At 43.3% G+C, this 65,522-nt stretch overlaps 4 protein-coding genes and 1 non-coding gene across 5 annotated transcripts; 1 reads left to right on the plus strand and 4 right to left on the minus strand.

The window, feature by feature from the left end:
• Positions 1-9,860: 9,860 nt before the first annotated feature.
• LOC119431371 (UPF0711 protein C18orf21-like) lies at positions 9,861-15,368 on the minus strand. The gene is made up of 5 exons (XM_037698860.2): positions 15,160-15,368; positions 14,544-14,575; positions 14,243-14,448; positions 12,677-12,795; positions 9,861-11,334 (listed from the first exon to the last, which is right to left on the minus strand). The coding sequence occupies exons 1-5, from the start codon at positions 15,261-15,263 to the stop codon at positions 11,139-11,141; spliced, it is 657 nt and encodes a 218-aa protein (XP_037554788.1). The 5' UTR covers positions 15,264-15,368; the 3' UTR covers positions 9,861-11,138.
• Positions 15,369-15,568: 200 nt separating this feature from the next.
• LOC119431390 (proteasome subunit alpha type-4) lies at positions 15,569-16,561 on the plus strand. The gene has a single exon (XM_037698880.2). The coding sequence runs from the start codon at positions 15,691-15,693 to the stop codon at positions 16,486-16,488; it is 798 nt and encodes a 265-aa protein (XP_037554808.1). The 5' UTR covers positions 15,569-15,690; the 3' UTR covers positions 16,489-16,561.
• A 2,854-nt stretch (positions 16,562-19,415) lies between these two features.
• LOC119431398 (malonate--CoA ligase ACSF3, mitochondrial-like) lies at positions 19,416-57,192 on the minus strand. Its single transcript, XM_037698892.2, is given in 8 exon segments — positions 19,416-19,631; positions 19,633-19,793; positions 39,827-39,952; positions 46,919-47,155; positions 47,236-47,381; positions 49,392-49,564; positions 55,819-56,088; positions 56,141-57,192. Coding segments are annotated over 8 exon segments (1,713 nt in total). The 5' UTR covers positions 56,657-57,192; the 3' UTR covers positions 19,416-19,547.
• A 137-nt stretch (positions 57,193-57,329) lies between these two features.
• LOC119431406 (divergent protein kinase domain 1C-like) lies at positions 57,330-60,081 on the minus strand. Its single transcript, XM_037698902.2, has 3 exons — positions 59,786-60,081; positions 58,921-59,724; positions 57,330-58,562 (listed from the first exon to the last, which is right to left on the minus strand). The coding sequence occupies exons 1-3, from the start codon at positions 59,939-59,941 to the stop codon at positions 58,359-58,361; spliced, it is 1,164 nt and encodes a 387-aa protein (XP_037554830.1). The 5' UTR covers positions 59,942-60,081; the 3' UTR covers positions 57,330-58,358.
• Positions 60,082-63,760: 3,679 nt separating this feature from the next.
• Positions 63,761-63,832, minus strand: Trnat-cgu (transfer RNA threonine (anticodon CGU)). Its single transcript has one exon. It is a non-coding gene; the product is annotated as a tRNA-Thr (tRNA).
• Positions 63,833-65,522: the final 1,690 nt, after the last annotated feature.

Genomic DNA, 65,522 nt, shown 5'->3' on the forward strand with positions numbered 1-65,522 from the left:
TTTTGATATGAGCAACATGGTTACAGTGACTTACTATTGTGCTCCTCTAGGTGACAAAAGCAACATATGCAAAAGGCATTTTCACAGTGCCCAAACGGTTGACATCAGCAGTGTTATATAGGCCTCGTGCACATGATATGAAGGCGCTACCACTTTTTGATGACGCATGCCGCCTACCAGGTGAGCTGCACAGATTTGCATGTTCTGTCGTACTGTGAGGATGTCAGAGCAGAAAATACGCAGCTGCTGGTTCTTCGTGGTTTCAGGATCGTGAACAGAAAACATCATAGGGCACTTCAGCTTAGCGTAACCTGCCAAAATCCCAACTTTGTGTGCGCTAGCTGATATGCAAAGCACTGTGCCAATTATATAGCTATAGTGCAGTAAGAACTGCCAGGTGACCATGTCGGCAACAGTAATACGATTTCGTAATATGTAAACATCCTAGTAAATGCCTCATACAAAGCAGCACTTTTATGCATGGTAGTGACTTGTACGCTGATGATTTTATGCACAACTCAACTGATAAGATAGGGTGTATCCTTCCAACATGTTTCAAAAATGCACAGCACACATTAGTAGTAGGGCTGGGCAATTTATAAATAAGCTTTCGGAGTAGTCGACTAAGTCTGTATTTGGCATTAATATATTTCAAAATGTTTGTCAGTTGAAGTCACATCAGTCAATCGAGGCTCCCAAATGTGTCTTCATAAAATTATTCTGTCTGCATTTGCTGTGAGCAGTCTCCATGTTTCAAAAACCAGTGTTCTATCAGCACACCACATACAGCTATTTTTGCTAGTAGCAGCATCATATAATATGAAATTTAACCACAAGTGCAAAGCCTTATTGAAAAACACATGCACAATTCTGTAGTTTTTTTTTTTTTTTTTGTAACCACATGGTATACAGTGCTGAATAGTTTAAATTAGGAGCAACTGTTCATATATTGTGCTCACCAATCAACACATTTACTAGGTGATTAAAATATGGCAATCTGATTAAAAAGTTTGGTCGAACCTCAGTATTCAACACAACATGCACCTTGAAGTAAGGGTCTACTATTCTTTTCATCAAAGGCATGCACGTGACGTTGAGTACTATTTTTTTGCAGCTAGTATGAATGTAGCAAAGGGTGCAAGTATGGTGCACCATTAGTTATTTACCCAGTCTCTGCAACCACCTTAAGTAATGCAAAATTTTCCATGTTTAGTAGGCAGGTGGACATAGCAAGTGACACTAAACAAGAAATAACCCACAAAGAATTGATTTTCGAGTGAAAGAGCCATTATACCGACACCATTATTATACCATTGAAATAAGAGAATTGCAATAAATTCATTCAAATGTCTTTGCTTGTTTTTCTTGTATATCCCGCTGTAGAAACACCTCAGGCTAGTCCGGATATGATTTGGTTGATACATTGGCGGCCTCAAATTGCATTTGAACTATTCTGTGAGCTTCTATATACAATATGTCAAACAAAAGCAACTGAAGCAGTCACTTCCCCGTCACCACTTGTCACATGAGTGAAATATATAGAATCCGCCGTGGTGGTCTAGTGGCTTTCGCATTGTGCCGCGAAGGCCCAGGGCACAGGATCGAATCCCGGCTGCGGCAGCCGCATTTCAATGGGGGTGAAAAGCAAGAATGCCCGTGTACCGTGCATTGGGTGTACATTGATTGATTGATTCAAGAACCCCAGGTGGTCAAAATTAATCCGGAGTCCCCCACTGTGGCGTGCCCCATAATCATATCATGGTTTTGAGAACATTTTGGTAAACCCTAGAATAACCATTTTGGTAAACCCTTGAATAACTATTTTGGTAAAACCCCAGAGTGTAATTTACAAATTTTTGAGATGTATAGATCCTCTGAAAAGAAGGGAATTTTTTGTGCAACACATGGTGCTGGCTTATTGTACATGTGCGATGCACCGCTACTGCCAATAGGTAACGTTTTCAATGAGGTAAAGCAGTAGTAAATCAGCAATGAAGACAAAACTCATGATGCCATATTGCTTTCTTAACGTTGTTCAATATGTACTGCTCAGTACAAGGTGTACATGTTTCAGCTAATCTGCAAACAACAGTGAAGCCATAGATGCCTTCGACATTGCACAAGCACATTAACTCGATGAAACATCACCCCCCAAAAAAGCCAAGCATTATCAAGATGGTGCAGCATGCAGACTGAAAGAAAAATGCTGCATAGAATGTGTCCATAGTCTTAGGAAGAATATCAATAGATCAGTTTAGGCTGGTAAAGTATTCTGTCAAAGCTACTAGCATTTAGTTAGCAGAATAAGGTTGATTACTAGCAAAGAAAATAAAGCCTGAACTTCGTTCTTAAATTTTGTGGCCAAATCACAGAACTGATATGACAGTGGGATCTCATGTATTTCAAAACATTTCTGCATATTTGGGCCCATTCTTGTGCACAAAAAGTCCTCCAAACTTGCTGGACTGAGTATTTGGTTCCATCAAAATGCAACTTAATCCTTATTTGTTGATGAAACAATCGGAAAACTTTAGCGTGTCCGGCATTTTGGTATACACAAGAGCATGTAATGCTGAATTACCGAATGCTGGTAGCGACATCTTGCGACGTTTCATCTAACCACAATGCCTTATAGAGATGTTTTTATGTTCCACGAGTGTCCTAGTTGAAAAAATATTTAGAAAGGCAACGTGTTCACGATTACCCTGCTGCCGAAAATTTAGACCAGCAGCGAAGTAGAATACACTTGGTTACTGCAATATTAGCTCTACATTATCTGGTTGAGCATGCACCGCCAATCGGGCTGCTGATGCTTCCGCTTCCATTAACCCTGTAATCTACTTGCATATACTGGAATATCGGACACGCTAAAGCTCTTAATTAACTAGTTCTGAGCAGACACTTAAAGACACTTAAATTTCAACCAATTCACCGACCCTCCTGTACCTGCATGTTTTTTTTTTTTCTTTTTGCTCACCAAGCTTTCACTCATGGTATGTCTTACTATTTTGGTATTCAGGAACTGTTAATTTACCAATACAGCTTAACTTACTATTAGTCTTTGGCATCCCTTTAATCTGCTGCGTAATGTCTTGTTCTCAACACAAACAATGGTAATTTGCTAGCCACCTCAACCAAAGTTCACAACAAAAAAGAAAGAAAACCACCAATTATAAAACAGACATTCCACACAACTAATTTATTTTTTTCTAAAGTTTAGCATGGGCAAGTTGCTAGTGATGTGAATGTGAAAATCGTCTGTGTACTGTTGCAAATATTCAGTGCCAACGATATTGTGCAAAACACTGCAACTCTCCCCATGCATACTATTGTGCTATAGCTGTTGGGGCAAAACTGCAACAATGTTTTATGTAAATATTTTGCACAAGGCAGCTGGCAGCAGTTGTCTTGACTCAGCTATGTGGCATTTTTAAGATCCTCTGAAGAGCGTGCATTCACTCCTGTCCATCTTTGCTGCACATCCACATAGCATGTCAGGTGCTCCAGACTCTCACCAGTTCCTTGCAAGAACTACCTGAAAGCGTGGGAAGCGATACTTATGAACCCGAACCTGGAGGTTCAACTTTGGGCCATCAAAAGAGCCGAGGAGGTGGCCGTAAGGCATCACCTGGTAGCCACCCCTCACTAAGGGTCATTCCACGCGAAACGTCCCAGCCCAAAAAGCACCCATTGTTGATTTTCCTGAAAAAAATTGGGCTAGACGGCTATTGTGTGAATTAGGTTTCACCAAAGTATTTTCGTCGAAAAAAAATTTTTGATCACGTGAGCGCTCTGTGAAGTTTCCACAGAGAAGCAATAGTTGGTTGGAGGCAAATTTTTTTTATTCAAGTCTGAAACTAGGTGTAATAACAAATATTATTTTAGAGCATTCTAGGGGCATCCTTCTTTCATGTAATGTGATAACTGAATGCATTTTAGAATTTATCGTGTTTGTTTGGCTCAGTAAAAAAGCAAGAAATGTTGCGTTTTCAGAAATTTTTTCGCATAAACTGCACAAGTTTTTCAGCTGCAATATTTTTTCTTCCTTTTTGCATGTTGCTATAGTGTATGCTAAAGATAATTCGAAATTCTTAAGGCATACATTTTTTGAGAAATACACCTCCGAAGTTGGCAATAAATTCATTTTTTGCAAGATTCAGGCCACATTTAAGCCTTTTGCCAAGACCACATTTAGGCCAAGATTCAGGCCACATTTAAGCCATTTGCCGCGCTGCCTCACCCCAGCGTTTTGACAGCGAGTTTCCGCGGTCATCGAGTGAGATATGTTCATGTTTGCTTGTGCATGCGTGCCATCATTCTTGTTAATTTACTTGTTATGCCTATGTTTACAAGTTTATACAACTGATAAAACTACTATCCTTACGTCTTATAGCTGTCCACTAATTTTCTATGGCAATAAATGCTTCGACTTTCGGGCAAAACTGCATTTTTTTTAACTATATGCTCATCTATGCATTGAAGCACAAAAGCAACCGGAACGCCCACCTACTTCGTCCTACACTTAAGGAAATATCTCAAAATTGGTGCATCCTGGAAATTAAATTCAAGTGGATGTGCCTTTCAAACTCGGTGGCTACAATTCGTAAATTGCAATATGCGCCGCAAAGTAATAATTAGGACGTTAATTAGCACGTGTTTGTTAATTAGTTCAAAATGCGTTTCGATTTCACGTGCAAGTATTGTCCGGACAGCCTCTGAACAATCCAGCTCAAGGACTAGAATTATCATATCTGCTACAGGCGATTTTTAAAACTTCCATAAATGTTAAAAATGATCACCCCATATACTAGCCACCGTCTGCTGGGCGGCAGACGGTGGCGCGCAGCCGACAACGAGCAGACGACGAGGGGAGCAGCGGAATGTACGCAGTGCCTACTCGTGATATTGGTTGTCGACTACAAAAAATTTTTTTTCGCTTCAAACAAAATTTACTTGAATAAAAATTTCTAATTCACAAGCTAAAAGGTCAGTCCGCGTATTGAGCTCTCCGACATATTTTTATCTAGAGGGCCTTAAGGTTTAAAGGTGGCCTGAATCTCGCAAAAAATGAATTTATTGCCAACTTTGGAGGTGTATTTCTCAAAAAATGTATGCCTTAAGAATTTCGAATAATCTTTAGCATACACTATAGCAACATGCAAAAAGGAAGAAAAAATATTGTAGCTGAAAAACTTGTGCAGTTTATGCGAAAAAATTTCTGAAAACGCAACATTTCTTGCTTTTTTACTGAGCCAAACAAACACGATAAATTCTAAAATGCATTCAGTTATCACATTACATGAAAGAAGGATGCCCCTAGAATGCTCTAAAATAATATTTGTTATTACACCTAGTTTCAGACTTGAATAAAAAATTTGCCTCCAACCAACTATTGCTTCTCTGTGGAAACTTCACAGAGCGCTCACGTGATCAAAAAATTTTTTTCGACGAAAATACTTTGGTGAAACCTAATTCACACAATAGCCATCCAGCCCAATTTTTTTCAAAAAAATCAACGATGGTCGCTTTTTGAGCTGGGACGTTTCGCATGGAATGACCCTATGCTGAAGTAACAAAATAAAGTTGTTTCCTCCTCCTTCTGCGCATTGTTGAAAACAGACCCCACTGGTAACGGTAAAGTTGAATGTTTTGGTTGAGTGAACTTTGCAAGTGTACGATGCTCACACATTTAGAGGAATACATGAAGTATGTTTTAACAAGAAACAAAAGTGGAAATAACTTTTTCCCTTGCCAGAGGTCTCATTTCTTTTTTTACTGATAGCTCAATTCATAATTTATCGGATCCTTTGATCAGCTTCTATATGGATGCAATGAGCACTTGCTAGCCTAACATGTATGTACCAACCTGGTGGAAAGTGATACCAGTTCCGAGTCTGCTGGAAAACAAGCGCATATGACTGAGCAGGCGTGCAGCGGCATCACATTCTACTGGAACTACAGTATTTTAGCATAGCACAATTCACACTGGCAATCTGCATTCGCATATGAGGCTCCTATGAACTGCAAACCACAGTATACTAAAACATTCCACTAGGGCACTTTTAGCACAGCATGAGCGACTACTACCAAAGCAGCTATCGCAGTCCGCAGCAGCAAAGTGCCTTTTGAATTTAAATTCAGGGGTTTTACATGCCAAAACCACGATTTGATTACGAGACACGCCGTAGTGGGGGACTCCGGATTAATTTTGACCACCAGGAGATCTTTAACGTGCCCCCAATGGACAGTCATTTTTTCATTTCGCCCCCATCAAAATGTGGCCACCGTGGCCGGGATTTGATCCCGCAACCTCATGCTTAGCAGCGCAACAACATAGCTGCTGAGCCACCACGGCTAGTAAGCCGTGGTGGCTCAGCGGCTATGCTGTTGCGCTGAGGTGCCACAAAAGGCTCTAAGTGCCTTTTGTGGCACCTTATGTCGAGATTAATTTTTTGCAAAAAAAAAAAAAAGCAATAATGATCCGCACTCTAAAAAAAAAAAGTTTAGACCCTTTGGGACATATCTTGTCTGCAAACAACAATCGCCATCTGTCTTGCTCGCGTTTCATTTCTTGAAAACTTGGCACTCGCTACTATCCTGTCAAGAATGCTGTGTCACTGATTATGCGCATGCCGTTAATGACCTGGAAGTACTGAGCATGCGCTGTTGAAGAAAGGAAAGGCATGCAAGATATATGACGATTATAAATGACATATATATATATATACATATATATATGTATGATTTATGTATATAATATGACTATATATGACAAGATAATCTGCAAAGGGCATGAACTCTTCTTAGAGTACATTTCCAAATATTAATAATCAAAGCCAACTGCAACAAAATATAAATTCGACTAAATTGGTTATAAATGAGTAGCATATACTATTAAAGCAATCGTGGCAAAGCAGCAGGGCTGGTAGTTGCCTAATTTTCTTATTAACAGCCTTTAAATCGCACCTTAGCAAACTTATGCACCCGCATCGTTGACAAGGGTAATGTCAATGAGTTCTTTTCTAAATATCAAATAGAACTGGAGAAGCAGCATTTTCTTTTGTCTTATAATGAAATACAATTATCTTTTTATTACAAGTGGTTGAGTACTAGTGACAGAATTATAATGAGGAGTGCCTTCGTTATTGGGCTAGTACTTGAATGTCCTGAGGGAGTCTCTAATCATGTCCTGCACTTACCTCAATTTCTCGATTAATAAAGCCCTGTTCACGATAATATTGGCGCCTTAGATGTTCTCGAGCACTAATCTATCACTTTAGCTTGACTTAATATTTGCCTTTGGTGTCCCTTTAAAGAGACTGACAAATGGCCAGAATGTGTTGCGAGACGTTGATGGAAATGAAAGGACCATGATTTATAACGATAGAATACAGCACGCTGATCGCAATTTAAGACGGAATTATAAGTTTAATTCGCAAAGAAAGTCTCAAAAACTAGTAAGTGGCACGGCATGGCGGTGAAATCTTCGTACTCTGGATGTAGTATATGAGATTACTGTACAAAAGTCGGCTGTTATTTTAAGTACAGCATACTTATTGCTTAAAATTGCAGTTCGTACATTATTAGACACTCGTGCTTTATTCTATGTGTATTACGATGCACAGAAAGTCCACGTGAATGAGCAGCACACATGCCCAATAATGCACGGTGGCACACATACTGTTGTATGCACGCGAGTTGGCGAGTAAGTACCCAGAGTTGTGTGGTCTCCCTGTGATACAAAATGCCATCGACTAGTTGTGCCATAAATGCGTGCCAGCACAATATTAGCACATGTGTGGCTATAGCAACACGAACTACATATCAGGTGTAAAAGTGTTGTTTCACTTTCAAGAACTTAACTTTGGCTTGGCTAAAAAACACACTTGACTGTTAATGACCAAAGCAGTTGGACAGGAAATCACGAAAACATATAGCTATTATTGCAGAAATAATTTAACACTTCGGCAAACATGAATCGCAGGAACATCGGCTTGATAAACAACATACTACTTTCTCACAGCTACGGCTGCACTTGTCTGCCTCCCATCAATGCCGGTGTATAATCGCTATCACGCTCACCTATCAGTGTTTTCAGCATGCTTCCAGTGAACTTATACATCCTCACTGTAGATTGAAATATTCTGATAAAAAATACTCCACAGTGTTTTCTACGTTACCACTTCATGATTAGACACTCTGACCGGTAAGCTTTCCACTACACTAAAAAAATTTTTTTTTAAATGGGTACCATAAAAATTGGTTGTCAGTCTCTTTAAAAGCATCTTTGTGTCAATGCACAATGCTTGAAATAATGCAAGAATTATGCGGATCCCACACGCTTTGGGAATCGGCTTAAGCGAGGCTATCTTTGGTGTCTGTGAGGCATGCTGTTCTTGCTTAGTGCTCATTTGCAAGTATAGACACCAGGATGAAGTTGGACATGTCTTCACTGGAAAATGCCTCACTCAATGTAACCTTGAAATGTTCACAGACATCACAGACGTCCGAAGAAATCGCGAGTCAATCACGCACACTTCACAATGAACTGAACTCGTCCTGCATGAAGAGTTTCTTGAAGTACTTGTCTTCATCTGTAGACGAAACGATCCCATTACGCTGCTGTCTCATCATTGTATCAATGCTGCCTGACTTTGCATTTACAAGCAAGTGTACAGTCGCATTCCATTTTTCACTGCACATCGACGTTGCCCCACTTTGTGCTTCTAGGTGAAATGTTCACCATATTCCTCGACACTGATGGCCGCAACGCAATGCTGCTCCACTTCTCATTTGTGATCCTAAATGTGCCCACATTCTAAATCACACTTTACTGCGTATTGAAGATGTTTATAATCCGCTCAACACTTCTTCAGAGTCTTCTCCTCTGCACTCGATACATGCTTCACCCCTATTTTCTTTGTGTTGGAGCTCGTATCTCGGCTCGGAGGTACAAACTCTTTTCTTTTTAGCACTTTTTTGAGAACCTAATTGGAGAACCATGGTGTACACTCCGAATTAAACTTTTTTTGGAAACAATTAGACGAGTGTGAAATCGTGTTACAGGTCTTTTAAAACGTAGCCCACTAGAGTCAAACGTCTATGGCTTTGAAGACAAACCCCCCCCAATAAACCTTAACCTGCATATTTACTTCACATTGTGAGAGCAGCTTACATTCAAAATGTAATAAAATACCAAACCCTTTCTTAACAAAAAGAGAACAAGAGCTTCAAATCATTGTACATTGCAAAAAGTTTAGTAAGAATTGGAAGATGATGGCTATTTCAAACAATTTTGCACATAGATTTTGTTCATAAAAAAGTTTACGAAAAAGTATATGCAACCACATGTCCTCATTAAAATGCCTTGCATTTAGGCGCCCTACCCAAAATGTCTAGATCCTGTCCTCATGAGGAAGCTGCACTCTCTTAAGGATCATGTTATACTGCTTCCTAATAAGGTGCCCCAGTGCTATATGCAGGACAAAGACAATCTAAATGGTCTGACTGCATGCCTTATTCACCAGGACACAGCATCAGTAGTTCGCGCTTCCAAGCTTTGCACATCTACAGAAATTTCTATTACTTTTCGAGATATAACCATACAGTGCTGTCTGCCAGGCACTCACATGAGGCTATCAATAGATCTGAGCTCTAAAACATTTTTTTACTTCATAGTTATGGTGCATTACTTTAGAAGTTAACCTCAATAAGGGTAGCCTTTCCCTTCCTCCCATCTCTTTCTCTTTCAATAAGGTAGCACTATATGCATTTTAAACTAGAAATGTGCAATAAAACTGTGCAAACGTTTGTCATCCAACTGCTTTGGTAATATATTATCAAAGCAAAGCAGTTAAGCGACCATTTTATTAAGACAGGTACAGAAGTTCTTTGTCATGCAGGACAGTCCCAATAGAATAGCTATGCTGTTTTTTGCTTAATAAAACTTACTTGAAAGTTAGCACTTGTTCTTGTATACCCTGCTGTCCCTATCTTATTCTTCTGCTTCTTGCCACCTCCCATGCCTTCGAAATTCCTGTATCTGTTCCAACATACATTTACTTATTCTTTCTACTTTGCTTATTAAACCAGCCTTAAAGGGACACTAAAGGAAAATACTAAGTCGACGTGGACTGTTTAAATACCTTTCCAGAAACCTCAAAACGCTTGTCTCATGCAAAGAAAAGACTTAGTTTACGAAAAAATTGGATCTGAAGGGTCCAAATAATTTTATTGCAATTCAAATCACCCGCCACGCCAATTGAGGAGTTGTGACGTTGCATACGCCATTTTCTGCCGTTGGTGAGTGTAACGGCGCCCGACAGATGGTGGTACGGTGCGCCGCTGCAGCTGATTTTGGTAAAGTGGCGTAGACCGTTCGGGCATTCCGCGACGTCGCGTGGAAGTGGAATTCTCTGCTACTTGCAGTTAGTGCGAGGTTCGCGAGCCAGAAAAACAAGTGCAACACTACACGTTAACAGAAAAACTGAAACGCGAAAGTGCGGGCGGCGCAGAGTCGAGCGAACACGAAACATTTTGACCGCCCGCGTTGTTGTCAACGGTGTAATGTCAGTTAGTTCTTTTTTGTAAAAATGTAATACAACTGGTGAAGTAGTATTTTCTTTCTTCTTATAATACAGTACAATGATGTTTTCATAACGAGTGGTTCAGTACTAGTGACAGAATTTAAATGAGGAGTGCCTTCGTCATCGGGCGAGTACTTGAATGTCCCGGGGGAGTCGCTAATCATGTCCTGCATTTACCTTAATTTCTCTATTACTAAGGCTCTGCTCGCGATAATATTGACGCTTTAGAGATACTCGTGCACTAATGCATCACTTTAGCTTGACTTAGTATTTGCCTTTAGTGTCCCTTTAAGTCAGCTCTTCATTGTGTCTGCTTATGGCCGACCCATCTACTCCACTGTTTCCCTTTATTCCAACTAATGTATGAAGTGGCCAAAGTATGTTCCTTGCTAGTGACACATGGCATGCTATGGGGCTTCAGAAAATTCAAAATGCTGTCACAATGAATGTTACTGTGGTTAGCCTCCAAGGAAATATTAAACATGCAGCTGCATCCTTCACCTTTCCTTAACAGTAGCTGATACAGTAACTGAGAGAAACACACATTTGACACTACAGAGAAGACAGGAAACTATGAAGCCCTCCACTGCTGGTTCTTCGTGTGTCCTCTTCAATAAGAACACGCTTCAGCAAACTCCTGTTGCGTTTTACAGAGGCACATTCCTTTAGAGTATCAGATACTGTGCATTTTTCTTCTTTCTTCTTCTTTACAAGCACGTGAATAGGGCTTGAAGTGGGTCTCTTTGTGCTGAAAGAGGGGCAGGGACAGTTAATGACAGTTCCTTGATTAACTTGACTGTACAAGCAGCAGACTCTGGCGGTGCTAAGCCCAATTTTAATTCCTTCGGCAGCAGTGATTTGTGATCAAGTATTAATAAAGGCATGGCATAGCATCACCATCCTACATAATGTTATAATTGAAATGGAACAACAAGCCCATTGGTGCCAAATCATGCCTTCCTGCACGCTGCCAATACGCTGCTTGTGTAGCCATGAGCAGGTGTCATGCATAAAAACAAAGGCTGCACTAATTCATCAGTGGTCATTTCACAAGTTGAAATAAAGAAGTGTGTGATTCCAATCATATGTCAGTTCTGAAACAAGGCCAGTTCCTGTAAGACCTATTTCCTTTAGTACAGGAGAATAATGAATGCTTATGTGAAACTTTTTACTATTAGGTTATTCTTACAGAAATGAGTATGGTGGGTTAAACAACATAGAGTATCACATTCATAAAGTCACATCAACATGTTCCTAAACATACAGCAGACATCCATTAATCCAACTCCGGTAATTCGATTTTTCGCTTAATTTGATCCTGGCCGAAGGTTGCGGCCGGTGCCCATGCATTTCTATGGGCCCAAATTTTCTTTATTTCGATCCTAAAGTTGGTCTTCACCGCATAATTTAACTTGACCAGTCAGCACGCACGCACCTGACCCGTATGGTGACCCCAACAGCGACCCCTTTCATAGCAGCATCTGTCTCGGCGAGGCGTAGGGGACAGTGAATGCGGTGAACATGTCAAAATCTCCTCTCCAAAATGCCTATTTTCGGCCTGTCTTAGGATGATTTTCAAGTAATAACCATGGTTCACAATGTCTGATTAGAGTATTTCCCCGATTATAACAGGAACCCTTTTTTTTTCCAAGAAAATTGGGCCGGGTGCAATCGGACACAATGCCAAAACCACCTTGGCAGCTTTTGTATGCTTTACAGCACAACATGGATGTACTGCGGCGAAGCTGACTCTAGGAAACCGGCAGCCATAGTGCAACACGTATTAGACCCTTGCCCATTTTTCTTGCTAAAAAATCGGCTGTGTGTTAGATTTCTACTTTTTAGGAGCTTTATGGCCATTTGTTAGTTTTCTACTTTGGACACATAGAAAGTGGATGCTCATTTGATTCGGGGGCGTGTTAGAAATGGGAATATACAAATCGGCAGCGTGTTCTGGCAGTTTTCTGCACCTTGTTTAATTTGACCCGTTGGATAATTCGGTCAATTTCGTCAGTCCCGTCAGGGTCGAATTAACAGAAGTCGACTGTAGTAGGAAAAACAATGCTTGCAAGACAAGTATTTACAATTACCTCTTTGTAGCAATTGCTTTGTTGCAGAACAGGCTTGAATTAGCCTTTGATGGGTGGTTCTTCAAAAGTTTTGGACATGACTGCTCCTGCTTTTTGCCACACACTTTGCACAGGTACACCTTCGAGGTAAACAGACATGAATGCAATTAGATGCTGGGCACGCGGAACGCACAAGCTTCTGCCACTTTACACTGGTAGCAGTGCCCACTAAACATGATATGAGGAGCCAACACTGTATGGTGGCATGTCCTCACCGGCTTGGCAACAGGCCAACTTGCTTTTCCTACATGTTTCCAGCAAGACATAGATGACCACTTGGCAGCAAATTTCAAGCATGCCTGCCAGCAACTATTTGTAGGCCGCACCAACAGTGCACAGTTGACGGTCACTGAGAGCCTTAAAATGTGTCCCTACACAACAAGGAGCACTCGAACATAGTGATTTTCTTTTCTTCTGCTTTTGTTTTCATCTTGCTTGGGCTAGCCTACGTATATAAGGGTGCTTTCCAAGCAACAAACAATATGTCTGCTAATCAGCATACTGTCCTGTCCTTTTATTTCTCATCACACCATCTTAGTGTTGCTGCTTCTAGGTGACATATATACCCGTGCCATACGGGCACAGAAAATGGCATTCAGTAGTTAAGGCCTGAAGTTCCCGAGTGAAAATTTTTTCGGCGGAGCTGCCACCACATCCAAATTTAATGACATTTCACCCGATGATGTCAATAACAGTGTCTTCTAAAGAGCCTGAATGTGGTCAACATTTTACAAGATTTAGTCTTTAGCAAAATAGTGTCACATGCATACAGTAGTGATCTTGTTACTGCCTCACAAAGTGGCAATGTTACACATATGAGGTGCAACCAGGGTTCCCTCTAAAGTGCACTGATCTGCGTACACTGCCTTCCTTCCAGATTGCTGTGCCAGCTATTCCCCTGTGCAATAGGACGACTGCCCATGTGCCTCCCCCATCCACTTGAATGAGAAGCACTTGCACATGTTGATGCTATTAATTTTATGTGCCAAGTCATATGCTGGGGTTGTTGATTTAGAAAAAAAAGATTCACAATTACAGGAGTTCGGATAACGACAGAAGAGAAAAACTGCAAGGATGACAGCAGGTCCGGTTAAAGAAATTTGGAGCGGTCTCCAGAGTGTGGCCCTTTTTCTCCCTTTTGATAGTCCCCTGGTGCTCTGCTGAAATCTTCACTGTTGTAAATAAGTTTCTTTAATAATTAGCTACCACTACTGTTTGGTAAGTGGAAAGAATGAATGCATGCTTACATATTCAAAGGCACATGACATTGGAAATGGCATGGGAGTGTGATACACATGCACGTAAATGCAACCCAGCACCCAAACGCTACCTTGACACAGTAGCTAAGGCAATGTGTTATACTGCACACTGATCAGGAAAGCTGTAGGGAACACTGAGTGCAACATTGAGCAAAGAAAAGAAGCAGTAACAAATCTGTTGACCATGCTTTCATTTGACAACAGCAAAACTCAGATAAAGGTACAAGAGAGGAAATTCATACAGAAGACAACTAATCTCAGCACTGACCAGCATTGTTGTAGCACACTTGAAACGCTTCAGTAGTTTCTTCTGCCTCGAGCTGAGTAGCCATGGCCGGTGCTGTTCCTTGGCAAGTAGCTTCCTAATGCTCCGTCGCAACACCGGTCTGGGCTTTGTCCGAATTTTAACACTGGATGGGTCCCAAGCAATCCCACAACTCTCACACTTCGTCAAAAGGCTTTTCTCACTCACACCTAGGTGAAAAGCAGGGTGTCGTGTTGTACTTCAATTAAAGAGAGAGATGGTTACAAATGCGCAACTTTCAGGAGATAAAAAAAAAAGTACTTACCTCGGCGTTCACTGCATTCCAGAAGACGATAGCTGAACGTGACAGAAAATGCAAGTATTAGGCAGTGCGCATAAACCATATGTCAAGAAGGCGAATCACACGGTGCGAACAGTAAACAGACTGAAATTTTGCAGACTTGGTCTAACACACTGCTACTCGCAGCAGTGTCCAGCGTACAGTCATCAGACAGCACCGCGGGCATTTATATGCTCCTCTTTCTCGGTGCTACCAATTAAAATGAATATCGCAGAACACCAGGTTCATATGCGTAGAGCACTCTGCATAGCCTTCCGCACAGCCGACTGCTTTGCAGGTGATAACCGTAAAGCGCTCGGACCATTCTGCTAGTTTGTGTTTTTTCTGTGTCTCCGTGTTTTCGTCGTTTAGGCGCCAACAGCATTGCTACCGTGAAATAGTGTGCCAATATTGAACTGAGAACGTCGCCTGAATGCAGTTGTATCCATGACCTGGTGATCCATTAAAGGGATCCATTAATGGTCTTTGATAGTGCGGAATGTGGTGGTGCAGGTTTTACACACCAAAGTGTAAAAATAAACCAAACGAAAGACTCGTACTTGAAAAACAACGAGGGAGACGTAAGCGACTACTTACTTACCTTATGCACCTTGTAAGCGGCAACGATATTGCACTGCATGCTTTTGCTAATTTATGAAGGTAGCTCAAAGTGGCAATTGACACTTCGTAGTTACTGTTGCTCATTTCTTTACTCTAATTAAATTATACCTGCGATTCAAGTTTCAATGACATAATGCCAGTACACCGTAATGCCAGTCAAATCAAGAGCGCAAAAGCCAGTTCATATCCGCTGATTTGTGATACTAATAGCTAGTTTCGTAACTACGAAAAGATACTAGCATCACAATATTTTAATTAAATTACTAAATAAAGCATAAAATTTGAACTGAATGCAGTAAGTTTTTCTAATTTTGCATTTTTTCAAGGCTAAATACACAAGGCCGCAATTTTAAATACGGTACTTCCGCCTTGGTATACGCCAACTTCTTTCAGTGGCGCTGTTCGCGAAGCTTGCGGTGGTGAGGAAGCGAGGATCTGCAAGTCACGAGCGCGGCGATTTTTATTGTTGATCATACGTGCTTCTCAGTGAGTCCCCAACTTCGTGTTCGCCATGGCACGCCGCTACGATTCCAGGACAACTATATTCAGTCCTGAAGGTAGGCTCTACCAAGTGGAATATGCGATGGAAGCTATCGGTCATGCCGGTACGTGCCTGGGCATTTTGGCGTCCGACGGCATCTTGCTGGCCGCCGAGCGAAGGAACACGAACAAGCTACTTGATGAAGTCTTCACTGCCGAAAAGATCTACAAGCTGCACGACGACATGGCCTGCAGCGTGGCTGGTATCACTTCAGACGCGAACGTGCTCACTAATGAACTGCGTCAGATCGCTCAGCGCTACCTCCTCCAGTACGGCGAGTCCATCCCTTGCGAGCGCCTTGTCAGCTGGCTTTGCGACCTGAAGCAAGCTTACACGCAGTATGGGGGTAAGCGCCCGTTCGGTGTCTCAATCCTGTACATGGGCTGGGACAAGCATTACGGTTACCAGCTGTACCAGTCTGACCCGAGTGGTAACTACAGCGGCTGGAAGGCGACCTGCATCGGCAATAACAGTGCTGCCGCTGTGTCCATCCTCAAGCAGGAATACAAGGACAACGAGACGACACTAAAGGATGCCCTGGCTCTGGCCATCAAAGTCCTGAGCAAGACACTCGATATGACGAAGCTCACAGCGGACAAGCTCGAGATGGCTACTCTCACTAGAGACACACAACGCAACAAGACGCGCGTCAACATCCTGCCTCTGTCTGAAGTTGAGAAGCTCATAAAGAAGCACGAAGAAGAGGAGGCCAAGCTGGAAGCTTCAAAGAAAGAAAAGGAGCGCGAGAAGCAGCAAGCCAGAAGCTAGGCGACTATCCTGCTTTATTTCGGTGCATGTTTGACACACTGCTATTAAATGGCCCAATTCTGGCGCTAACATGTAGCCTTGTGTCCGTCAAGGTCCGAGTATTTTTGTGGCTATTTCCTGTCTAGAATTGTTGCTGTACCTTTTCAGTGACGCAGCGCTTTCTGCTTAAGGCAGCAAGCGCTGTTCCATTGATACTTTTATTGATCTTGCTGGAATCGTCAGTGAAGTAGCCGAACACAATGTAGAAAGAGTGTCAGTTTCTAGTGCAACATTAAAGCATAAAGTTTTTATTATTTTTATTACTATTTTTAAAATTATTTTTAAGCCAGTAAGGCAACTTATGAGGTACCATGTTATCAAAAGAGAGCATAATATAGTGAACTGATATTACTGCGACATTAATTCAACCATGTTCTGAGGCTCAAGAAGGTGCTTTGAAGTAGCGTTTTACGTGTACCACTAAGTCAGTTTGAGATGTAACTTGACCATCGTCATTAGCAAGCCAAACTTTTAGACGAGTTAGCATGTTTGGGCAGATGAGTGCAGGGAGTTGATGGAATTCGCAGCGGTTTGCCATTGTGATGGCCAGCATCAGTGGCATCATAAGGTAGTTGGAGGGGGCATCTACAGTCCTGGATTTTGGCATGGCTGCCATTACATGTAGTTAGGCAGGCAGCCTTGAAGGTGGGACGTGGTTAGGAAGTGGCACATGCCACTTCCTAACCACATCATCAATCCTCAAAGTTGCGGAGCACTTCAGTAGCCCCTGGCTGCAATGAACAGTTTGCAACATGTTTCAATGCCTTGTTGACATGTAAGAATTTGTCTTGCACCAATACATTCTCAGATGTTCACCACTGTGAGAGTAACAGTTGTGGCATAGTTATTGTCGATTAATTTGACCTGACTTGGGACATGAAAAATTTGTTTTAATATTTTAATTAAGCAGCAACTTCTAAATTAATGGTTTCCGGGGCACCATGTCGCAGCAGGATATTCTAGACGAAGGATTTAGCAACTTCGGCTGCACTACTTTTAGGCAGAGCTTTCGTTTCGGCGTAGCGGGTGAGGTAGTTGGTAGCCATGACGATCCACTTTTATTTGGAAATACCTTATAAAAGTATCAGCACTTGCATTTGAAAGTGGGCACTGCACCTCTTGAAGCACCACTCTCTGCAGTTTAGCAAGGCTGTTGATTTCATAGCAATAAATCACGCTGCCAGTTCAAAGTCAAGCTTTCACTTCAGCTCACTCTGCCACGATCGGACAAGTTCTGTCAATGGCTTAAAATTTGTTTCAATCCTGAAAATGGAAGCGCACTTTTGCATGGGTTCCAGTCATCATTCCAGTTTTCCAGGGTATTGGCACGTTCACGTTTTTTCACCTACCCCTTGGCACTGTATGCTGAAATTTTCCCATTCTGGCTGTGTTCTGTCCGAGTGGCAGGTAGTGTGCTTGGTATGTTGGTGGCACAGTTGCCATAAAAATGAATTACCACCTTTCACCCCAATTCCATCAAATTAGAACTGTACAATATTCAACATGTTAAGTTTTAAATCGTGCTATTTTTTCCACTACAGAAAGGTGTGGAGACCTATCGGGAGTTTTGAAACAGTCAAATTTACAGATGTTGGTTGTGTATATTGTAGCGACATTGAGAACTCCGTGCTTAAGCTTATTGCGTGCAAATCTTTATTGTGCTGCAGAAATTGCACAAACATTTGGGGATTAACCACTGTGGAACACCTGTTAACTTTTTCCAGGGCCAGTCCTAAAAGCACAATAACCAATTGATTTGCATGCTGACACAATTTGTATTTTTATAGTAAGCTTCTTTATAGTAATCCACATGGCAGAGGAGGTATATGCAGTGCACTGTGCTGTGAAATCTCTAACAGTCCAGCCTTGAATGCTCAGTATTGGCACCCGCCGTGGTTGCTCAGTGGCTATGGTGTTGGGCTGATGAGCACGAGGTCGCCGGATCGAATCCCGGCCACGGCGGCCGCATTTCGATGGGGGCGAAATGCAAAAACACCCATGTGCTTAGATTTAGGTGCACGAGAAGGAACCCCAGGTGGTCCAAATTTCCGGAGTCCCCCACTACGGTGTGCCTCATAATCAGATCGTGGTTTTGGCACGTACAACCCCATAATTAAATTAATGAACAATGCTCAGTATTCGCATAATTTTTATAAAGATACCGCACCTACTTTGCAAGCAGTTGTCCTGAGGGTGAAAGTGCTAAAGTTTGTGCCATCTCTCGGAACTTGCTGGATCAAAATGGCTTGCATCCAAAATGTATACAGGTTAGCTTGGTTTGTGCAGCGAGGACAGCTGCGGTGGGGAACAGGGCACATGATAATGCATCCCTTTGTGTAAGGAGGTGCAACATAATGCAGCACACAGAAAGAAGTAAGAGTGGTGTTAGCTGGCCCTTCTGGCAAGGCGTGCTTGAAGGAAGCCATTTTGAACCAGCTGCTTCTGGAAAGTGGCACCACCTCCATTTTGGATAAGTGTGTAAGTTTTGTCATTACCAAGAGCTGGCAGCAGACATGTTTGTTTCCTGTAAAGACCACGCACACAATAAAAAAATCCTTTATTCCAACTTGAAGAAAAAGCATAGCAAAAGAGACGAGGACGAAAAGAAGACAGGTACAACAGACGGGCGCTCGTCTGTTGTACCTGTCTTCTTTTCGTCCTCGTCTCTTCTGCGCTGTTTTTCCTTCAAGTATGTTGCACCAACTTGCCCACATCAAGCTCCTGCTGCTTTATTCCAAAACTACACCTTTTCTGGCATCACCTGACATTGCCACAACACAGCAGCAGCTTGATATGTGCAGATGTTGAACTTGACAAGATTACCAAACCCGGAGAGCTACCCACTGCATTACATGGCTACAAGTTTTAAGAAATTCATCCCAAACATGCACAATGTGCCCTGCGATTTTATTTTTTTATTTTTTGTTCTTGGGGGACCACATATTCTATGCTGTCAAATATGCCATCAGACTCAACAACGTACAAAACAATAACATATAAACATAGAAATTAACGATGTACTAAGAACCTGCAAAAAGTTGAGATACAATATCCTTCTTGTTCACTTTGCCCATAGCATTGCGTGGTATTTCTTGAACAACCTTGCAGTAACACTGGAATCATGGCTGCTTCCATTCGAGCTTTGCTCCATTCACGCAACTCCTGTAGAGTTAGTTCAGCTGCCGAGTCTCGCAGAGCGACTGCGCATGCCACCTTCTCACCCCAAGTAATGTCTGGCAAGCCAACCACAACACAGTCTTGGATATCTGCAAGAATACAGTAGAAAACTTGTCAGCTGCATTCACCAAAGCAAGAAAGTCTCTGGGTGCTGGTGCCCCAGGGCGGCACCAGCTGTTGACTAGGGAAAAAGAGCACCATTGGTGAACATGTTATTGTTCAACACAAAGTGTTCTTGAGATGTACAGGGTGGCCACCCATTTGAAAATTTCTATGCAGGTATGCATGTCACTACAGGTATGGAAAATATAAAATTACAATTTCTTCAAATGTAGACATATGACATATAGTACCATGCACATAAAATTTATAGAAAGAAAAATCAGCTCTCTGATGCAGAATGATAAATACGAGCCAAATATTGTATCATTTTGGAGCATTTTTCCAAAACAGGTCAAATTTTCATTAAGGTTCATACAATAACTCCACTAAAGCCAAAGTGACAACTAATACAACTCTTTCCCAAAGTGAAGCAACTAACGGGTCCTACTAAAGTAGGACCCGGATCTCATTCATGCGATGACTATCCACCTGACATCTGCATAAGTTTTCCGCTCTCTCCATGGTCACCCATGAACCATGGGTGACCATGGAGAGAGCGTTGACCATATAGGTCAACGTTTTTTTCCCGGAAATGTTAGCCAAAATGAGCTATCGACCTATATTCATGACCAAAGAATCTCGACCCATATTCTTGGACAAAGCTTGCAAAAGTACCAAGCTAATTGAGATCCTCCATCGCACATCACCATAAACCCAGTTGGGAGATTATCCAGACTGGGTTTAAGAAATACTGCATATCCAAAGCACTCAATGGCATTGAGGACAACGTCGTTCAGGGTTCCGAGGATGCCCTACGAAGCATCTGATGAAAACGACTTCTCTGGGAGTTCCAACGAGGATGCGGCTTGTGGCATCGACTAGCGAAATTTAGGAGCGGAGCTTGCGGTAAATAAAGGTGGGTCATGTTAAAAGTTTTATGTTTTTCCAAAAAGATAAGGGTCGACCTATATTCGAATTATAATTATTTCTCGGCAAGTTCAATATATAGGGGCTGACCTATATTTGTGTTCAACCTATATTTTCAAGTTAATAGAGTCCTTGTGACTTTCCGATCTTATACAATTCACCCTGATGCTTCCACAATTTTTTTTTTGAGCTTTTTTGAAATCTCTTTCATTTGTCGACAGTTGTGAGTGGCCAGAGCGGCATTCTGCCCCAGGCGGAGTGCCGCTCTGGCCACTCACAAATGCGAAAAGCATGAAAAGGCATTAGCATCGCAATTAGGCATCGCTACAATATTGTAGCCCTGCAGTGTTGCACACAAAATGATGCAACACTGTGGGCATGTACCACCATGCCCAACACGCAATCAGTGTTCACATGATCGGTTGCTGCAATTCAGTCAGTACTGCACAATCCTCTCTCATCCGTTATATGTCCTTCCTCTCCACTGTGCATGAAAAGCATCTCCAGGTGCATCTCCAGGTGTTCTGCCACCACAGCTGTGCAAGAGGTGGCACTGAGCTGTGACCACCCGGCTGCTGCCCTTCTATCAGTTAAGACTGATCGGATATTCTTTCAAAACTATTATTTTCGTTAATTTCACATAGAAGGTTGATTACAAGAGAAAATGAATTATGACGATGTATAGGGTTTTTTGGCGGAAGGGCCAGGGGATGGCCAAAGAGCGCCAAGAAATGGTATGGAAAAGTCGATGACATGGTGAATAAAAAGTGCAAAATGTAACGAGGCTGTATAGAGGCCTAATATATTCAGTGTAAGGTGCAAAAATATACTGTGAGACGTCGGCCGATGCGATGCCTTTATTTCCGAGCAGCCGCTCGAGTCAGAGACGAAGCACCGCACAAGACAAAAGATGATGATGAGTCGTATGTACAGATGACGACGACGATATGCACAAAATGCGCTCACACTAACTTCCCCCCCTTCAGGAAAGCGGTCAGCAAGACCGCAAGCTAGAAAGGGTAGGTACGGCGAATGTAGGGTTTCAGGCGAGATACGTGAACGATTTCCGTAGTGCGGCGGCGGCGGTCAGTAGCTGAGCTGACAGGAGTGATGCGGTAGTTAACGGCCGAAGTTCTTTGCAAAACGGTGTAGGGGCCGAGATATCTGTGGAGAAATTTTTCACAGAGCCCCGGTGCGCGAACAGGTGTCCACAAAAGAACTTCGTCGCCTGGGCGGAACGAAGCAACGCGTCGCATCGCATCATAGCGAATTTTCCTTTTGTCCTGAATGGTAGCGGTGTTGGCGCGGGCGATTTCACGGCAGCAGGCGATGCGAGCAGCAAATTCTTCAGGAAGAGATGCAGATGGAGCAAGGTGCTGAAAGGAGCGTAGTGTCCAAGACGAAAGACGACGCACGACCGTACACAGGGAAGAAGGGACTGTAATTGGTTGTACGTTGGACGGCAGTATTATACGCAAACGTCACGAAAGGTAGAATGGTGTCCCAGTTGGTGTGAGCGGGTCAAACATACATTGACATCATGTCGGACAAAGTTAGATGAAAACCCTCTGTAAGACCATTTGTTTGCGGATGGTATGCTGATGTGGTCTTATGGGTGGTGTCAGAGGCCTGGAGGACTTCACGAAGCACATGCGAAAGGAACATCTTGCCACGGTTACTCAGGAGGACACGAGGTGTGCCGTGGCGCAAAACGATAGCGTGCACGAAAAACTCGGCGACTTCGGAGGCAGTACCAGAGCGAAGAGCAGCTGTCTCAGCGTACCGCGTGAGATGAGCCACTGCGGTAACGATCCAGCGGTGACTAGCGGGCGTGAGTGGGAGGGGTCCGTACAAGTCTATGCCCACAATTTCGAAGGGGGTGCACGGGCATGGTAGAGCCTGCAGAGGATCGGCTGGAAGGGATGTCGAGCGTTTTCTGTGTTGGCATGACGCGCAGGAGCTAACGTATTTGGCGACAGAGATAGAAAGACCCGGCCAGAAACAACGCGTTTTGATGCGGTCGTAGGTCTTAAGAAAGCCCAAGTGGCCAGCCGTCGCGTCGCCGTGAAATGCTTCTAATATTTGGAGTCGAAGTGAGCGAGGTATGACTGGTACCCACCGGTTACTGGAAGGATGGTAGATTAATCGAAATAACGCTCCACCCTGAAGCTTAAAACGTGAAAGTTGTCGTCTTAAGCGGCTGTTGGGGGGTCGTGCCAAGCCAGTAAGTCGGTCGATCAGCGTTCGGCAGTATGGGTCAGTACGCTGGAGTGAGACGAGGTCAGTAGACGGAAGAAAGTCAACTGAGGCAACCACCTGTCCTGGGCATACTGGACGTGTGCTGAGACGTGTGGCTAGATGGTGACGTGCAGACCGAAGGTGAAGCATGGGCGTTTGGAGACAGTGGGCAGCGTGACAAAGCGTCGGCATCCTGATGTTGTTTGCCGGACCTATACGTGACAGTGAAGTCATATTCCTGCAAGCGCAATACCCAACGGCCGAGGCGTCCAGACAAGTTTTTCAGGGACGACAACCAACAGAGAGCATGATGGTCGGTCACAATTGTGAAATGGCGGCCGTAGAGATAGGGTCGAAATTTTTGTATTGACCACACGATGGCGAGGCATTCCTGTTCTGTAATTGTGTAGTTGCGCTCAGCAGGAGAAAGAGTACGACTTGCATAAGCCACGACTTGCTCTTCAGACTTCTCATTCCGCTGCAGCAGGACAGCGCCAATTCCATGCCCACTGGCATCAGTGTGTAGAATAACCGGGGCGGTTGCATTGAAATGACGGAGCACGGGCCCTGACGTGAGAAGTCGTTTGAGGGTCGGGAAGGCGGCTTCACAGTCGTCCGACCACACAAAGGACGCGCTCGAAGTCAGAAGTTTGTAGAGGAGCGGCGATGGTGGCGAAGTCACGGACAAAGCGGCGGAAGTAGGATGCGAGTCCTAGAAAGCTGCGGAGTTCTTTAAGTGTGGTTGGTGGCGGAAATTGCAGCACTGCAGCGATTTTATCGGGATCAGGCTGGATGCCATGCTTACTGACGACGTGGCCCAATACTTTAATGCTTCGGCTTGCAAAGTGGCACTTTTTAGTATTGAGTTGGAGACCAGCCTTTGCTAGACACGTCAGAACTTGGTCTAGACGTTGTAGGTGCTGGGAGAAACTCGACGAAAAGATGACAATGTCGTCCAAGTAACAAAGGCATGTCTTCCATTTTAAGCTACGGAGTACTGTATCTATCATACGTTCAAACGTAGCTGGCGCATTGCACAGTCCAAAAGGCATCACGTTAAACTCGAAAAGGCCATCAGGTGTAGCAAACGCAGTATTTTCTTTATCTTGCTCATGCATTGGAATCTGCCAATATCCGGAGCGCAAGTCAAGGCTCGAGAAATACTCAGCACCTTGTAAGGTATCCAAAGCATCGTCAATACGAGGCATTGGATAAACATCCTTGCGGGTAATTTTGTTTAGCGCCCTATAATCGATGCAAAAGCGCACAGAACCATCCTTTCTTTAACAAGCATAACAGGAGAAGACCAAGGGCTTGCTGAAGGCCTTATAATGTTGCGTGTCAGCATGTCGTTCACTTGTTCTTCTATAACTTTTCGCTCCGAAGGTGACACACGGTACGGGCGACGGCGAATGATGCGAGAGCCGTCTGTTTCAATTCGATGAGTAGTTACAGAGGTCCGACCCAGGCCTCGCGAAGAAATGTCAAAACAAGCTTCATGCTTCATTAAAATGGTGAGGAGTGCATCCGTCTGGGCCGGATTGAGATCTGCACTCAAGGTGACCTTAACAGCACTAGTGTGGCCTTCTGCGGGCGTACAATGCGCGGAAGATGTGGCAGGCGAAACACTGACGACACATACCGGCGCAGCGTCGGCGAGCTTGGCGACAGTAGACCCTTTCGGCAGTAGTAGTGGCTCAGAAGTCGTATTAAAGGCTGTGAGGTTGGCATAGCCACTCGAGAACCGGACCAAGCAAGAAGCGATGGCCAGTCCTTGAGAAATGCAGCGCTGAAAAGGTACAACCAATGCGTCTCCGTCGACAATGTCTGTTGACTCAAGGATAAGAACACGTTCTTCGTCTGGTTGGATAATAAAATCCGCTGCTGCAATGAGGTTGGGACACGGGGAATCGGAAACGGGATAAGTCTCGGTGTCACTGATGTGGATGCTTGGGTCGCCGCACGAAATTAGTGCAGAAGCAGCGGACAGGAAGTCCCATCCTAATATCATCCGATGAGCGCACGTCGAAAGCACCGCAAGTTGCACATGATGACGAATACCGTCTATCAGAACGCGAGCTGTGCACTGTCCGGTAGGAAAAATGGGAACGTCATTGGCGCCACATAGGACTGGACCAACATGCGGCGTTTGCACTTTTCGCAGACGGAAGCACAGTTCACGATGTATAACAGAAAGAGCGGCTCCAGTATCTACAAGGGCGTTGACGGAAACACCTTCCACACGACGGGTTGGTTTCTGCCATCACCGTGGTAGGCGAGAGCAAACGACGATTGGATCGGAGCTCCAGGGGAATCGGGAAAGTAAGAGGACGTGGGAATCGAAGCACTCTCCACCACTTGTGAGACGTCGGCCGATGCAACGCCTTTACTTCCGAGCAGCCGCCCGAGTCAGAGACGAAGCACCGCACGAGACAAAAGATGATGATGAGTCGTATGTACAAATGACGATGACGATATGCACAAATAGCGCTCACACAAGATGATGAGTTGTATGTACAGATGACGACGACAATATGCACAAAATGCGCTCACAATACATGTACAGTGTAGACCGTTTATAACGTAAGTCGCCGGAGTCGCAAATATCCGCACTATACGCAGTATAACCAAAACAACTATTTTATTGCGATAATGGACACTCCAGGCACATTTCTGCTATCGCTGTCACCGTGCTCTAGGTTCCGTATTCGCTTGCTAAATAAATTCACAAGCACGGTGTCACGCACGCACAAGCAAACATGAACCCATCTCGCTCGTTGACTGCGGAAACAAACTGTCAAAACGCTCGAGTGACGAAGCGCGGCGAGCGAATTGACCTTCGTGCTATCATGCCTCTCGCTTCAACGCGACCAATAAGCGGCGAAAACACGGCCCGAGGCGGACTTTCCCCATCGCAGATTGCTTTCAAGATAGGGCCAAGGCGATCATATCGCGGAAACGGATCGTCGTAGATTACGTCCTGCTTCGGTCCACTGAAACCGTTCCGCATTGCTTTGCTGGCGAAAATCCGCTCCTGTTTGCGCCAGTCCCGAACGCAAGCTTCGGATTCTCGGAACGCCCGTGATGCGGCCCGATTTCCGTCCGTCTCCGCACACATGATCACTTTCCTTTTAAATGCAGCATCATGATGAACTCAGTACTTGATGCAGAGAACGTGAAGACAGACATTAGACTATTGCCTAAGTACGAGTACTGCAGCACATGGAAGGAAGGTACGGTAGCTAGGCTCGACGCGCGTGCGAGGCGGTCATTTTGAAATGCCGACGGCTATATGGTAACGCAGATTTAGGGTAGTACTCAATTCTAACGCGCACGCAATTTTTTTACCTGTTTTATCGGAAAAAAGTGTGCGTTAGATTCGAGTAAATACGGTATACGTTAGATTTGTGGCTTGAGGGGAGCGTTTGCCGTCTAGGTTGACTGCAGAACTTCCAGGCAGCCACACTGTAACTGGTATTTCGCGTCCCGCAACTGCACTATAAGCGATATGCGTATACATAGAGTGCTATAGGAAAATTAACGGGAGTCTGAAAAGACCGTATTATATCCGGTCCTGCACTATAAGCGGTTACATTATAAGTGGTCTATACTGTATTAAAAAAAATGCTAATAACGAGTGATGAGAGCGATGACCATAAAATAAAAGCTAGAATGAAATACCATGAAAAGATGCGTCGCTTCCATTAGCACTACCGCCTCACTGAGACCCTTGGGCACAAGGGCCTGGAGGGACGTGCACTATAAAACAGTACGCCCACAGTAAATACCCTCTAGATAGAGGGAAGGCTACGAATTTCTCGGGCTAATAACAAGCAGCACAACATCATTTAGAAAGTTAAGCACTGTTTTGATTTCAAACAGAGGTTCTGGGCCAAGAAACAGTGTCGGATGTAAAAGGATATGTTGTTTGTATGCTAAAGGAAAGTGCCTTCTTCGCTCTGTTTCTGCTTCCCGGCACTCCAGTAAGACGTGGAGTACGGTCAGCCTTTCCCCACATCTGCCACATGGGGGGGGGGGGGGGTTCCGCGCCAGTTAGAAGGTATGAATGTGTACCATATGTATGTCCTATTCTAAGGCGGCAAAAGAGAACTTCAGATCGTTGTGACTTCGATAATGATGCCCAGTTGCCTAAATTGGCTTAATTACATTGAGCTTATTCAGTGTTTGTTCATCCCATAAGTGTTGGAAATAGTAGTTTCTGAGTTTTTCGCGTAAAAATGGCCTCAAGTCTGTGGCAGGAACACGTATGGACAAATTGCTAGGTTTTGTTGCTATGGTAGTTGCAATTTTATCTGCAAGCTCGTTACCCTCTATACACCTGTGCTCAGGTACCCAACATATTACAACCTGTTGATTAGAAGCATATATATTGCAGAGCAGTGAATAGAGGTCGTTTATAACAGGATTTTTCCGTTTCCGTAGCGATTTCAAAGTTTTGACGACACTTAGGGAATCTGTGAACATAATGGCCTTTGGGAGCTTTGCTTGATGTGTTTAGTAGCCGACAGTAATGAATAGGCCTCTGCCGTGAAGATACTGGTTTCAGGATGTAGAACGTCGGATTCCGAAAGCGATGGGCCAAAAGCTGCGTAAGAGACGCCGGCTTGTGATTTCGAAGCATCTGTGTAAAACTCTGGGCAGGTGTACTTCAACTGAAGCTCTCGAAAGTGCATATGTATGTGCGCATCTGGGGCATGTTTTGTTACATCTACAAATGATGTGTCGCATTCAACGATTTGCCACTGCCATGGTGATAACAGCTATACTGGAGCCATTAGGCAATGTTCGAGGATTGGGACATTTATTTCATCACACAAAGTTTTCTGACCTGCATTGAGAAAGGCTCTCTCACTGAGGGTCGATTATGGAATAGTGGAGCACATGCCACATCGTTAACATGTTTGTGGCAAGGATGTCGAGGGTTAGACTGTGCTTTGTGGAAATATGTGAAACTGCTGTACATTCTTTGTAGGTGAAGGGACCACTTATTCAATTCTACGTATAGACTCTCAATAGGGCTTGTTCTGAGCGCCTGTGGCTAGACGAATACCCAGATGGTGGACGGGATCCAGTATTTCTAGCGTGCTTGGTGCGGCTGATTGATATACCATGGCACCATCATCCAAATGTGATCGAACATGGCTCTTGTAGAGGTTCAATAGGCACTTCCCATCACTTCCCCATGTTGTATAAGAGAGAATTTTCATTAAGTTCATTGTTTTTAGGCATTTTGCCTTCAGATATTTGATGTGCGGAATGAAGGTCAATTTTGCATCAAGCACAATACCTAAAAAAAATGTCGCAGTTTCACCCGAAAGGCGAAGCATCAATTGCGATAGCAACTTAGTAGAGAGCTATACGGAGTAAGGATAGTAGTTTTATAAGCTGTATAAAGTTGGACATGCAGCAGCACCAGCAACGCGCAGAACTGTTGTCAACGCCGTCGCCGTTTTGCCCACGCACCGAAAGCGCGTGGCGTTGGTGACTGTTGCCAGGGCCTCTGGGAGCGGCTCGGAGGTTTTCGACGAGATCAGAACAAGAAACTCGACGAGCAGCGTCGGAAGTCTTTACCACCTTCTTGCCTCGCAACGTTTTTATATAAATACGCATTTGGTGCTGCAGCTAAACGTCGCCTCCCCTCCCTCCCGTCCCCCCGCGGCCTTTCACGCGATGGAAGAAGTCACGTTTGCTCTCTATAATATATATGGTGAATGTAAAGGAGGAAAGAGATGCTTAATCCGCCTTTTTCACGGCCCGACGGCGCATGCGCCCTGCCCTGGCAGATTAGTCGCGAAACGTTTTGGAAGGGTCGCGTGCGCGGCCGTGCGGCCCCATCTCGGGGAAACGTCCCCCGAAAAAAAAAAAAAAAAGCACTCGGACGCGCGCTACTGACAACTCGGGCCGTGTACCGCGTTGAAACTCCACTGGTAGCTCGACATCAGTGCAGTACTGAAAGTGTGCGTAGCGTAAGAGTGACTTTGGTACTGCGACGGGCTTTCTTGTCGACGGCACCGATAAAATCACCGTGCCTATACCATCGTTCAACCGAAACCCGCGCGATAGGCCGTTGAACCGATAACGCGATAGCCGCAACGCCTTCGCTGGTATATATAAATAATCGCGCTCAAAGTGAGTCAAAACATGCCTACAAAATTGAAAGGTTGAAATGCACAAGGCTTCGCCTCTCAAGCCGTGCACATGAAGTTTGAGCCAATGTTGATTTCAGCGAAGCTTAGGCCTGGCTCCGTTGAGTTCGTGCACCCGCTACCGGCAGACCTGTACTGAAAAGTAAGCAAGTTAGGACGAAGAAAACTGCTTTTATAGTTCAGTTCTGGCCTTAGCGATTTGAAATTAACTACTCTTCGCTTCGCACGGCGCGTACACAATAATCTGCAAGCGGCGACACAGCGCTGTGCCCAACGGCTGTGCCAACATCTGTAGGTCACCGTTCCCGTAGGCTGGCGCTCGTATTCGCAACGTAGATGGGTCGGTTTGTACGTGTTGGTATGCTCACGCATTTCTTAATTCCTGAGATGTACTGTTTATCTCTGCGTCAAACACGAAACAAGAGACGGTACATTCGGTACAGCAGCATAAACAGCCGCCTCACTCATTTATATACCATCGGTATCAGCGATGGCATCCGCGTTTTTGCGGGAGAACAACACGGCCTTTAAATGAGCGCTTATGTGAGCACATTTTTCTCTAATTATGCTTTATTACACGCGCAAACTAAGTATAATAAAGTTAAAGAAAAGCGAGAATCAGTAATAAATAAACAGCCCAATATATGTAATAAAGTCGCCGTTGTTAAATTGGCTCAACCGCTCATACTGACTCGTCTCACGGTGGAACAACGCGGCTCATATGAGCAGGTATGTTTGTTTTATTCGACGTTTTGACTTTTTTTTTCATATCAGCGATGCACCTTTTCCCAATTTTTGACGCTAACAACGATCTGTGGCTGTAGATGTCGATGTAAACAAGGGCACCTCTTTGCTAAACCCGACGCGGAAGGCTGCGTGCTCGAAAATTTCTTATTTATGCAAGATGTCTAAAGAATGTGCAAAAAGAATTGAAAAAAAAAAAAAAAGCGAGGTGCAAGTGCAGGAGTCAGTGACAACAAACTCTAAAGCAGCCGCGCCGGCAGAGGGTACTCAGCGTACCTTTATAGGCCACACTATAAACAAAACAGCGCTATCACGCCTGCTCACCCTATATATATAGTTGGTGAGTGCTACGTGGCTTCCAGGAACGACATGCTGCCCCGCAGAAGCCATTAATAATTATTCGCGATCCACGAAATGCACAACCGATGCGCACTCAACAAGGGCGCAGGTTCACAAATCAACCGGCGAAAGCCCCGGCACCCTACCAAAACGTTTCCGGTGGCGTGCGGCAGAGGGCAGCACAGGAAAATGAAAAAGGCGGATTCTGCAGCCCTTCAGGAAGCACGGCGCAGAACGCATTTTTGTTCTCCGCCATGCGTTCGCTCCCCGTGAAAGCGCGCGTCCCTCGCACCCTTTCACTCGCACATACAGCGTCCGGCGCCCGGCGACGATTTCATTGCCGTTGACGCCATATGGAACCTCACGTCGACGGTGGCGACGACGTCGACGGCAGAAATCCTGTGTGAGTGTCCATATAATTGCTATCGCAATAAAACTTGTGCTCCTTGTTCACAGGTATTCGTTGCCCAGACACTTTGATACTGGGATTTGGGACTTTCTTGTGGAAATTTATGATGCTTTCTTGTGGAAAGGACACAGGAACTTTTCTGGGGGTTAAGTTTAAATTTGTTTTCTTCTGCCCGTTTAGACACTTTGTTTAGGTCTTGCTGTACCTGTCGTTCACAAACTGCGAGGTTACAAGATTTAAAGGCTAATTGCACATCGTCTACATAGACAGAATAGATAATTGCTGGAAGTAATGATGCACGGAGCGAGGTCATCTTAACAATGAACAGCGTGCAACTGAGCACCCCTCCTTGAGGTACACCAGTTTCTTGTGTAAATGAACGGAACAATACGTTGCCAATTCTGACTCAAAAAGTACGTTTAGACAGGTAGCTTTCTATAGTGCTAAGCATATTCCCTCGAATGCCCATGTGCGACAGGTCTCATAAGATACCGTACCACCATGTCGTGTTGTACGCCTTTGCCATATCAAGAAATATACACAAGAAATACTGCTTGTGTACAAATGCATCACGGATGTTTTCTTCGATGCGCACGAGGTGATCGGTTGTAGATCGGCCTTCCCTAAAGCCACACTGAAATGGGTCAAGCATTTTGTTCGACTCTAAGAAATGTACAAGACGGCGATTGATCATTTTCTCAAAAAGCTTGCAAAGGCAGCTCGTAAGCGCTATAGGCCGGTAGCTGTTCAGCAATGAAGTATCATTACCGTGCTTTGAAACTGGGATGACAATAGCTTCTTTCCATTTAGATGGAAGATACCCAGCGGCCCAGATAATATTGAAAAGTGTGAGTAGCGTGATTTGCGCGTCGGAGTGCAGGTGCTTAATCATATCGTACATGATTCTATCTGGACCCGGAGCAGAGCTCTGACATGTTGACAAGGAGGCTTTAAGTTCGGCAATGCCAAAAGGACGATTATAAGGGTTGTTTGCGCTACATTTTTGGTTCAGTGGCTTACATTCTTCTATTGCTCTGTACTTCAGGAAGCTCTCCGAATAGTGGGTGGAGCTAGACACGTGCTCGAAGTGTTGACCAAGAGCGTTGGCTTGGTCTTCCAACGTGTTTCCTTCTTTGTCTACCACAGGCAACGGACGAACCTGTTGTCCCCTAAGCCTCCTTAGTCTGTTCCATAGTTTTGCCTCCTGTGTGTATGAATTGATGCCGGACAGGAACTTCTCCCAGCTTGCCCTTTTAACTTGCCGTCGCATTCGCCTTCCCTGTGATTTTGTGTTTTTAAATTGCATCAAATTTTCTGCAGTTGGGGATTGGCAAAGTATGCCCCACGCTTTATTTTGTTTTTTCCGCGTCTCCTTGCACTCATCATTCCACCATGGAACTTGTCTTCTGGATGAGCTACCGCTTGATTGTGGAATGAACGTCTTTGCTGCCTTGATGATAAAAGCCGTAAAATACGCTACCGCGTCATCTATACTAAATTTGCTGATAAAATCTCGTGATAAAAAAAGTTCATTCCTTAAAAAGTTTCCAATCAGCACGGCTAGTTTCCATCTATGGACATGAGGAGGAGTGTCATCTTGCTTTACTAAGCTTAGAGTTAATGGAAAGTGATCACTTCCGAATGGGTTTTTGATTACATTCCATTCTAAGTCGGGAAATAGGGAAGCAGATCCAATCAACAAGTCTATCGATGAATACGAATTGTGGTGAAGATTATAATACGTTGGCTCCTTCTTATTGAAGAGGCATGCACCGGAGTTTACTAAAATGTTTTCTATGGATCGGCCTCTCGCGTCACATCGCGAGGCTCCCCACATCGTGTTGTGGGTGTTAAAATTTCCCACGAGTATGTAGGGCTCGGGAAGCTGATCAATAAGGTTATAGAAGTCTGTTTTCTCGAGGTGATGATTTGGGAACACACAGTTATCAACTTGCTGAAAAGAATTGCCCGAATTGACACTGCCTCAAGGGGCGTCTGGAGGGCGACATGTTGGCAAGCTACAGACTCATGTGCTACTATTGCTACACCGCCGGACAAGACGTTAGCCTCATCGCGGTCTTTTAGAAAAATGGTGTATTGACGAAGGAAGCTTGTTTATAGGTTCTAGATGTGTCTCTTGAACACACAGCAACTTTGGGTTGTGTTTGTGTAGGAGTTCTGTAATGTCGTCGAGGTTGTGAAGAAGTCCTCTGACATTCCATTGTAGTATTTGTGTCTCCATAATGACAAATGTGTTTGTGCTGTGTGTTTTAGAGATGAAAATTAGCTCACTGGGGGCCCTTTGCAGGCGCCGTGACACGAGATCTCTCTTTTTTGGAGCGGTAAAGAGATTCTTGCCGCTCCTTAGGCGCTGGCTGCGCCGTCTGGCCGGTTGTTGTGTCCATCGGCTTTTGCGAGGCGCTGGACACACGCTCTTGTGAGCGGTTTTTTTTACGTGAAGGCCTCGTCTCAATGGACGAAACCCTTGAGGCCACCAGCCCGGAGGTGGTTGGCCCCTTCTGCTGTGGCGGCGGAGCAGCGCTAGCTGCAGCCGACAGGGGGGTGCGGATGGCGTCACTGCCAGCTGTGTGTGGGCCGGACAGCCGCCGGAAGCCGTTGCGGCGCTGCCAACTGATGCGCCACTTTGGCAAAGCTGTTCTTTGACAGGTATGATACCCGCCTGCGTGGCTCCTAAACGAAATATTTTCTCTGACTTTGATTGTGACAATTTCTTTTAAATGCGAAGCATTTCTTGCCGGCGGCTCTGTCCGTCCCTCCCGCGTCCCACACTTCTACAGCGCATGCGCGTCCCCTCCCCCTCTCTCTCCTCTAGGAATCCTCTACGGAGCGGCGCCCGCGTCCCACACTCCTACAGCGCATGCGTGTCCCCTCCCCCTCCTCTCCTACACTCCCCTCCTTTCTCTCCTCTAGGAATCCTCTACGGAGCGGCGCCCGCATCCCACACCCCTACAGCGCATGCGCGTCCCCTCCCCCTCTCTCTCCTCTCCTACGCTCCCCCCTTTCTCTCCTCTAGGAATCCGGAGCAGTGTGCACGACAGGTGCGCGACAGCTGCATACTCCGCTGGGGGCGCCAAGGTAGTTCCGCTGTATGAAAATGACCGAGTGTGCACGCCTCATTCTCTCTCCTGTGCAGTGCCACGATGAGCGCTCTAGCCACTGCCGCGAAACCATCTCCCGCTCAAGCTAACCATCTCCCCGCTGCTTCGCATCCACACATGGTTCCCTTTAGCGGGAGATGGAGTAATTTTTTTCCCTTTTCCAGGATGGGCAGGACCGCAAGTATGCGGCACGCTCCCCATCACAGTTCATGCAGTGGAGAGTGTTTTTACATGTTACAGAGAGGTGTTCATTAGCACTGCATTTGGCACAAGTTTGACGGCCTCGACAGTTCTGCGAACTGTGCCCGAATCGCTGGCACTTAAAACATCGGAGCAGGTTAGGCACGTGTGGCCTGACACGGATCTTGACATACCCGGCTTCAATGGTCTCGGGTAGCTCACTAGACCCAAAGGTAAGAATCATATGTTTCGTTTGAATTTCTTTTCCATCGTGCCTCATCTTAATTCGTTTTACGTTAACCACGTTCTGTTCTTTTAGTCCTTCCAAAAGCTCTTCCTCAGTGAGCTCCATCATGCCATCGTCTGAGATTACACCATGGATGGTGTTCACGGTACGGTGAAGGGTGACCGTAACTGGGATTTGTGCGAAAGAGACTAGTTTAGGCAGCTTTTCATACTGTTTTTTATCGCGGAGCTCCAAAAGGAGGTCACCGCTGGCCAACTTAGTTGCTTTGTAGCTTGGGCCTATAGCTTCTGTCATATATTTAGAAACGAGAAACGGTGAGATCATCCTCATGGTCTTCTCTTCCCGCGCTACATGGTAGCGCGGAAAATTCTCTTTTTGGTGGCCAAGAAACTCGAAAATACCTTCGGTGCGCCCCAGTTTCTGGGAGCAATCAGGAAGTTAGGGGAAAGCACTATCCATAGGTGTATCTAAATTTCGGCAAAAACGCCAGCCGCCCACCATGGAGCCCAACAAGGGGATGCCGCAAGACGTATAGGAAACAAGTCATGCAGACGCCAACTGTACGTTGCAGCTATAACCAAATATGTACAGCCAAGGTTGGTTGCACCACACAAGGTTAACCCTCGCTGCCTGGAAAGTCGGAAGTAAATAGAAGAGAGGAGAAGGCAGGAATGATTGAAAGTGAGAGAGAAAGATGAAGATTTGAGAGGGGGACAGGAAAAGGCAACCACCGATTTACCCTGGGTGGGTCAGTCCGGAAGCCGAGGCCAAAGGGGTGTGTTGCCTCCGCCGAGGGGCCTTAAAGGTCCAAACTCCCAAGCGTCAGCTCAACCCCCAGGATCCCCTTTTCCCCAGACACGGCTAAGCCATGCACGATTAAGCGCGGGAGGGTCCGACCCTCATGTGCTCGGGTCCGTGGTGTCATAACACACCAAACACCTGCTCACGCAGATGCCCCTGCGGGGAAGAGAAAATGAAGACCAAAGTTTTGTTCCTTGAATTTCGCTCCAGAACCACAGTGCTGGTACATCAGTCTGACGTTGCTGATTGCAAAGTATTTTCTCGTATTTGGGCCTCTGTGGCACAGTAAAAGTTAACAGAACTTCTCAAGTTTAGTTTTTGGCTTCTTTAGAATGCAACATAGTCTATCTTTACCAATTAATAATTAAATAGGCCAGAGTAGATGTTGTCAATATTTCTGACATCATGGCGAGCAGGTACTGGAACTTGAAGGCGGCATCGCCACCAGTCTTTCACTTTAATGTCTTTTCTGGCTTATCAGGCCTTCTCACAAAGTAAGTGTGGACTTTCTGATATTGTTGAAGGGTAATTCACTAATACAGCTGAACTTATTTTTCTCTTCAGTGTCCATTTAACAGGTCATGCCAGTGCCTCTCCTCTTCCCCTCTTTGGTTTCGTGACAGCTGTCCCCTCTGCTGGGAGTTCTGCGCCGATACTAACCACAATGTCCATAGGGTATCCTGTTAAATGCTATCACATTAAAAGAAAAATCAGGATCTGGGGCCTAAAACAAAGTATGGGTCATGGTGGCTGGACCAAATTAGGCAGATAGCCATGTGAGCACAGGCCCAATTAAGTGGTGTGGCACTTCCTAAGAACAGCTGAATACAAGAAAATTTGGTCTAATCAGTTAACCTTAAAATTTGGCATGGTCTAAAAATATTTAGAAACATGCTCTTTACCTAATTCATAATAATCTGTCTGTAAATTTTTGAATCACCTAGAAACAGTGATAATAACTGGCCACAAGATGCTCACCATCATTTATTACCAACAGATTTTGGGGTAGGAAATGATACTAAGTACTTTTACCATTACTGCTGCACCATCACTATCAAGCTGCTCTTCACATTTCCGACAAGTGTGCATTTAAACAGTGTGCCACCTCAGGTCACCCTAAAAGCAGCTAAATGAAAAGACTCATGAAGCCAAGAACACATTGGTTGTTGTGGAAGGCTGAATGAAGGATGGGAGTGGCATGATATCACGAGAGACGAAAAAAAGATTGAAATGCAGAGTGTGAACTTCTGTGGCGGTTAAACCTGCGGTAACATAAATAGAGCATAAAGATTGAGCCAAGTAAGGAACCTGTGTGACATTCTCATAAAGGGTATGGCAATGAAAACAACTTCAGCAAGTGTGACAGAGCCTTAACATTGACAGATGGCCACACAATACCATATTCACATTTGATTTTATCTAGTTTTTTAATTTAGCAATGTCTGACAAGGCCCTATTGATAATTAATGTATCCCAATCTTGCAATGTACACCAGAGTACACAGTGGAAAAAATTAATTGTGGCTAAGAAGGCATTCACGTCCTGGTCAGTGTTCAATATTACACATGTGCACATTATTGATCATGCATTTGACAACAATTAACTGTAAACTTGAATGACATTGTACTTGAGGAGTGTTGACAAGGCTATGAAAATATGCTCAAACTTGTGAGTAGTTACTGTTCAGTTACCAGTACTACCAGCAATTATGTTCAAGATTAATACAATCATTGACACGGCTCATCACATGCAGGCAAATAAACATGCACAACTTTGCCAACCTTTTATATCTTTGGTTAATGTAAATGTCACTCACAGGAACATTTTCTTACTTGGTTTCTGTTGTTATAATTATATTAAGCCTCTTGTTTTATATCCTTCTTTTACATACCTCTATTTCATGCGGTGTTTTCTTGTCCGTGTCTTATTCACGCACATGATCACCTAAGAGAATCCTTCAGCAATTTGTGCTGGTAGGTCAAACCATTACACAAGTATTGTTCGCCCTTATACAGAAACCATATTATAACATTCTTTTGCTTCAATTTTCTTTTCCAACATTTTGCATTTTCCACAACTTTCCAACTAGCAGAATGCTTTCTGAACAAACTGCATTAAAAGTGCCCTGAAACAATTTTTTTATAACTGAGCAACAGGCTGGAATGATCTTTTTTTTTTTTAAATCAAACTGCACGATGGGACAGGACATAAGGAAAGAAGTGAGACACACGAGCGCAGACTAACAACTGATTTATTGAAAGCACGTAATCCACCTTAAATAGTGTCCAGCCTAGGTGCTGTGTCACCATCAACGTTAACAGCGTAGCAAGAAAAACCCTTAGATAAGAACCTTTAAAAAACCAGTCTACACATAGAAAGCCACGTGAGTCAACGGTAGCACGTGGAACATAGGTACGCATACTCCATGTCAGATAGATTAATCGATGGGTGGCTAATGCACCCCTCTCCCTTTCTCCTAATCTGGAAAGCCTCCATTATCTTACCGCCAATAAATCTGCTTTCCCTGGAAACAACTTCCGCGTCCTTGAAAACAGGCCTACAACCGCACTCTCGGCAGTGCGCTACCAAGTGTAAACCCGAGCTGTTGGAAAGCAATCGCTCATGCTCCCTTAATCTCACGTTATTACATCTCCCGCTCTCTCCGATATCCTATATATTCTTTACCACGCGTTAAGGACACCTGATAAACTACGCCTATCTTACAAGGCATAAGCTCGTCTCTATGTTGGATATGGCACTCATCCCTCCGTGACGTGCCGGCACTCTTTCTTTTGACTTTCTAAATTACAGACCTTCGACAGTTTAGCTGGAGCTGAAAAGGCTATGTGTACACCATACTTTTTTTCCTATCTTCTTCAACCCATGGGAGAGGCCATGAACATACGGAATGACTGCGAATGAATGCGCATCTTAGACCTTCTTGGTACCTTGCCTTCTTTAATCACATGTATTGATTTATTACAAACTGAGGCTGTCACGTGGTGTGGGTATCCAGCGATGTTTAATCTTCCAGCCTGCTTCTGAAAGCTATCCTGCACTTTATCAAAACATGATTTTTCCAGCGCTGCTTGTAATGCGGTGAAGGCTATCCCCGTTTTTATCATCTTGGAGTGACTGGAAGCATAATTTAGTAATGGTTTCTTGGCCCTAGGGTGGTACGCCCAACATACATGATCTGGCCTAAATTCTAGTTCCAAATCCAGAAACTGAAGCTTGAATTGATGCCAACATTCTAATGTCAACTTTAGGCCTAGGCCGAGCGTGCTAAACAATCCTAGAACACAGTTGGCTGTTTCCTTATACTGCGGTCTTCCCAAAAACACCAGGTAATCATCAACAGTAGCGAAATATTTTGACAGAGCGTTTCACACCGCCTTGAATGACTCTATCCACGCCGCTCAGAAAAATGTCACTGAGTATTGGAGCGACACCGGACCCGATGCAGACACCGGTTTTCTGCACATATAGTTCATCTTCGACACCTACTGCAGTGGAATCCAAATAACTGGTTCAAATGTTCCAGGAACGTTGCCGCTGATAAATTGCTTCTGACGAATTTTGCCTCGTCGTTGAAATCCGTAATACATGTTTTGACATTTCGCCAGTCTACACGTGGCTTTCCACGTGTAGACTGGTTTTTAAAGGTTTTTATCGAAAGGCTTTTCTTGCTACGCTGTTAACGTTGATGGTGACACGTCACCTAGGCTGGAAAATATTTAAGGTGGATTCTGCGCTCGTCTGCCTCACTTCTTTCCTCGTGTCCTGTCCCACCGTGCAGTTTGTTAAAAAAGACTAATCTGTACCAACTCGCCCAGCTGTTGACTATTCTTAGGCTGGAATGATTATGATTACTTTCAAGGATTATATTCCTGAAAAAGTTTTTAAAAAAGACCTAATATGAATGAAAACATAATGAGTGTAATGTTTACTTTTACTGTTCCCCCTCAACTCCTCTGTTACTCTCAGCTGAGGGTGATGCCAATAGCTGTGCCGTGTTTATTGCTCCCTTTTTTTCTTCTCTTATGGCAAAACTTCGATACTGGCATCTGGCAAGGGCACCTAAGGATGACAAAGGAGCTGTGCAGGACAGGTGGGGTGTGTTAAACTTCTCCATTTACTAGAAGACCTGGAAGGGTATGCACGCATGGGCGAGCTTGTACTCATGAGTAATCCATGGTCACTAACTATTGCCCAATGGTTGGCATCTGTGGGCCGTCACGCTTGCTGTAGCATCACCATTGACGTTGCATAGAGCAGGGAAAACAAACAAACATAGGAGCTTAAGGGAGCCGCAAGAGTGAGCAAGCAATGTAATATTGTATGTTTCCTGCTACATGTAGGCAGAATAACATTTGACTCGCACGTTCACAGCAGCATTGTCTACAAATTAGAAACATTTTCTAATCGCATTCAAAAAGTGTTTCAGTGCGTTGCAAGCTTCTAGTTAACAAAGCTAACCACAAATGTGTAGCATATTCCCTGTGCACTTTGATTATTATTCTGTTATTTTCCATGGTTTCTAATAATAACCAGCTAAAAAAAAAAAAAAAAATGGGGCTATACATGTGCATAGATCTGACGCCCACAGCAATATGGCAATGCCGAAAAATCATGAAATCCGAATTCCAGCAACACTGGCAATGCCACTATAACGTATTGCCTTCCGAAGTGCACTGCATCACAGAATGTGCACAACAAAAGTCAAGGCAGCTGTTAGTGCACACTAAGGCAAGCTCTTCTTTTGTAAAACTGTGAATTGAGTGTTACAAGGTGTAGCAAAGAGTTTGGTTCAGCAAAAGTCACTTTACAAACAGTTCAGCAATGTTACCTGGATGTGCTAGAAGGTGACGTTCTACATCCAAAGCACTAATCTTGTAGCCCCCACTTTTGATAATGTCTGATGAAGTGCGACCCAGTATCCTGTAAGCTCCATCTCTGTATTCAGCAGTGTCTCCTAGGAAATCACCACACAAGGAAAACAATAAAGACAATGTCCTTAAGAAACAACTGAAATCATAGGGCACACCAAAAGCAATAGCTGCTATTCATGTTCACGCATCTAGTACTTATCCATGTCTGTCATTCATAAAATGCACCACAACCTGCACACATCAGCAGCACTATGCAAAGTCACTGGCACAAAAGGGATGCTGTAATTCAATACAAAATATGCCTGGCATCAAATTTGAACTGTACAACAAAGTTAGATTTTACTAATTATACACCGCAGCTTCAGTGTCTGAAGCAGGTGGCACGAGAAGTGATCCCCCTTAAAGGGCCCCTCACCAGGCCCCATTGCAAATTTTAGTTATACACTAGAAGTTCAAAAACACTGTCTTGGGATCGTTTTACCGAAAGAATTTTTCTAATCGGTTTAATATTGGAGTAGATGGAATAAATTGAATGCCCTGCTACCACACCACCAGGAGGTGAGCACGACTGCCAACAGAGGCACTCTCTCCCTCTGCCTCAAATAGTGTCCGCAAGTGACGTTCCTTCCCCTCCTTCCACACCGGAACCGAGGGACGTCAGGTTCACGTGACCAGCCCCGCCTCCATTTTTTTTCGTCGCTTTCTTTTTTGCTGTGCGGGGCATTTCCAGTGGTGGCGTTGCGCATTACACTTTGGACAATTTACTTAAGTAATCCGTCAGGGTTGGCGACATTGCTAGGACAGTTTTTTACATCTCGCCGTTTGTGTGTCACCTCAACTCTGTGGCTTGGGGCGGCGCAGCCTCGAGACAGAGGACATGCTGCATTTGGTTTAAAATTTCAGCTGTTTTCAGCGGCGCGCAGTGCTGTAATACACGATCGTCAGTGCGTGAAGTATACACTGCGCTTGTTTATTTAAAATGGCCAAACCTGGTGTAGGTGGTCCTTCCTTTGCAGGTTTTCTTTACAAGCACTGCTGTATTGGGCATATAACCATTGCCCCCCACACCTTGCTCCCAATGCCCCTTTCTACCCAGTACTTCTGGCGCTTTTGGACATGTAAAGCTTGTTAGGAGTACCATTGAGCCATTACAACTATAGTTTGTCATCCGCACTATATATTTGTAGTTCCAATATATTATTTAGTTTCAGAATAGCATAAACATTCTTTTAGTGCTTTCTGAACTGAACATGTTGCTCTGCAGTTATTTACAAGCATCAAGGATCATGATTATGATTGTGGACATGAAAGTGCACAGTAATTTTGTTCAGCTTTATACACATATCACTTGCTTCCACAATCGTCTCATGGCTACAAGAATATTAGGATCATGAAGTGGTCATTTTCATGCAGAAATATAAAATAAATATGTAGGCTGCTTACAAGTTACACAGATCATGGAAGTTGAACATGGTGTGCAAATGGTTCAAGTTGGTATAGCATCCTTCACTACAGTGCTGTTTCACGCTGTATTGTGAAGTGTCATAGAAGTATTTGATATTTGAAGAAAAACAAGCCCACATAGCCTTAAAGGGACACAAAAGGCAAATACTAAGTCAAGCTAAAGTGATGCATTAGTGCACGAGTATCTCTAAAGCGTCAATATTATCGCGAGCAGAGCCTTAGTAATAGAGAAATTAAGGTAAATGCAGGACATGATTAGCGACTCCCCCGGGACATTCAAGTACTCGCCCGATGACGAAGGCACTCCTCATTTAAATTCTGTCACTAGTACTGAACCACTCGTTATGAAAACATCATTGTACTGTATTATAAGAAGAAAGAAAATACTACTTCACCAGTTGTATTACATTTTTACAAAAAAGAACTAACTGACATTACACCGTTGACAACAACGCGGGCGGTCAAAATGTTTCGTGTTCGCTCGACTCTGCGCCGCCCGCACTTTCGCGTTTCAGTTTTTCTGTTAACGTGTAGTGTTGCACTTGTTTTTCTGGCTCGCGAACCTCGCACTAACTGCAAGTAGCAGAGAATTCCACTTCCACGCGACGTCGCGGAATGCCCGAACGGTCTACGCCACTTTACCAAAATCAGCTGCAGCGGCGCACCGTACCGCCATCTGTCGGGCGCCGTTACACTCACCAACGGCAGAAAATGGCGTATGCAACGTCACAACTCCTCAATTGGCGTGGCGGGTGATTTGAATTGCAATAAAATTATTTGGACCCTTCAGATCCCATTTTTTCGTAAACTAAGTCTTTTCTTTGCATGAGACAAGCGTTTTGAGGTTTCTGGAAAGGTATTTAAACAGTCCACGTCGACTTAGTATTTGCCTTTAGTGTCCCTTTAAGCCAGAGAAGCACTGTCCTTAACTTTAATAAGGGTGGTGACCTTTACAAGTAATTTTTTATAAGGTAAAGCAAGTAATAATGGCAAGCACAGAGGTATCCACTCTTATAAACATGTAAGTATTTAATCTGATATAAACCTAACATTTCTTCCACTTCATGGGAAAAAAAACCCTGCCAAAATGATGCCAAATGCAGATATATTAATAAAAAATTAATCTGTAGGCGTACATTCCAAACACAAGCTGTTGTGCATGCTTGAATGTTAAAGCTATGTCTAATAACAGTGAATGACTGTACATCCTGTATGATGCGATTCTAGAGACTTTCTGCCAGATAGATTTCGGTTTTATCTTAAATTGGTACATTTTTATCAAATTGTACATGCGTCAAATATGGCATGTGATCACCTCAATTCAAGAGAGAGGAGAGATGGATAGAATGAATAGAGTTCAATATGTGTGGTCAGGAAATGGCAGCAGCCTAACCTGTGGACGTAACCACAAGAAGGGCTTTGCACATCACATTAAGCTACATCTAAACCAAGGATGACGAAAGTTGACAGGATAGAAGCTGAAATGAAAAGCTGTGCTAGTGCCAGGTTCCAAAATTTGTGCACAGCAGTGGAGCCAGTTGTTCATGGTACACTTCATATATTGCGGAACACAATGATACTGCAGCTCCACTGCTTTCTTACTTTACACTATGTTCACAAACCTGTACAACAAACTTACAATACAACTTTTCACCCTTGCGACCCATACTCGCAGACAAAATTTTGTGGCAATGAAGGGAAAGCTACAGACGCAAAGCTTGCACAAAAGAGAGCGCTTTAGAAAAAAACTTCCACATTTTCATCTGCGTTAGTTTAGGTGGCAGTGCTTAGGCTTTCTCTTAGCGATTTGCAAATATTAAAAAATTTCGAACAACAGATCAAATATTGTCATATTAAATTTGATCTTCGAATCGAATAAGTCACTATTTATAAATACGAATATTTTTCTAATAGCTTTAGAATATTTTCAATCGTCAACTGTGAGCGATGAAACCTAAAACTGGACCAAGAATGTGATAAATTCCATACCCCCGCGGCTGCAGTTGACATAAAACAAGAGAAGTTATGCAATCGAGCACGCTATACGTCGCTCAGTGAGCTGAATTTTCTGCCTAAACTACTATCATTCGCACTCATCGAAGAGCCCAGAGTATGCGAAACAATATGCATATTTGTTCCTAATGGGTTATACGTACTTTTAATAAATGCCTCACAATGTGCGATATAGTGACAGAAGCTTGCTATTGTTAACAATATACTGTGTGAACAATGCTTTATATTAAGGGTTAATACAGTTGCTCATTATTTGAAAAGTATTCGATTTGGTCTAGAAAATTGATATTCGCACTCCCCCAGGTTTTGTAGTAAACAAATATGCCTTGAACAATAGCTCGCTGCCATTCTGCAGTATTAAAGCACCAAAAAGTAGCAAATTAAAAAAAATCATGATGTTTGTGCTATGATGCACAAACTACCTGACAACCACCACAGTTTTGATAAAAACTTATTTCTACTGCATGGACTGCATCACTAAAACAGACTGCAATTGGTCTTGTAATCTAGCTTTGCCACACAACGTGAAAGGCACTTTTCTATTCATAAGAATACATAACAGTGGCTGATTGCATATTTATTTCATATGATTGTTCCCACAAGGTAACCAAGCCTTTTCACATTGAAGAAACTTTCTCCACAAAGGACATGTACAAATTTGTTTGGAGACTGGATAACATGATTAAGATATACGGGCACTTTCGAAATGCCCGTCGAAACTATAAAATACCATACAATACTCAACTAAATATAAACAATATAAAGTTAATATTACAGCTGCTTGACAATGTCCACAATTTATCTGTATCGCATCCTCACTGCATGATCATGAGTTGTTCTTGAAAGGACATTGAAGAGGAATATTAAGCTGCATCATTAAACTATGTTTCAGCAATAACAAAATGACCAGTCTTACCCCAAGAGGAGGCACAGTAAGCTGTTAAGGAGGCAAAAACAAAAGACTGGTGGCACCACTGCCCTGAAATGCCCGCACCAGCTTGGTGCAACAAGATGAATTTTTACAGTTTCTTGTCAGGTCTAGTGATTTGCTTATCGGTAAACAAGGGCTACATTGCATTCCAAAAGAAAGACTCAACCTAGCAAGTTTCAAAAACATTTCTTGACCAAAATGACCTGAAATATGAGAAAATACCTTTAAATTCACATCCCACTGACCTACACGCACCGAGACTTCGGCACAAAATTCAACAGAAGTTCGGCCTTCATTTTGTCCAGTAGTAATCCAAGTTTTTTTATCCAAATGAATGAAATTAGAGTTTTAAGAGATTACTCTACCAGTCTAAACTGATTTACTGTTCCTCTTGAACTGTTACTTCTGCGTTTGAAACAGCTTCTCTTACTTTCAGAGATACCCTTTGCATAATTTATAAAACTTCGGAAGTAACTACAGTAGACTTCTGTTAAGATGAACTCGAAGGGACTTTCACTGGCTTATCACATTCTTAGTCCAGTTTTAGGTTTCATCGCTCACAGTTGACGACTGAAAATATTCTAAAGCTATTAGAAAAATATTCGTATTTATAAATAGTGACTTATTCGATTCGAAGACCAAATTTAATTTGACAATATTTGATCTGTTATTCGAAATTTTTTAACATTACCAAATCGCTAAGAGAAAGCCTAAGCACTGCCACTTAAACTAACGCAGATGAAAATGTGGGACTTTTTTCTGAAGCACTCTCTTTTGTGCAAGCTTTGCGTATGTAGCTTTCCCTTCATTGCCACAAAATTTTTTTCACGAGTATGGGTCGCAAGGGTGAAAACGTGTACTGTAAGCTTGATTTGGCTTATCAGAAGTTCGCCTTGAAGGCTGACTACAACGAAATTTTAATTTGGCTAAATTGGTTATAAATTAGTAATATATACTAGACAGCTTTAGAGTAGCGTTTTCATACAAACAAATGCCTTAGGTATGTAAAGAAATAGCATCATCCTTACTGTGCATGCTTCGTAAGCTATCGAGATCCTGTGGCTTATGTACACTAGGCTCACATACATTTGGCGAGCTTAATGTACATGATGTTTACTTAGGCTATGAAATAATGTGAAACATGATGGCATTTGCTGCTCCTGCTTCAGTGTGAACTGCCTTGATGGCGGTGCCGTCGCTATCAAGGATCACCAATGAATTGTGAAATAAGCTCTTGCTTCTGGCGCATCCAATTTGTGAAATCATTGGGTGATTTTGGCGTCCATAGGCCTGCCTGGCAAGAGCCACGGCACAGAAACAACAGGATGGTTGCTAATAGATGGTCTTGGATTGCACATGTTTAGCACAAGGCACAAGACAGTGCCCTGTCTTTTAACGTTACCTTTGTGTTCCCGTATGTTAAACGAAAAGTAACGAAAAGTATTGAAAAAGTGCGCATCGTAACGTCCAGCAAAGGGCTTACGCTTAATTTGCGTAAGGTGCTGAACACTATTTTAAAACTGTCTACTAGGCTTTTTGTGCAACCCAATATTTCGTTGCTGTTGGTCTTTAACAGAAGTGATCTAGAAAACTCAAAATATACTATTCCTGGTGCACCCAAACATCCATGATAAAAAACGATAAATGAAAAACACCAAAAGCCAGAAAAAGAGCCATTTATTAGATTTGCATGATACAAAATATTACTTTATGGTCTCTTGGTTAAGCTATTAAGTTGCTTGTCTGCACTGTGCAATTCTGTGCACTGTCACAAAAGCCGCCACTTCAGCTAGCTTGCTCAAAAACTTTTCAGAGCCCTCATGCTCTCTAAGAATGCATGTGAGCATTCAGTGCAGTATCAGCTGCATCACGTGAGAACATCACTGGTTCTTGTGGCTCCTGGGCAATGTACTTACCATGATTATCAGCTTGCAGGTTTCTACACCATCAACGAAGCTATCATAGCTGTTTGTCTACATTAACACCATTTGCGTATCGTGTGGATGGCAAGCAGTCACCTCCTCCAAATCTACCAATATGGGTCTCTCACTGAGCTGTGTAGACAGTGAGCAGTCACCTCTAAATCTACTGATATGAGCCTCTTTATGATGTCCGATAGCAGACATCAAGGGCGGCTGTGGAAGTTTAAATTGATTTAACCGAATCAGCCGTTCATGTGAAGTGATTTTGACTATGGGAAACCGATCAACTGTTTACACATTGTTCTTCATATCCGAAAATTTGGCTAACTCCGTTTGTTTTAACAGGAGTCTACTTTTTATTCTTACTTCTATTGAGAGTAATACTATGCGGATATATTTGGTCAAGGAAGCTGCACATGTCAAATACATCATACATGGTACTTCAAAGATTAAAAAGATCCCCTTGACATTGTCTTTCCTTATTTTTGCCCTGCAGCATGACGCAAAATACCGACTTGTTCTAAACTACTATAAAATGATGCCATACTGCTGCAGTGTGGCAAACTAAATTTTGAGAAAGTTCTTCACCACCTTAAGAATGGCTACAGAAAAACTGGTTTCATCAATCACATCCCTTCTCATAACTGCATATCACATGCAAGAGATAGATAGATGCCAAAATATCCCGAATAATGACAGAAACAGTGCATTAAACATACCTGTTTTAAACCAGCCATCACTTGTAAAGGCCTCCTTAGTAGCCTTTGGTTTGTTCCAGTATTCCTTGAAAACGTTTGGCCCTTTCACAAGAAGGTCACCAGATTCATTTTCACTTCCTTTGACAACTTTGGTTCCATACTCATCGCCAGTTAAAATCACATCATAACCTGTTGCAGCATAGGCATTTGGCTTTGCAAGACAGACTTTGACACCTGGGAATGGCTTGCCTACACATCCTGCAAAAATAGATTCCAGAATCCATGTAGATATAAAAAATATTAGGAAACAATATTCAAGGATCTTGTGCAGTGCCTACCAGGTTTTCGTGTTCCATGAAGAGGATTTGTGAGTGCCATTCCAATTTCTGTCATTCCATAACGTTCCAGTAACGTATGCCCAGTTATTTCTTTCCAGCGCTCAAACACAGGAAGTGGAAGTGATGCTGAGCCACTCACCATCAACCTATTAGATAAAACAATAACAAGCCATGATATCCAAATGTTGCCAGCATTTTACTCAAGTATGTGTTAACATTTCTTTAAACCTAGTGAGCTAACAAAACAATTGCCATCTTAATGTTAACACTACGAGTCTCCAAGCCCAACACTGCCAGGTTGAAATTAGGCAATGACCTATATCTAGGGTCCTTCATTTTCGGTTGTATATATATTTTTTTCATCTGAAGGGGGGGGGGGGGGGGGATAAAATAGGATGTCATTTTTAAAGAGAGAAACCAGGAAGAAATCATGGTTTTTGTTGTCTGGTGACCCAAAGTTTGGGAATTTCCAGGGGCTTTTCATAAATGATTAACACAAGCAATGGTCTCCTTATGAACACGAACATTTCATTTAATGAAGCGCAATCACTCACAGGAACCTATAATAAAAAAAAGACAGCTGCACACAAGTCATGTGATGAACATATCTATACAAATCATCGTTGATAGGCATTATTTCCACTTTTTAAAGAAAGCACATAAACAAAAACAACAAATATAGACGTGCTTGGCAATCCTTTGTACAATTTGTTCTCTGCAAATTAAATCCCAAATAGTAGTGGACATATTGTAAAAGGTGTGATGCTCTTCCTTATTTTGCAAGGTCTGGTTGATGTGCATTACCATTTGCATTTGGGAATTCTGTGTCCATCCTAGACCTGTCAGGGCTTTTCAAGATACCCTAGTTTGGAAAACTCAACACCACAGCTACCATTCGCAATGCAGAGCAATGTCAGCCCTGAGTTCACTTCCTAGCACATTACCGCTGTTTACACACAGGCAGTGTGCAGAAAATGCGACATGCCATTCGTGTAAAGGCAGCTGCTACGGCGGTAACAAGCTTGTGTTCACTGAAGGCTGGCAGGCGCTGAATACACTACGTATGCCGGTTTTCATTTGAATGTTAAGTGAAAAGAAAGCACATATCGCATTCATATACATTAAAAATGTTAGTATGATTCCCGAAGTTATAACAGCGCAAAGGACGGGACAAATAAGTAAGAAACAAGAACGATCAGGTGCTGACCTTTAACTAATGTTTATTTCATGCTGCACATGGAATATAACAGCAAAAAAGGGGAGGGGGTCATGACGTCAGTGCAAGAGAATTCTATCATGCAGTGTTCATTGGTTTTGCAACACTTGCTTTTATTCTTAACTCTTTACAAAAGAGCAGAACTTCGGGGAGAAATCAGGTTTAACCCGATTTTTATAGAACTACGTTGAGGTGCAAAAATGAAAAATTATCGGGTTTAGCCGAAAACGAAGGACCCTACCTATATTTTGTGATGGTAAAGCATGCCAAATTCAAAATTATTTGTAAGCTATTCCGCAGGCCTTAAGTGCATCCAAAAAGTCAAATTCTCACACTCTCTTTAATCAGCAAACACTCCTGCCCCTCATACTTGTAGGCCAAGACGCTGAATTGACAGATAAAGGTAATCCATGATCAGCCCCTCAAAGGGAAACCATGCCTTACACTTTTTGCAACAGTATGTGCAATGCTAGAGCTGCCAGCGCCTCTTCCTAGTGCGTTTTCCATACATAAATCAACCTAATGCTTTCTTGCTACACAACAGTCAAATGGCTGAAATGGCAGACTGGTCTGCTGCTTTATTTTTAAGGTTAGTTGTAGCAAGGCACACCACAGGTGGCAGTTTCTCTGAATTTGAGCTTTGCAAAGCATGCAACTAAAGAGTTTTTATTTTTCAAATGGTACACTATTAAAAAAATGGCTTGGCTGACTTTTTAACTTCCTAATAGAGTACATATTTAAACCAAAGTGCTGAAGGTAGCCAGAATCCAAGACTATTACATTTGCAAGATGGTCACATCAAGCCAAGAAAAATCAAGTGAGGCATAAAGAAAGCAATGCAGACTTTAACAATATTTAGTATTCGAGATCTCTTTGCTCAATGCTAGTATTGCAAATAAATTAACATGATATAAATGCCATTGCAAACAATGGTCTGTACCTGATTTTTTGTGTGCAAGCTGCACGGATGAATTCTTTGCTTCTGGAGAAGGGAGCACTGCTTGAAAACATTTTGTCATAATGTTGTATGAGCTTTGCATAGATTGTTGGCACTGCCATATAAACATTGATTCGAGGCCCTCTTGTTGGAGGTTCAATGAGATAGTTCCATACCTGTAAAACAGTTGCTATCTGCAGAATGAATGTTTCTCTGCAGCTACAGCATTATACACTCATTTTACACCATACATCAAGGTGCACATAATAATATTAAATAGCTTAGGTTTCTACACTGTAAAGCAGCATGTTATAAATGCTACTTAAGTGGAGAGCTTAAGGTTAATTTTGACTGCCCAGGGTAAAGTATGTGCACAGAAATATTGGCACACAGGAATTTTGGCCTTCAACCCTAAGCAACCATGGATATTCACTAGATGGCCAATGGACATCCGAGGGACGTTAACTATTAGACAAAAGGTAGCAGTTCTACACATATGTCGAACATCCGAAATTGGGTACTCAGTTTCAGCAAGAAAGTGACCATCACCCCATATCTACTTTCGATCTATACACCATAAAATATAGATATCATGCAGTTTCCACTGACATGGACTAGTTAAATTCAATTACATGCGTGCACGCACTTCTGAAGCAACACACTCCGGTTTCCTTTGCACGCACTTATATGCCAGTGCTGGACCACACGTTGGTGCCAGAGTCCAAAAAGAAGGGATGAAGTTAATAGTGAATTTTTCCAGTTGTAAAATATATATATATACATACATACATACGTACATATATATAGTGCATGGGATTGATCCAATCAGACTACAAATACCTCTTGAGAACTCGTTTTAATGTTGCTGTCATTAGCATTAGCTATTCAGCTCCATGAGAAGCATATCCTTGTGGTGTCCACACTGATGTTGCCCACTACGATGTTTGAGAAGACTCATAAAACATGTGGAAACAGTTTACACTGAAGTGTGCAACTAACATTTCACCTGCAATTTCGCATTTGTAAGTCACGCATATTCATTTTCGCTTTAATGTTAAAGAGCCACTTATGACTGCGCCTTGTATATCAGTCAGAAACCATATGTGGAGATCCTTTAACTAATATTCTTTGGTTCACCACTACAGATATTCCTGTGACAGCATCGTAAGTGAAGTTAGCATCTTAAGTGAACATTCCTGAGATATCTGTGGTTAGCTGGGGCCACTATCAGATCACAGCTGTGGTGGCAAGGAACCAAACCTATGACTGGTACTTGGCAGCAGAATGCTGCAGTTTCTGAGCCAGTGCGGCAGCGTTCGGTTTCTGCAATTCAAGTTCTGTTTAATGCAATAAACAAAGATGGGGTCTGTATGCCTGTTAATATGAAACAAAAAGTTTCTCACGATATTTGGCAAATTCCACACACTGTGCTATCTGTTGCTTTGATGCTGGCTGCTAAGATTGCAAAGTAGCAGCAGATAATATAACCATAGCCACAATGTACAGCAGTGTGCAAGCAAGGAGTTAATGCCATAACACGGTGCCATACTTTATAGTAATCCATGTAATCTATTTCATTTTTCCCTCTTTATCGACTTGGACAGTGCCGTACCATTGTGGTTACCAGGATTGGTCACTCAGTGTGACAGTCAATAAGAAAAAAATTGAAAATGAAATGGATCATTGCAAAATATGGCCTCCGGACTATATTTTATGTTGCTTTCTGAAGTCGGGGAGGTATTTACTGACACCTATGAATTTTAGCCTGCTATGCAGGAATGTTTACATAATGCTTCGGATATAAAGCTCACAGAAGGATATGGGTGAAATAGCATTATCACACAAACACAAAAAAAAAATTCCCATATTGACTCATTTCTTACTGACTGAAACAGGGCTGCAGATTAACTTTGACCATCTACTGTTGTTTAACAGATATTTAAATCTCAGTACATGCTTGTGAATATGCAGCCACGACGACAGGAATTGAAATTACAACCTTGTGCTCAGCAACAGAACACGCCAGCTGCCGAGCCACCAGAGTCAACGCAAAATACATTAATATTACATTATTACAGAATACAGCATTCTTTGGCAAGATATGTTTCACTGTAATGAAATACCAGATGAAGATAACTAGACTTTCAGTCTGTCAAAAATTCACAGGCCTCCATGAATGCAACTAAAGCTGGGCCTGCACTGTACCAGAATTAGAGCTCCTTCCAGTAAAGTTTCGAATGCCAGGAGTGCCACAAGAGTCCTAGAACATGGGCTAGCTCTGGGACTATATTTTCTAATGACCTATTTTATTTTCTATTCTTTTCATCCCTCGTTATTAGCCCTAGCATGGCTCAGATGCAGTTATCGCTGGGACTAGCTACAAAGTGCAACATGCAAGTGAAATGGAAAATTAAATAGAATGTTACAAAATGCGGGTCTTGGCCATATGTATGTATGTTTACACTCTATACATAGCCATTCAGCACACATCTTAGCCCACGCATATAAGGAGGTATGCATGAGGGCGCTCCCCTAGGGTTGCCAACTGTCCCGAACATAGTGGGACAGTTCAGTAAATGTCTCAAGTCCTGACTTGACCCAGTTGGTGGACGGCAAAATGTCCAGACTTTTGCTTTTTTTTTGTTTTTCTGCTGAATAACATTCAAAAATCATATTTCCTTATTATAATGCCCGACAACTTGGCCAGGCATTATAAGAAAATTTTCTTTGTTTTCACTGCCATAAGTATAAAGGCGGTTCCATTTTCATCCATGTTTTAGTTCTGTTGTAGGCCCTGGTTGTTACCTTTAGTTACCTCTAGTACCTTTACATTTGTTGGTAGTCATGCCAGTCAGGCAACTACTGCGCCTTTCTTGTTGAAAATCGTGACATGGTAGGAATAACAAAATTGTGAAACTATGCTGTACATGCAGACTGGCACCTCCTGTCAATGACAGAGTCAGTCGTCGCCAGCCAACCCCACCCCTGTCCCGACTTCGCACACTCGAGATTGGCAACACCCCCCCAGTACGCAATAGATGTGCCTGCCATTTTTTGTTTTTTCTTCTGAAAGTCCCAAAGGTGCTTCTCCCAGCACTGTTTTCTTCTGCAGTTACTTGTGCTCCTGGACATGCCAGTGAAGCATCACGAAGGACCATTGTGCCAGTTGCAATAGTGGACTAGATCTTGCTTTAACATCAGAGACCCCAATTAGCTTAACGCATACATATCACAATTTGCAGTACACCAAAGATGTAGCTAGAACTTGTGGTGCTGTATTTGAACAGGCATATTTACTGGAAAATAGGTCATACACAAATATAGGTCGACCCCTATATATTGAACTCGACAAGAAATAAAAAGATTATAATTCGAATATAGCTCGACCCATATCTTTTCAGAAGAACGAAAAACTTAGAACATGACACACCTTTACAAACCGTAAGCTCGGCTACTAAATCTCGCTAGTCAATGTCACAAGATGCATCTTCGTCTGAACTTCCGGAGAAGTCGTCCCTGTCAGATGCCTCGCCACAGCACTGACAATGTTGTTTGAGGTGCAACATCGTCCTCAGTACCGTTGTGTGCAGTGGATATGCCACATTTCTTAAAGCCAGTCTCGATAATCTCCAGACTGGCTTTACGGCGGGCACAACGAAGGAATTCTGTTAGCTCAGTACTTTTGCTAGCTTTGTTGATGAATATAGGTTGACATCGTTTAGTCGTGAATACAGGCCAATGGCTCATTTTGGTTAACTTTTCCGGAAAAAAAAGAAAGCCAACCTACATTCGAGTATGGTACAATGCTTTACAAACATTCTTGTGTTGCACAACTCTTTCCATCAAAGAGCAGCCAAAAATTAATTATAAAGATTGTGCTACTGCCAGCACTTCGATGTCAACAGCGAAGTAAAACATGGTCGCTCATGCAATAACAGCTTGGCATGCTTGACTGATGAGAGCATCACAAGGTGCCACCACAACTTATGGAGGGAGGAAACCTTAGGCCGGCCCGATAGTGTGGGGTGGCCGAAGTGGCACATCTTTTTCACAAAGGAGCACTAGAACTGGTGGTACAAACAGCCACATTGCTATAACAACCATGCTTCAGTTGCCTAGTCGTGTAGGACAAGCAAACACAAGCTGCATTGACTTTGCATGGCTAGTGGCACGTCAGTGCTTGCACTGTGATGGAGCTGGCCTAGCGTTGGATCTACATGCAAAACCTGCAATGTGCAGAATATTTGCTTTGATGCTACATCCTGCAATGACAGCAGCGCAAGTTCAAGCTCTGTAGCATGGCACACCAGGACGGTGGAGGCAAAGCAAGCTGCTGGGTCCCCAAGAAGTCCCCAAGAAAAGGCACAACAGGAAGGGTAGAAAGAAGAGAGGGAAGGTGGCAGAGCTTTGACGTCCAGCTTCAAAAAAGTGATGACAGGGTTTCTGATGCTTCATTTCCTTCACCCATGTTACCAGTACTGCTGTTCCCCGCCGCACCACTGGTATTCCATAAACGTAACATGTATATAAGCCTGGATAAATGATGGTGGATGCCTCCAGACTGAGCCTGCATATATGACACCTCTTTTTTAACAGCAATTTTAAAAATCAACTGGCTTTCCTTATTGGTGTGCATTTACAACCTAAAGGCCTGCACTAACCAGAAGGTGCTGCAACTGTTTGTCTCATGCCAGCATCATCGACACCATTTGCTTGGGCTTTGACAGAAATGAGACACCTGTAACGAAGACGTGCAAGCATATTTTGCCCCCTTGAATTCAGCACGCCATGCATTGCCTAGCCGACAGCCAAGAACAAACGCACGAAAGCTTGTGTGCACTCACTGAATGTATAAGTGAACACAAAGTTGTGCTTTTGGCAGCCTAAAAAAACGAGCAGGTGAAGCTTCCACAGGCACATAAAACTTCCATGCAGAATCCCATTGGTCCCATACACACATCACATCTTCTTGCTTCCAAAGAAATCATGAGTAGTGGAGCTGTGCTGTGTTTTCTTTTAATGTAATTTCATCACGAACAATGAATGCTTTTCCATTAAAAAATTAAATAAAAATAATAAAAAATAAGGTGGATCTGTGCATATTATTCTTAGGCATACATGAGGATCAGTGTCAGATGAGTGAAACCCTGAATGCCTACAAACGTTTCCAAATAAAATCTTCAGTCGATGCTAGATTATTCACAGAGATCATTCACATTGCAGAAATTTACACCAAGACTGTTAGAAATTTTGAGGAGGCTCTCCGCTGGTAGGTGCAGTGCTCGGTCACTCTACCCAAGTTCAATGAATCCGTTTTCCTAAGAAAAGCGTTGCCTTGCTATGTCTATTTTCCTACCTGTGTAACTTGGATGTTCGACATATTGAGGCACTATTGAAGGTTATGTCCACACAAGTGTGCCTGCACGCTCTTCCAAAGTTCCTCGCAAGTTTCAATTACAGGCACCAGGATTTTACCAAACATATTTTAAGGGACTCACCAGTATCTACAGGTGCTCCACTCACTATTTGAAATGTTTCAACCAGCTAACTTAATTTGCCTGCCTGTGCAGATTCTTCAAAAACCACCCCTGCACACACCTTAGAGAGCACAGCCAGGATAACATAAAACTATTGCAATCTGTTTTTATTCCAAATCCGCCATTAGTCGAATAAGTACTGAACAGCTGATACTGTATAATATGTAATCTCTCTAGTTGTACTGAACAGCTGATACTGTATAATACGTAATCTCTCTAGTTACAACTTTGAACAAATAGGAGCACTAGAGTGTGAAGCGTTTAAGACAAATTATGATCATTGCTGATGCATCAAGCGACTTCTGTGCCAACGTTGGATCTCTTGTAGTTATTTATATGTATGTATGTATGTATGTATGTATGTATGTATGTATGTATGTATGTATGAATGAATGTATGTATGTATGTATGTATAGCACAGATAGAATGTGACAGACACAATGCTATGCACCACTGCATCTGGCATTTTTTTGTGCTGTTCAGTCTTGTGTTGACAATGTTCCATTAGGCAAGCTTTATACCAGTGCAGTAGCACATGTTCATTGGTGCGCCTGGAATAAGGCCTTCTCTGAGTTCTTCTTCACACTGGAGCACACTCAGCACATACAATGTCACAGAGTAAACAAGGTCATTAAAAAAATGCAACATTGACAGTTGTGATGCCGAGATGCCCTGAGATTTCTGAAATTGGAGCTTGGTGGTTTGTATTTTATAGTGCGATACACACTGATCAATAACAATGCTAGCTAAGAAATTTGGTGCCAGAACAGTACTATTATGTCTTTCTAAAGTTCAAAATTATTCATATGCTCAAATTCTGTTTTGTTGACACCACATACAACATCTTACTAGATGACAGTACTAACTTTCAGAACTAGTAAGTGTCAACTTACTTCAGCTGCTTCAAAATTTGGCAGCATAACACACGTGCTTCCAGCATACAGGGGAGCCACCAGAGCATTCACTATGCCATGTGTGTGATGCAGGGGCAATGTGTGGAGTACAGCATCCGATGAGCTGAATTCCCATGCATTGATTATGGCCGAAGCTTGAACATACAGGTTGTTATGGGTTGTGACGACACCCTTGGGTGGTCCTGTAGTGCCACTTGTGTACAGTATTTGGGCATCCTTGTGCTTTAGTCGCTTCCACTCCTCGGTTTTCTGCAAACAGATTTAGGTCGCAGCGCAACACAGATGTCTAAACCATACCTACCTGCTTCGATGCTGCGTATGTTCCCTTCTTCGGCTCTTCGTCAAGGACTACCAAAGGTAAATCTAGCTCTTTCGCTATAGGCAGCAAACGGTCAGCATATGTTTTTGTGCTCACGAGAAGCGCGCTTTGAGAATCTTTTATGTAATATTCTAGAACGGAACGCGGATGATTCCAGTAAAGCGGTACGGCTACATGACCACCTAGCCAGCATGCCCACTGAGCAATAACATAAGACACTGCATTGGGGCACAAAAATGATATCCGCTCTTTCGCGGAGCCTTTTAGGACGTCGTCAAAGTGTGCCTGCAGAGTACTGCTACTAGCCAAAAGGTTTGAATAAGTATACGTCCCTTCGACATCCACTAGTGCTAATCGATCTTGATAACTGGCAGCCCTATTAAATATAGACTCAAAAGGTGGCGGGAAACTGTGAAGGAAACGCCGGGGCAATCGCACACACTGCAGTACGGCGGCGCGAACGTTTCCTAGTACTCGCGTCATCGTAGGAAAATGCATATCACAAGGTTCCTCGTCGCTGCATGTCACACTACATGTATGAGGTGCGCTCTAACATCAACGAAATTAACTAGTGCATAAAATACTCAGCACAACCGCACAATCCGGCACACAGCCCGGCACTGCCGGCACACGCAAAGCGCCATGTCTAAAACCGTGCGGAATATCACGTTCCACAGGCAGTTTCGTAAACATCCGATCTTGTGCGCATCGCTTCTTTAGATCCATAGCCTCCTGTGTTAAAGCATAAACGATTACTATTCGCTACTGCTATGGAAGTTTAACCTAACGACTGGCTTATCTCAATGGCACAAGCACTTTTCTCTACCGCCTTCCCCCCTCTTCTATTCCCTTGCCTTTTCAGATAGAACCGAAACATAGCGTGGACACGACGTCCTTTGCAAGTTTTTACAATAAAGTTTATGTTATCAAACGATGTTTGCTCGGCGGAAAGATGCGAAATTTAGTACAAACCTCTTGACAGGCCTCGCGACTGCTCTGCTGTTGAGTTGCACGTAATACTGTTGGGCTCCATAAATTTTTGCACACATCTTCCTTTCACATACTATGCAACGTTCCGACCGCACATACGTTTGCTAAATTTTCAACATAAACCACCGATGGAAGTGCAAAGTCGTTTCCTAAAGCCTCGAAGCATCATTACTCGGTAGTAAAAAAAGTTTTATTAGCACGGACCCCGATGGAATGTGACCAAGCTTTCATGATCTTGCACTTTTGCTATGGTTTAATCACAGAGCGATAAAAAAAAAAAAAAAAAAAAAAAAAAAAAAAAAGCCATCGTCGACATAACTTGTTCAACTAAAAATGAGTAGGCAGTAACGAAACTAAGCCTTACTTGTATGACTAGTAAGCTTTAACAGCCCATTTTCTTAGAAAATGAAGTATTTAACCACAAATTCAATAACCATGAGTAAAGGTTGTTCAGAAAACAAGTCAAAACCAGACATTACATAACAGGTTACAACTTGATTACAGGTAGCTTAGTTGACAAGGTTGTTCAACACTGTAAAATTAAAACAACAAAAATCTTTGATTCAGAGAGATCTATGTCTTTGCAGTACAATTCTATATGAAAGTACATGCACCAGGACCCAAAGCAACTCGGTGAACAGCATTTTAGTAAAAAGTATGAAATTTACTCTAAACAGCGCATCAACTTTACTGGTTGCTATGCCTCTTTCCTGCCATAAACGCTTCCATGAAACCCGCATGTTAACATGCACATGCATTACAGTTGAGAAAGCGCTTAGTGCAACAAATAAAAATGGTCTTTTTTTTTACCCCAAGCAGGCCACAGTAAAAATACCACATGAAGGGAGGAAGAGAGAGAGTTTTTGAAGATGGATTCCACAAATTCATCACTGAGCACTTGTTACAGCGGCAAAGCGACTATGGCATTCAGCTGCTGAGCACATGCAGCATTGCAGATTCGATTCTCAGCTGCATCTTGATGGGTTGGAATGTGAGAACATTTGTGAACCAAGTGTTGCATGCAGAATAAAGAGTGCCAGGAGTGCAAACTTAATCTGCAGCTGCTCACTATGGTGTCCCTCACAGTCAAGTAATGGTTTATTATGAAGTATGGCTAAGTAAACATTCGCAATAAAATGAAGTTCACCGAGTTGACCACTGCTTCATCCTGTGTTAAGCCAACTTGAGCAATTCACATATTGTGAAGCACTTAGAGCACCAAAACAGAATGTAGTAGCTGCACAAATTTTTCTTTGATCACTCTACTACGGTTTCTTGGCAGCGGTGTTCTAGAAGTGCCACCACATTCATTTAACAATGCATATAGTTCTGTAGCAATGCCTGAGGGTGGGCTTCTAAGGAGGCCTGTATACCGACCGAAGAGATTTCCCAAAAAGATGTTCTTGCAGATTCGCTGCAAAGAAGAATTGAATAAATGTTAATGAAACACATATATGCAAGAGGCTACAAAAAAAAAAAAAAAATGCAAGCAGTCCATGCAATTCACTGAAAATACACCAAGCATGAGTTCATAAAATTTCTTGTCTTTAAATCATAAAAATCTATATGGTGTACTGGTGCAGGCAAGTTATGAAATTGTGTTCTTAACCAATGCCAAGTGGTCCATCTATAATGAAGTATTAACATGGCACAAACAGTCATATACATGCCTTGCACAATAAGCCATCCACTACTTAGCAGTGCCGTGTTTTCGTGTGGTGTCAATTAACAAATCTCAATAAATATAAACATGCAATTAAATACATATTCACCTGCAGGTTGTTATTGAGCACAGCAGGGTCACACTGGCCCTGTGTATTACAGTGACCAGCACAGTCGAAGAAATCACAGTCTCTGTCAACTTCGCAGTGTCCTGAACTGGCAATGTTTGCTTGCACGGTCGAATGCAGCCCAAAGGCATCTAAGTCGAGCATCTTGACGAGACCTTTCGCGTCGACACCAAAATGGCTGGACTTCATATCGCACTGATGAATTTCTTCTCCCATTGCATTCTCCAGTACATCCACAGTGTTTAATATACGTAGTGCTATCATGGCACGATCCTTAAAGCCAAAACCAGAGATATCACTACGCTCTGGTGACAAACGCGTTTCCAACGGTGACAAGAACTCTACAGCATACGCATGACCACACGTTCCAAATATTTTTGGGACCACGTCAAGGCCCTGAAGCGCCAAATTGAACAGGTATTCAGTTTGCTGCAGCAGAGCGTACACACTGTTCATCTCAGCAATGCTAAATTGCTTGCCGTAAAATGACTCGACCCACGTGAAGTTGCGCCTAAATATATAGTTGATTTGCGCGTTTACCATACGGATGAAAGTGCCATTGTCTGGATAGTGACTGTTCCTGCTTCCGTCCTTCCAGTAGACAGGTTCCAAAGCTGTAATCAGCCGTTTCTTCGCTTTTACAACAATAGGCTGGAAGTTCCAAAGAGCAGTGAAGACAATGTCCTTGCCGATGTGCTGAGTCTGACACTGGATCTTCGATATCTCTCGCGAACAGAACTGGGAGCAAAGGTTGCCGGATATTTCCCCTTTTCTGTAAGCATCGCACTGAAAAATAAAAATAAATAAGTTGGCTTACGTTTAAAAGTATGTCATATTGCGTACTTACGATATTGTCCAAGAAAGCTTCTATATCGGAGTTTGCACATCCCGGAAAAGAGAGCTGAGCTAGAAAAAGCAGCACTCCGAGAAATATCAAGGTGCCAAGTATTTTCGCAGTTTTTGCCGATCGCCGTGGTCTAAAAATATACTGCAATGCCTTCATGAACAAAGCATATTTATGTGCATTTCGTCAGAACACGATAGACAGCACTCCTTTAACATAACCGATTACCGTTTTGCAACTCAAAGGCGCAACGCGGAGAAACTCGCCACTGCCGCCACCATCTTGAAATTATAGAACTGCGAAGTGCAAAGCCGAAAAGCACACACACTGATGATGATAGTGCCTTTCAATGCCCTCGCTCGCTTCGGACGAACGGCTAGCCAAAGCCGTAGCAGCTACAGCTCTGAGGCGCCAAGCTCGAACATGCAGAAACGTTCCTTTGACGTTTTAAAATGGTCCGTTCACGCTAACATAAATACCGACGCTTGTAAGAATAATTAAAATGATAAAATCATTAAAAGAAAAGGTGGTAAGACGAGCAGTAACACGGATGAAGTTTCATTTGAATAAAAATACTAGTATATTGTTTACTTTTCGTTTTCGCTCGTTCTTCGCTACGACCACTTTCTATCCTTGTGGCAATAGATCTAGATCCGTGGCAATATTTCTGAAGAAGTGGATGTGCTTGATCGTGCACGCCATAGGGCGCAATTGTGACGCACGCAGTTGTTTCTTATAAAACGAATAGCTTTCTTTGGCTCTTTCGCCCTTCTTCGTGGCCGCCAGCCGGAATTTCCCCGGGCACATGCTTTGGCGCAACCGAGTTGCGGGGCGCGTTCGTCGCCGAGCGTCCACTAGCTCTTTGAGCCGCACGTGTTACCGCGCGAAAGTTTTGTGGCATCTGAAGGATTACACACAGTGGCCCTGAGCAGCTCCACGAAATCGCCATCTATGCCCTCATGCACGGAGAAACGTGACACAGCGCCATAAGTGACCACAGCATCTAAACCATGGCCACTGTGTGTAATCCTTCAGATGCCAAAAAACTTTCGCGCGGTAACACGTGCGTCTCAAAGAGCTATAGTGGACGCTCGGCGACGAACGCGCCCCGCAACTCGGTTGCGCCAAAGCATGTGCCCGGGGAAATTCCGGCTGGCGGCCACGAAGAAGGGCGACCACTTTCTTATATTATATTATATATAATATAAATAGGGCTCCCTGTTTTCGGTGTTTATTTTTCCTGAAAATCGGCGGGTGTTTATCGGAGTTTATATTTCTGGCGGAAATTCGGCGTTTATCGGAGTTTATTTCCCGTAAATCCCCAATTCTCCGAAATTCGGAGTTTTGCATTATTCTCAAAACCCGAATATCTTAGATCAATTCATATCTGAATACTGAAATATCAAAACACACGAAGCACATTTTATTTTTCCTAGAACGTTTGAATGGACCAAAACGTATACGCACAAGCGAAATACTTGAACACAGAAAACCTTTAATTTTGCGTATAACAACCTTAGCTTAAAGCTTATTGTAAAACACGCAAGCATACTTTGCGAGATTGCTGTCAGTGATCGAAGCACGCTCCTTTCTATTGACGACTCTCAGCTTTGAAAACGCCCTTTCAACGTTAGCGCTAGAAACAGGAAGCGCCAGAAGACGCAGCGCGCAGCGAGAAAGCACTGGCCACTCGACATGTGAAGTCTCCAAAACGACAGGGGTTTAACAACGTTACGTATTTCATAGCACGGATAGTTCGCCAAATCACTCAGGAGCTGGCTCAAGTCGTCAGTTGCAAGAAGCACTAATTGAAAAATGGGCGCATAGGTTTCGAACGCGCAGGGAAGCTCATGCTTCACACTTGGGTTCACAATTTGAACACAGTACCAAAACGATTCTTTGGTGTACTGGAGTTGATCGCACAGGTTCCTCTCAGATGTCTGTCTCCACTTTTCGGCGACAGCAGCGTAGTATCCGTTAAGTCTGCGACAGTCGTTAAGCGTTGATTCTCGTCAAGGAGGTCCAACATACTTGTGACATCTGATGCGAAGACCTCGGTTGGATCCCGCCATTGAATGATGAGTGCGTGCAAACGAACCCCCAGTATGGGATAAACTTGGTGTATCAGGGTACTCTCTGCCTCAAGTTCCTTAATTATTGAGATCACGGCACACGCATTGGTCTTCAGAAACCTCATCTTAACGAGCAAGTCGTGCACAGCTTCAGGCGATGAAACAAGAGTCCTGAGCTTCTCACGCTTCTTCCCCTTGGCTTTGTCGCTGCTCAAGAAATACAAAATGACGCGCCAGTAGTCCAAAATATCTTCTAGAGCTTCATAAAAAGAGAACCACCTCGACGGACATACGGTTTTCAGCGACTTGATGGTCATAACCATGGCCAAGCAAATCGGAGTTTATCGGATAAATCTGAATTGTCAAAAATTTTACCGGCGAATGTTTATCGGATTTTTTCAGATAAAACCGAAAACACGGATCCCTATATATATATATATATATATATATATATATATATATAATCATATCATAAGAATCCATCAAACAATGACACCAATGTTGTACAACATAGGGGAAATTACTTGCACTTACTAATTGAATTAAAGAAATGATAAATAAATGAAAATTGATGAAAAAACTGGCCGCAGGGGGGGAACGAACCCACGTCTTCGCATTACGCGTGCGATGCTCTCACCATTAAGCTATCGTGGCGCCGTTTTCCCATCCCCTTTCTGGGGTATTTATGTCGTACAACTAGAACTAACCCTGGGAGTGTTAGCCAGCGCCACCACTCACAAACCTAGGCGGCGGATGTAGAACATCCTTTCTGCCGCAGGCGTCACGAGTACGTGATCTTTTTATGGGCGAAGCTCCTTAGGACCCGCCGTGGTTGCTCAGTGGCTATGGTGTTGGGCTGCTGAGCACGAGGTCGCGGGATCGAATCCTGGCCACGGCGGCCGCATTTCGATGGGGGCGAAATGCGAAAACACCCGTGTACTTAGATTTAGGTGCACGTTAAAGAACCCCAGGTGGTCCAAATTTTCGAAGTCCCCCACTACGGCGTGCCTCAGAATCAGAACTGGTTTTGGCACGAAAACCCCATAATTTAATTTAATTAAGCTCCTTAGGGCGTGGGTCTGTCCTTCCTCCGATGTAGTATGTAGCCACCTGTAGTTTTATGAAGTGTTCACTAGATGGCGTAAGTGTCGATCTTTCTATATATAAGTGTATATATCACTAGATGGCGCTAGTTTTTCGTATAGTTGACAACCACAAAGTACAAAATATGTTAATAGTCATGGCTAGGTGGCGTATATGCCACCGCCCGGTTTAAAGGGTTCAGCCTCATCCATCCATCCATCCATCGTTGATGAGAAAACCTACAATGTAGTGCGACGGGTTACCGCTAGGGGGTGTTATAATAAAAGGTGCTCGCTCTTGGCGCGCTTTCTCTTTCGCTCGGAGTCGCCGGATGGAAGACAAGGCTGCGGAGCGGAGAGCACGGAAGGCGGCGGCGGCGCGCGCAAACCAAGCATCTAAGAAGAAGCGTCTAAGAAAACAAAACGTATTGTATATATACACACACTGTTTCTCACGTGTTTACTTGATCATACACTGGGCGAATTACTCGGAGTATTCACGGTTTACCGATGATCCCTCCGGAGCTTCGCCCCATCATCATCATTCACCTCGTGGATATATGCTGCGATTTTTTTGGGGGGTGGAGGCAACTGGTCAATAAGCCCACACATGCTACCTGAAGGCATCAATGTTGCCGGATTCGAGCCCTCGTAAGTAATGAACGAGAAGAAAGGGAACCGAGGGGCCCGATTTGTATTAATCATATCATAAGAAGCCAACAAACAATGACACCAAGGACAACATAGCGCAAATTACTTGTACTTACTAACTGAATTAAAGAAATCATAAATTAATGAAAATGAAAATGGATGAAAGAACAACTGGCCGCAGGTGGGGAACGAACCCACGTCTTCGCATTACGCGTGCGATGCTCTCACCATTGAGCTACCGCGGCGCCACGGTAGTCTTCTGCATATTAATCTTCAACCCCACTCTTACACTTTCTCGGTTAAGGTCCTCAATCATTTGTTGTAATTCCTCCCCATTGTTGCTGAATAGGACAATGTCATCTGCAAACCGAAGGTTGCTGAGATATTCGCCGTTGATTCTCACTCCTAAGCCTTCCCAGTCTAAGAGCTTGAATACTTCTTCTAAGCATGCAGTGAATAAAATTGGAGAGATTGTGTCTCCTTGCCTGACCCCTTTCTTGATAGGTAACTTTCTACTTTTCTTGTGGAGAACCAAGGTTACTGTGCAATCCTTGTGGATATTTGCTAATATATTCACGTATGCATCCTGTACTCCTTGGTTGCGTAATTCCTCTATGACTGCTGGTATCTCTACTGAACCAAATGCTTTTTCATAATCTATGAAAGCCATATAGAGAGGTTGATTGCACTTCGCAGATTTCTCTATTACCTTGTTGATGAAATGGATATGATCCATCGTAGAATATCCCTTCCTGAAGCCAGCCTGTTCTCTTGGTTGGCTGAAATCAAGTGTTGCCCTGATTCTATTTGAAATTGCCTTGGTGAATATTTTATACAATACTGAGAGCAAGCTAATGGGTCTCTAAGTCTTCAATTCTTTAACGTCTCCCTTCTTATGGTTAAGTATAATGTTGGCATTCTTCCAGCTTTCTGGTACACTTGAAGTCGTGAGGCATTGCGTATAAAGGGCCGCAAGCTTTTCAAGTATGATATCTCCTCCATCTTTGATCATATCGACTGTTATTCCATCTTCTCCAGCAACTTTCCCCTGGTCATGTCTTTCAAGGCCCTTCTATAACTTCCTCGCTAGTTATTGAAGGGGCTTCTGTATCCTGTTCATCACTACTTTGAATGAAAATAGCTTGTCTACTCTGGGTACTGTATAGGTCAGTATAGAATTCTTCCGCTGCCTTTACTATATGTCATCGAAATTGCTGATGATATTACCCTGCTTATCTTTCAGTGCATACATTTTGCCTTGTCCTATGCCTAGTTTTCTTCTCACTGATTTCAAGCTGCGTCCATATTTTACTGCTTCCTCAATCTTTTCCAAGTTATAATTTCGGATATCCCTTACTTTCTTCTTGTTGATCAGTTTCGACAGTTCAGCGAATTCTATCTGACCTCTGGAGTTTGACATTTTCATATTTTGCCGTTTGTTTATTAGGTCCTTTGTTACTCAATTGGGAGAGCTTACCTACTGGTTGCCTTGGTGCCTTACCTCCCACTTCAATTGCTGCTTCTGAGATCAACCTATTTACGGTTTCATTCATTACTTCTATGTTGTCCTTATCTTCCTGTTCTAAAGCTGCATATTTGTTTTTGAGCACCAGCCTGAATTGGTCTGCTTTTACCCTTACTGCGTCTAGGTTGGCCTGTATCTTCACGGCGAACTTTATTCTTTCTCTCGTCAAATTACGCGGGAACACACTTACGCGGGAACCAACGACGAACTCATTCGTAACATACAGAACAGATACATAGGAAGCATTACGCGAGAACCACAGAATGCGTACACGGGCAGGGAAAACCCTGCATTGGACGAGGAGATCACGGAGGCCGAGGTGAGGGCCGAAATACTCAGGCTACGCACAAAGTCGGCACCGGGCCCGGATGGCATTACGAACAAGATTCTCCGAAACCTAAATGACGAAT

The sequence above is a fragment of the Dermacentor silvarum genome, chromosome 1 (assembly GCF_013339745.2).
Source record: "Dermacentor silvarum isolate Dsil-2018 chromosome 1, BIME_Dsil_1.4, whole genome shotgun sequence".
Classification (NCBI taxonomy): Eukaryota; Metazoa; Arthropoda; class Arachnida; order Ixodida; family Ixodidae; genus Dermacentor; species Dermacentor silvarum.

Excerpts from the sequence above, each read along its gene's own strand:
- LOC119431371 (XM_037698860.2), bottom strand. The coding sequence starts at position 15,263 with ATGAGCAACAGTAACTACGAAGTGTCAATTGCCACTTTGAGCTACCTT. Across the intron at positions 14,576-15,159 it reads CCGCTTACAAGGTGCATAAG|CTATCGTCTTCTGGAATGCA; the intron begins GTAAGTAAGTAG and ends TGTCACGTTCAG. Across the intron at positions 14,449-14,543 it reads GGAATGCAGTGAACGCCGAG|GTGTGAGTGAGAAAAGCCTT; the intron begins GTAAGTACTTTT and ends CTTTTCACCTAG.
- LOC119431390 (XM_037698880.2), top strand. The coding sequence starts at position 15,691 with ATGGCACGCCGCTACGATTCCAGGACAACTATATTCAGTCCTGAAGGT.
- LOC119431406 (XM_037698902.2), bottom strand. The coding sequence starts at position 59,941 with ATGAAGGCATTGCAGTATATTTTTAGACCACGGCGATCGGCAAAAACT. Across the intron at positions 59,725-59,785 it reads AAGCTTTCTTGGACAATATC|TGCGATGCTTACAGAAAAGG; the intron begins GTAAGTACGCAA and ends TTTATTTTTCAG. Across the intron at positions 58,563-58,920 it reads TGCTCAATAACAACCTGCAG|CGAATCTGCAAGAACATCTT; the intron begins GTGAATATGTAT and ends TCTTCTTTGCAG.